Consider the following 57,500-nt stretch of genomic DNA (forward strand, 5'->3'; position numbering starts at 1 on the left):
ATTGGTCTTTCATCGCTGCTTTCAACTACCCTCACACAACCCGACGTCGTACGCAGTTTTCCTCTTTGTATTCGGATTTTCTTGTTCTTCTACGAATTCGATCAGTTTCTTATCTGTCATCTCGACAAATCTGCTTGTAATTGTCTCCATATTGGAATAAACTTAACTTCGACTCGCGAAAAGACCAACTCAAAACTCCAAAAAGACCAAACGACAGCGAAACGGCGGAAAACCCTTCGGAAAACCGCAAGTGCTTGACGGCGCGCGAAAATACTGCGAGCTGATAGGTCAAAAATGATATCACACATGTGTGGATAAAAGTGATATCGCCACTGACGGGATAGCGCTTTTATCGATTTGCTATCACTCGGTATACCACTAAATTTTATATAATAAAGTACATTTTGTCTTGCTCCTACACGTTGACTTACTTTGTTCCTTTGATATAACAGGTCATTACAGTGATCCTATGTGAAAATATGGCTGATTCACTTAGTATGAATATTCCCTGCTGTCTTTTCTATTTAACATATATCGAAAAGAATAATAAAGCGGTTGCCATTTATGCATAAGGTCTTTTGTGTTGGATTATCATTTTTGTTTGATTACTTTTTATAATTAAGCTCTTTCTGTCACGCCACTAGGTGACGCTCTAACGGCTTGTAGCTGATTTTGTTACGCTAGATCACGCAACAGTAGTTCCTCGGGACCACGAGCCCGTAATAGCAGGAATTTATTTCAGTCAAACGTATATGATTTATTTTCGCCGGAGAGTTAGTTGCTGTCCGTAATAGCGAGGTGTCCGCAAGGCGAGAGTTGGCTGTACCCCTAACCGTGCCAAGTAACAAATCATACTGCTAATTTTTTGCATGTACAAGTACATTAATTTAAACTGTTTCGCCATTAAGCTGCTTTTCTTGTATTTTGGAACTTATGAGTAGCGTTCTAATTATCTTCAACGTAAATGAGAGATCCTCTGTGTGGTTTTCAAAACTTACCCACGTAAGAGTTGCACGCGAAATTGAAAATAAAAAAATAAATATAAATGATAAATTACCGGTTTCAACTAGTTGCTCTAGCTCTTAGCAAGAGAGGAGATCCTCTCTTGCTCTTAGAGATTTGTCTGAGATTGGTTGTAACTATGGTCCTTCGTGATGAAACTGAAAAGACTGAGAAAAAAAACTCGGAGCCTCAACAGAAACCAACGTAGTCGTCAGCTATAGTCAGCCAACAATTCGAAACAAATAAAAAACTCGCCTTGCGGACACCTCGCTATTACGGACAGCAACTAAATCCCCGACAAAAAAAACTTAGACGTTTGACTGAAATAAATTCCGATCCTTCTATTACGGGCACTCGCTTTAAGGACACCAACTAGCGGTCCCGAGGGTGTTCGCAATAAAGCTAGGAAGTTGACTGTAAATCGATTTTTTGTCTTTTTTCTAATTATATAACTCACCACACCCCTTTCTGACACTCCAAGGTAAGCGCCTCTACAGATGCAGTGATCTGGAATTCGCGAGCCTTGAATCGCTTTATCTTTTTTTTCAAAGACGGAACTCATTTTATACTATGAACGAAACGTTTTGAGGCAAAATTTAATCTGTTCTGTTTACTTCAATTGTGATGTCAAGTTGCCATGAAAATTGGTTCCATTCTGAATGCGCGCGCTTAATCTTCCAACATGCGTTATTGTCCAAACACGATGATAAATTTAGTCCTGTCTTTTTCTTTTACTGAATCCTTTGATTTTATGTCACTAAAGTGAGACAAATCCCTTATTTATTTTTCATTTTCCTTCTCTCTAGAGCTTGTAGGAAAAGACTCGCGAAGCGTAGAGAATGCGCATCGATACCTGCTCGCGCGCATCCCAAATTCTCAAGTTCTCTTTTGCCCGTTTCTCTCCCAAGCCTTTAACTCTTTCTATCCTTGGGTGCCGTTTTGCGTAATTACAGACTTTTAGATCAATGGGGAAAAACATAAGGACGGTACCCCCTAATATAGACGAATTTTTCGCCCTCTCGTCAACTCCCCTGTTCACTAATGAGCTCTCATAAAATCTCGTGCGCTCTCGTTAACTTTCGTGCGCCTTCGTATATTCTCGTCAACTCTCGGGCTCTCACTTCAACTCTCGAGCGCACCTGTCAACCCTCATTAGCACTTGTCAACTCTCATATGCTCTTCTCAACTTTCGTGTGTTTTTATCAACTGTCAAGTGCCCTCATCAACTTTCATGCGCTCTCTTCAACTCTCGAGCGCTTTCAAATTTAAAACCGTTTGAAACTGCGACGATTCTCATTTGATCAACAAGTGTTCACTGCGTCTCTCTCGTTTGGACTAGTAACTTTCGTGCGTTGCGTGAGAATCTCATGTCCGTCTTACAAACTTTGCTATCCAGAGTACACTATAGTTTTTCGTCACATCTATGAAATAACAAGCGACAGCAAGAATTTTGGTTAAAAGACAAACATTTTTATTTAAATAACATTTTTGGCAGATTGACTGCGCTTTGTCAGTTGCATAGCTACCTTCATTTGAAATATTGAAAGCAAGAAATACATTGTTTCTAAAAGCAAAATCCTTTATTTATCGGTGCAGTACAAACCATTGTTTATACATATTTAGCGACTACGTAATTCTGTCGTAAAATATCAATTGAATCAATTTACAATAACACCTACATTTTTTATAGACCTCGGGGTCTTTTAAAGCAGCATAGCATTTTAAACTGAAAGCTTCCATCAGGATCACACAACTGATCATTTCGGTGGATATTTGTTCGGAAGGCGTTAATCGCCTCAGAAATTCAGATTTAGTTTAAATGTAGTATAAATTTTAGTCTAGTTTTCATCGGAAAAATGTCAGCTCGAAATTTCGTAACACACTGGAAAGCTAATTTCTTTCGTTGTCGGAAGGCTAAATATCTCGTTAAAAATGCAAAATAAGATCAGCTAGCATTTTCGTAAAGCCTATAACAGCTCGTAAATTGGGAAAATAAGACTCCGTTTCCTAAAACTATCTAAAAGTTTCAGCCACTTAAATGTTGGCCAATAGCGTCCGGTCTCTACTGAAGAAAAATTTTACGAACCACACCCTTTAACAATATTTGAAAAACAAAATTGAAGACCGCGAGGACGCCGAAGACTAACACTGACTCAACATCAGGGAGCTCCAAAGTTGGTATGTCAAGAAAAGCTTTAAAAATCTGTCAATCCAATATTTTGATGTCTTCAGCTTGGCCAGTAACGATCCTTACGGAGAACAACCCTCTGCAGCAGTCGTTCTGCAGCTCCAGTGGTAATTTCACTCCTCGTAGCTGAAACTCGCGGACTGGCTGACTCTGACTGACTCTCTTCCATGTCCACATCTCTTGGCGTCTCTGGTGCGTTTGCCATGCATTGCGTCATTCTTTGAAGTTCACATCGAAACGTTTGGCAAATACTTTTCATGCCTTCATCTAATGAGAACTTCTTTGCTTGCTTTGAGATGGGACCAATCGTCGACCCATTGAACGTGATGAGGTCTACCCGACAGAACCTTTCATTCAGCTTATCTTGAAGCTTTGCTTGCAAGTCCTCCAAGTCGACATCTTCATTTTCGGTCTTCTTAATTTCCTGTATGACAATGTCATGAGCGGTGCCATAAAGGCGCTCCATAGAAATATCCCCCGCGATTGAATACTCAATTATCTAGAAAAGCAAAGAACAAAGACACAGTGGCTTTCATTTGAGCTTCGTAAAACCAAAACCAAAGTAATTACTCAAGCCAATGAATCACAACAGATGTAAACCGGACAAACGGCCAATCAGAGATAGAAGCAAGCCGCGGGAACTCGAGGACGAGCAAGTCACAATTGGTTTTGGTTTTACTTCTCATTGGCTGAGAAAGTGGAGTAAAGTTTTGTCAACCAATCAGAGATCGAAGCAAATACATGTAACCGGTGCCAAGCGCGGGAACTCGCCTACGATCCAGTCACGATTGGTTTTGGTGTTGCTTCTCATTGGTTGAGAAAGTGGAGTGGAGTTTTATCAACCAATCACAGAGTGTAGTAAAGCAAAACAAAAGCAAAGGCGAACTTTATTTCGGCACTCACTTGAAAATCACTCTATAGATGAATAAAGTGAATTAAAAAAGTCGTTTGAGTCGCTGGTGGATCGTAAGGCCAGGGTTTACCTGACTTACCAACGGCACCGTTTCCGGCGCATAGAAGAGCCCGTTTGCTTTTGCTTTAGTACGCTATATGATTGGTCAAAAAAAATCTCGCGCCACTTTCTCAACCAATTGGAAAACAAACCAAACCCAACAGTGACTTGCGCGCACCGCGTTTTCCCGCGCTTGACGCCATTTGCTTATTTTTCATTCAAGTTACGATTGGTTCATTGAGTTGTTTGCGTTTTTTGCCGTTAGTTACCTCCAGTGATTATTATAGTTTTAGTTATACCAATTAAAGTAATAACTCTTGTCCTAAGCAACGCAACGAACAAATCAGAACTCGATGTCGACAGCGGAAACTGATTAGAGATGGCACAAGTTTTTTTTAACCAATTACAGAAGTGGTGATTGTGGAGAAGCGACCGTTTCTGAAGGCGCAACTATACACAACTCCAAGAACGTTTCCTATATTTTTCCCCTAACAGCCGTCATTTGAAAAAAAAATCTTATAGAAAGACAAGTTTCTGTGTCTTCAGGAAAACCAGCGAGGTTATGGGCCAGTTAATTAAAGAGAGTCAAACTTAGGCCGCGGGTGAGTACCACGACAATTTGATGTCATTTCAAAACTCAAAAATGCCTGTCTGACAACAGAAACAACAAAATAATTGTCTAGCTTTGTTAAAAATTATTACCCCAGTGCAATAAAACTGTCGATTAGTACTTCCGGCTAGAGACAGAGTAGGCCGGTATGGATTGAAACTTGAAAATGTTAGGCTAATGTTTTTCAAGTTTTATTTTTGTTTCCAAAATGCGCTAGAACAAAGTACGAGTTTTTCCTGTCAGGGAATTGAGTTGATTTCTCTCCTCTCGTTGTTCTAGAATTATTTTGTAGCAAATTGAAGGTCTTCTTTTGGCAAAAGAGGTCAAAAACACCCGATAATACTTCCCCTTTAAGACAATCAGTGGGCCTCCAAATCTGTTTATAAGTGGTTTATTTCAAGAAGATAAATAGTTTTCTAGTCTGGGATGCAAGCCTTCTTGTTACCATCAGCAGCAGACAATTTTTAGATACGACTGTTGGCAAAATTGAAAATGGGTTAGAACTTGGTTTTGTTAAACACCGTCTAAACTGTCTTTTAATAACTGACTTTACGTTTTTCGAGTAAATTGTCAGCCATAATTCTACACAAAGAACAGAATTCGACATTGTAGTTACACCCTAAACTCTTCAGTTTTGCCAAAAGAAAAAAAAATGATAGATGTATTTTTTCCGTCAGTAACACAAGCATACTCTTTTTCCGAATATACCCGTGTCACTGACTTGAAAAATACATCTATCATTTTAATCACCAGTCTAAAAAACATAACATCACATCTCTTTCTCAAGAAAAAGGATGTTAAAAAACAGCAACACCTAGACAAGGACTAACTCTTAAAGTCGTTCTTACCTCAGGAATAAGCTTGAGATTTTGTGTGTGGATAAATTGGCCACCAGTCTTCACGGAAATTCCAGTAAAAAAGTCTGCCATCAAGTCATGAGCAGGGTTTGGTGGGTTAGACGACCCATGCTTGAATGTGCTCCCCATTACTGTGTAGAGGGTAACAGAATTCCCCACCAGTTCCCTGCAGAGCTTTGTCACATCGTGGCCGTGGGTACACTGGTAAATGTCTAGAGTTCCTCTTGGATCTTCCAGTGCTGCAAAGAAATTGTCGAAGGAATAGAGATGTCATTGAACGAGTGTATTAAAGGTCCAAGTTCTTTATGCATTATACATGCATTATCTGCACCAAAGGGACCGTTCATTTTTTATGAGCATGGGGGGGCTGGTGGGATTTGGTTAATTGCCACTACGAAACTGTATGACCCCCCCCCCCCCCCCTAGCATGCAATTTTTTTCCACATGGCCCCCCCCAAGCAGAAACTATTTTTTTCTGATGACCCCTCCCCCTTCCCACCCAACCAGAAACAAATCATACTCCTAACTTTAACAAAACGCTTATGTACTGTTTATATCAAAGATAAACGTAATTGTTACTGTGATTTTTTACAGTACTATTAACAAGTTACCGTTCTCTGCTTAGGTAAAGATTTCTCTTGTTTAAAAAAACGTTTTATAGATAGCAACACGTTTACAGCAACGACAAACCCTAAATTTCCATTTAGATTCTCAAAGAAACTATAAAAATTAATCAAGCAAATGGTTAACGTAAAATTACTCCCCTTCGAGTAGAAACAATTAATACACGTACAGATCTGACTAACAAAATACGGATCGAAGCATACCAATCAACGATTATGAGTCATATTAAGCAGAAAAAAACAGCGGACGCACAGATATCAGGCACGTAGGTAAGGGTTAGATAGGGGTGTTCGTTGAGCTCTAAATCTTGCTGAGCGCCGGAGGCACTGTTACTAGGGGGGTCCGGGGGCATGCTCCCCCGGAAATTTTTGAAAATCTAGGTTCCCAGAAACCTCATTTCCTGCATTTTGAGACCCATTTTAGGCAAATCACAAATTTGTTTTACAGCAGCTTTTTGAACTATATACATCATTTCTACGGCATAATTGTTTCAACTTAAACAAGAAAGTTCAATGTACATTCCGCGCCCTGTCGAGTTCTGATAGCTATTTGATCTACTGATAGTCATACACCAAGCTGGTAAACTGCATCATTCTCGGGTGTAGGCCTTCGAACAAATTGACTATCTCGTCAAGATTGACAGGCATATCATATTTGACATGCATTAGAACCAGGGCGGACATTCTACTCTCTCGCATGGTACACCTCATGTAGTTGTTCAACCTCCTCATTAAGTGCTTTTTCTTCCGCCATTACTGATCTGTAAAGGGGGTTCGTTCGAACCCCCCCCCCCCCCCCCTCCTACGCGCCTGGATATTAAAGTACTGCTATTAAAAATGACAGTTACAAGCTTTTCTAAAGATGGCCTACGGCTCAGATTTACCGTCAACTGAAGTCACCAACAACAGTTCTATTATTAAAAACTAATCTGGATGTTCACACTAGGCATACTACTGAGTCTACTGATACTCCTGGGCTCAAATAATTTACTAATCAACAGTCTTTACAACAGTGCGTACTATTAAACAGAACATTAAAGAATCTATTGATATAGTTCTGAGTACAACCACTTTGTAGAAAACTACTCCCCCACGGATGATTCAATAGTGAGACTGTTACGTTTTTATATTAATTTGAACTTGTACAAACATAGGTGTCTACTTCAGTTTATATTCATTATTGCTTTTCCAACAGATATGCTTCATTTCCTGAGTTGTTGTTAATATAAAATGCAGATTTCGACCTCGCAGTATGTAAAACAAATTAAAAGTGGTTAGGAAAATCGCATTAAATAAAATTGAAATAATATTCAATTTCTTCATCTGTTTCTGTGTTGAGCCACTTTCAATTTCCCCTACTAGCCAATTATTGCTGGTGACCCCCCCCCCCCCTCTTTCACTCAATTTTTTTTGGTAGTCCCCCCCTTTAGTGGCCCCCCCCTAAATCCCACCAGGCCCCCCATGCTCATAAAAAATGAACGGTCCCAAAAGAAGCACCAAAAGACAAACATTTTCTCAATACAAAGCAGTTGTTTAGTAGGGACCGAATTTTCAATAAGAAGCAAGAAGATACATTCAAATGCAGCGAGGCCTTGGCTTTTAGTAGGCTATTGCATTTATCTCATATATAAAAAGGTGGAATAATGTCATTAGCATACAACTGATATAACAGGATTTTAACCAGTTGATGGGCTTGTCAATGTTGTCATGTTCTATTTTTAGCTTAGAACAAGACTTTCTTTTTCCGAGTATGCCTGTGTCCCCAACTAAAAATACATCTAGCTAGCCATCATTAATTTGAACAGTTCTAAGCTTTCCTTTTAAAATCAGCCACAAGTGATCATCCTTCTTCCACAACTTCCACTTAACCACCACAAATCCATTGCTGCAACACTATAACTCTAATAAAGTTTATTAGTTACTCTGACTGGTAGCAGTAAAATTGCTCAAACAATAGTATTTTATTATTACTGTAGACAGTATTCATTTTCTCGATATGGAACTTGCCTACACACAATTAGGCTTAAGCAGGGGCATCCTTTCACTTGAAAATATATTTTAAAACTATTCCCCTGCAACAGTCTCAATAACAAGCTAAAGCCAGTTCAATACCAAGAATAGGTATTAATGGTCTATTTCAGGTGTACTCTACTCACGCAGTAATATACAGACTTTCACAGCTTCCTTGCGGCATTGGAAGTCATCACCATTGACAGACTGACTAAGATGTACTGCCAAAGCAAGACCATCAGCCAGACCTTTTCTGACGCCTCTCTTACCAAAACATCGAAGGCTGTTGATGTAGTTCTTCATTTTTTCTTTGTCATCCGTAAAGTTCTGAAGGTAAGCTATCCTGTTACTGTGGGGACGGCCTGATTGGTTGCGCGAGGGCAGATGATGGTTCTGGTAACTGACCAATGCCAGTCGGAATTGAAGATCTTTTTTAAAGATTTTGTCTACTGTGTGAATCAGTTGCGTCTTCAGGTGACCCAACACGATGGGATTTGATGTCGCACAGTCAACGACAACAATCATGTCCAACTTTTTGTCACTGTGGTGCTCGTCTGGCAACACTACAACACAACAAGACAGTATTTAGTAAATAAAAATATCACAGCCTGTCCAAGACCTGCTAGTACCTTACACAAATGACCCCGCAGGCGAGTTTGACTGGTAACTCATGCTTTACAATAACTGTCAAAATTTTGCATGCTGATTGGCTCATAGCTATCAGTGTTTCAGGTAAAAAACCCAACAAAGCTGGCTAATCCTGACCGTACAAGAAAACCATGTCTATTGACCCCTCAAAATTCTTCATAGGCTCCCTGACTTTGAAAGTTATCCGGAACTCTGAGCTATTACCTATAAGAGTGCAGACTATAAAAATGATGTCACAAGTCACGCATGGTAATAGTTATATTATATATTATTTTAACACTCTGTAATATTGGGCCATTTATTGTGAACATGCTTTTCAAGAATTGGAGGGCTCCTATGTACAGTAAAACCTCGATTTTATGATATGGCAAGGGGGCAGCAAAATCATAATTATCGTTAAATTGGGATATCCTTGTAAACAAACTCCTGATTTAAAAATAACTTTTGCCGGGACACAGATAGCCTCCCACGCAATTGTTTTTAGGGGACTTGTATTACCTCCTCCCCACAAACGACTGCTCACCCAAGCGCCACATTCCTTTCTGCCGCTAAGCCAATCACAGCAAACCTTCTAAAATCTGGAAGGTACTTGACCTAATGACCTCAGTATGACTCTCGCGGGAATAGTGAAAAACATCATGGCAAAGACAGAACTTGACCGACCTTATGTGTGCTTTGAGCAGCATGTGCCCTACATTCGGTATTTCTCAGTTGTTAAAATACCTATCAACTGACTACAATTTTTGGACTAATTTTTTATTTTATATTAATTTTATCACTGCAGATCTCCCCTTGATACTTAGTCTCTTGTAGCACTTCGTACAAACAAACAAATCTGCTCCAGAGTTTCGACCCCTGAAAAAGGTGATACCTTCACCAACTGTCAACTCGATCAGGAGAGGAAGGCTGATTAATACACTTTCCCGAAGATTTCGACTTTCCCAGCAGATAACGGTGTCAAAAGTTGCACAAGAAGCGCTTGTATTCACATTCAATGTATATATTTTTTGGTGTTTCCGCCATGATGACCAGCCATTCCAGAAGTTAAAAAATATATATATATTCCAACTTAACTCCCGCATCTCTGAAGACTGTACAAAGCTCGCGGGAAACGGAAGCAGTCTTCGTAACCAGCAATTTGATATCATTAGACAATGCCTCGATGATGATTGGCTAGGGTGCTTGGGGAGTAAAACAATGGGAAAGGAATGTGGCGCTTGGGTGAGCAGGCGTTTGTGAGGAGGAGGTAATATGGGAGGCTAGGATACAGAATGTTGATCGTTAAATCGGGAATATTGGTAGATCAACGATCGTAAAATCGGGGTTCCACTGTACATGTACATGTATATGCAAAAGGATAGTAAAATTATTACAATGTGTTTATGGCAAAGAAGTAAAAATAGAATCCAAAAACCAAAAAAAAAAAAAAAAAATAGAATCCAAGGTGAGCCAGTTTTAACACATGTGGATTTTGTGTGCTTACAGCAACTTTATTGTTCAAGGCTTAATTTCTAAGAATGTGCAGTTCCAGAAAAAAGTCCTTACCCACCCCATGGAAAATCATTGGAAATACCTAGGAGGGGGTGTTAAAAGCCAAAATCTTAGAAGCAAAGTATGAAGCTAAACTAGAATTTCCCTGGAGGGGGGGGGGGGGTGGTGCAAAACAAAAAAGCCTCCCATGGGGGAAGTATGGATAATTTATTTTCTGGAACTGCACAGTGTGCTGATAATTAGGGCTTGAGATAAAATTACAGGTCAATTAGGGGAATCCTTGTCATGTCCCAAATCAACCCACCCCTTCCACACAAAAAATTGCATGGGAGAATTAGCCTGTTTCCTACAGATCAACGCCGTAACAGATTGGATGAAATACGCGGTCGACGTGGTCGAGTGGTTAGAGGCGCAGACTTGTAATCTGGAGGACCCAGGTTTCAAGTCTTCTCTAACCACTAGCTTGGATTTGTTTCTGTTCAAATCCTCGACCAATCTCTGTAAATACAGTAGCCAACTGGTAAGCCTCCTACAGTTGGAATTTTTAAGAGTTTCCATTCTGCTTAAAATATTTGTTTGATTACACGGCCCCACAATCTTCTACCCTTAAATATAACCGTGTATAAATAAATTTACTTTCTTTCTCTCTTACTTAAATACACATGAAAATCCACCCAGGAACTGCAACATGAATTAGAAAACCTGAAATTTTGTGGTCTTTGAGAAAATTTGGGGTTAAGATGAGAGAAGTTCAAAAGCTTTTTTTTTATCCAGGAGATAAATTTAATTTGGTGACCCATACTGATGAGAAACCAGAAGATTTCATTTCATACCCGAGGAGACTCCCAGATAAACCCTGGAGGTCTGGTAGAAACATGTATGACTGCACTAGCAATTTGTGCACAAAACAAAGGACAAGTTTGATTGTAGGAGCCTTTTATAGATTTCTTGCCCAGAAAAGTCATTAAAGACATAAATTATACATATTTAATTTAACACCCTTTTGATAAAATCCTTCAATATTACATTTTGTTGTTATTTTTTGACATTTTTTTACTGTGATCAGTCCACAGAGCTCACCTGGTGAGGAAACATCCTTCATGGATGCTGAAGGGGTTATTGGCTGCAGAACAATTTGTGACTCGTCACCAATCATCACTGCCTTGACCCCACAAAGATTAAGCCATGGTTCCTTCTTAAGAGCATCATTGCGAAGTATATCCAGCAATTCGCTTCTATTGGGTATTTCAAATGTCAAATTAAACCAATTAAGTGCATCTTCTTCGCATCTAACAAAGCACAATTCTTCAGGTCTGCAGCAGGTGCGGAGAGCACCACACATACTGGCTGTCAGCATGGCCTTTGTGCTTTCCACGTTGAAGTCTTTTCTTTGTGTTGCAAATGAGAATTGCACCAATTCCATTGCTGCAAATGGTATCAGAACATTAAAACTTCTTGTAATGATTAATTAATGACTATTTTGCAATAAAATAAAAGGAAATAAAATTTAGACATGGTTAGCCAACCCATTTTGAGCAGATCTAATTGTGGTTGCAGCATAAAGGGAATGAAAAATTTAGCACTCAGAACAATTTGTTTTATACAAGTGTGCAAGATATCATAAAGCCTTTGTTAAATACAGTAGAACACTGCTAAGTCAAACTCAGTGAACTCGAACTCCCCGTTAACTAAAAAAAATCTGATTTTCCCTGGATTTTGCCCTGTCATTTAAAGGGGCAGTGTCGCCTATTTGTGATGTTACTTTGAATGGCCAAAAAACACATTTGCATCAACAGAATCGCTGTTAACAGTAACCCTACTACTACTCAGAAACTAGCGTTAGTTATAACAGTGAGTAATCAATGGGTAATCAACTGATTACAGTCATTGATTATTGCCGATGATCAATGGGTAATCAGTGACTAATGGATGAACAAACATTTTGTGGCCTATCGATTACTCAACGATGTCACTGATTATTCATTGATGCTATTGATTGTTAACTCATCAATTACTTACTGATCACCCATCAATTACTCATTGATTACACATATATTATTATGCAGCATTTTCTTTATTATAACTGAATTTCCTGTTATAAATCTTTACATGAATGGTTCGCAACAATGATGATAGTCAAGAGGAATTGTATATGAAAGGTTGAGTGGGGAAAGTAACTGAATAAATAGGAATTTAGAAAAACGAAACGGCATGCATCATATTGCTTTGGTGGACGGCAGAATTACTGAAAAGGATTTATTCAGAATGTCCAGTTGTCTGTCTCACTCTCCTGGCTATCAGAGTTTGGAAAAAATAGGTGTAAATTTAAGACTTGTAAGTTTTTTTGCTGGGATAAGAGTTTTCCATCTAAGGCTGTTGTTTCCATCTACAAATGTAAACATGAAATTGTTGTTATTTCTTTATTTTTGATTTGGTACAGTTTGTCTAGCCAGGAGATTATGTCGATGACCAATCAATGACATCAATGACTAATCAATGACTGAAAATGTTGTGGCCTGTCAATAAATTATTCATCGATTACTCATTGATCATTGGAAATAATCAATGACTAATCAACTGATTACCCATTGGTTACACATTGATTACTCATTTATTGCATTGATGTCATCGATTTGTTGCGCCTGGTAGTTAGGGATAGAGCACTGTGATAATCTGACCTCCCCTCCCCCCCCCCCCCCCCCACAAATCAAAACAAAAGAGATATGCACACTCAACAAGTAGTCTCCTACCCATACAAACAAAAACTTTTGAACACTTCAAAAGCCCCGTTACCTGGTAGATTACACTCAGTGTCCGTGCAAGGTGGCTCCTTGAAAGCTTTGATAATTCCGTTCACAAGATCTAATCGATTAACTTCCTTCAAAAGTTGCTCGAGTATTGCCAAGTTATTTTGTTCCAAGAGCCCTTTCTGCTTCATACAACTAAAGAGTTTCCTCGGCGTGCAGCATTTCTCGAGAATCCTTGCAGGAATTTTATCTTCCAGCAAATATTTCAAGCTCTCTAGGTCTTCATCCCGAATTTCTTGTGACAGTCGTTCTAAAAACGTGAGAAAAGGGTTCAGAAACTCTCCAGAACCGCCAGAGCCGCCATTAGCCATCAGGAGCGCAAGCAGATCCAGAAACCGTCCCAGAGAATCGTCGAAGCTGTAGCTTCATTTAGTTTTGTAGCACAGATATCTAAGGCGAAGTTCCAGACCCTACCATATGATGTTTCGACCGAAATGGGCAAATTAATTTTGATCAAATTTTACCAAAATGTGCGATGTGAGTTTCGCCGTTTAGGAGACCTGGGCTCCACTTCCGCTTCTAAAAGCAACCCGTACCCGTGGGGGAGGTAGAGGGACATTTTTTCATGGGCGTAAAAAATTGTCCTCCCCGCCGGTAATAGCAGATACTATAAATCACACTTGACTAATTTTTGTCTACTTTTTGAAGTTAGAAAAAGAGAAGACCCCAAGCAGGAACCTTACCACTACACTGTCCGACGACCTGGGCTCCTGCGACAACCGGCTGCCAGATTTTGCAAAAATTAGTCTAACAGTGGAGAGCCGGAGTGCTAGTTAGGCTAAGTGAGTGTTATTTTGTTAGTTACCAAGCACATGCATGCAGTCAAGCTGTCATGGTTAGTATCCGCTATCTTGAAATGGGCGTGAAAAAAATGACTCAAATTTCTGCAAGGTCGGATCGACTGCGTAGAAAACTTAACACGAAAAAAAAAAAAAATGCCCGGGGAGGGGCCTGACTTTGAAATTCTGTCCCAGGAGTGAACGGGTCAGGGACTGCCGTAATTTTGAATTTCTAAGAAACTCGTTCACTGAAAAAACGTTACAGGCCGCAAAAAGCCTCTGAATTCTGATCAGGCGTACGTTTCTCAAAACTTCGTAAAAAAAAAAAAAAAACATTTTGGGCTCGGAAAACTACTATCCGTCCACATGATACACCATGATGTTGATTATCACAAAAAACGCATAAAACTTTACAAGGTTTAAAAACACATTGGGCTAGTTTGCACGAAAACATTTTAAAAACACCAGTCGAAAACTGGATACTGGAATAAATTATTACGCCACTTCACAGCCAGACGGCAACTTTTCAACTCAGTTTCGAATTTTTGAGCACCTAATTTCGTTTGGTTGGCCGTTTGGAGCAACAATTTTCCTTTCTTCGGTCATCCGAGCAAATTTTCGTAATTCAGCTTTCCAGGTACTGTACCTTCACAGTACACGCCAAACTTGAGTTTCAGTGACAGTCATTTACAAGTTGGCAAGTCAATAGAGACATAAGTACGTACATTATGATCATCCGGGTGAGTTTAGTTCTGTGAAGGACTGTTTGGGGTGATTTTCACTGACGTTTCGACAACTTGAGCGGAAGTCATCTTCAGAGTCAAGTGAATTGTGGAACGGCAATAGATAGTATATATGTCTCTGGTTGTTAACCTGATTGCTCAACGGAGTCGAGATGTTATTGGTCGTTTGCAGTTCGTCAGAATAGAGACATTAGTTCTATTTGGTGCCAACAGTTTGCCAACTGTTTTTCCCAACGTTAACTGGAGTTTATCAACTTTTGGGAGGGGAGCAGGGATGACGCAGTGGTGAGAGCACTCGCCTCCCATCAATATGGCCCGGGCTCGATTCCCGGAGTTGACGCCGTATGTGGGCAGTGCGAAAGCACTCGCCTCCCATCAATGTGGCCCCAAGGGGGGGGGGGGGGGGGGGTGGGGTGGGTACTTGGGTTCAGTTTTGCTGGGTATGTGCCGCTGGCCTCTCAGAGCCCCTGCCTCATTATAGTCTATTTTGTGGCCAGTTATAGACCCCATCTTAGTCACTTTTTGGGAAAATGTAATTTTCGTGATCCCAACTAAGTCACTTTCTATTTATGCATCTACCTTCAAGAACGGAATGTAATGCGCGGTGATTGTTACATTTAATAAACAACAACTTTCTGAACTTTTTAACCGAGACTATTTTGAATCCCTACTTAAATAGAATTTTCTTACCCCCAAAATCCGAAAATGTGCGACCCCATTCTAGTAACTCTATAGAAAATGCAACCCCATTCTAGTCAATCCGGTCGTGAAAATGCGACCCATCCAGCGGCACATCCCCATTAGCCTCTTATAAGGAAGTAGCCCCCCCCCCCCCCCCCCACCCCCGGGAATGTGGCTCGGGTTCGATTCCCGGAGTTGACGCCATATGTGGGTTGAGTTTGTTGTTGGTTCTCGTCCTTGCTCCGAGGGTTTTTTTCCGGGTACTCCGGTTTTCGTCCCTCCACAAAAACCAACTCAGAATTCCAAATTCCGATTCGACCTCCAAACAGTGGACGAATAGCCACTCTGTGGATGTGCCACTGAGATTCCCATTTATTTTTATTTATTTATTGTTATTTATTTTTGTAAGCCGTGGGAATGACGTCGCGATTAGATGTCGATCAATCGAAAAAAACAGTAAATAAGTGGTAGTAAAGTAACATTTGACAAATTGATAAATACACCCATGAAACGAAACAGCGGCCACTTGTGAAGTGATTGAAATATGCATGTATATTTCTTTACTTAAAAAAAGGCTGCCAACATCGATGAGATGTTAAGGAAGGGAGAATCTTTAGTATGTCACTTTTACACGCTTATCTGTTATCATATGACTGCATATTAAAAAGCTAAAAAGATGGATCTCAACATCTGTTCAATTGCCTTGTCATATTCTGCAACTCTTTAAGAACGGTGCCTACTTTTGTTACTGCGCGTACGCTCTGCGCATCTCGAGATACTCTGGTTTCCCATGGGTGGTGCCTACTAATACAGGGGTATTTTTGCGCGGTTTAAAGCTATGCGGAGAAAGGAGAACTTAGCAAGTGCTCTTGGTATCCAAAAAGAAAACTGGGGGTAACCATGCATTTTTCAGAGATAATAAAGCTTCAATTTGGAAAAAAAACCGCCATACTACTTCGTATTTTACTGCTTCTCGAATAATTGTTGCTGAAATACCCTGCTACCACCAATTTTCTTTCTGGATTCCAATAGCCCTTACTAAGATCTGCTTTTCCTCCATAGTCATAAACCGTGCAAAAATACTTCTGTATTAGAAGGCACCGTCTTTAATTGTCTTTTGAATCTTTCAATAATTGTAATATTTATTATATAAATTACAACTCTGAACAGAGATTCTCAACCCCATCTAGACCGAGCGGGGGGGGGGGGGGGGAGGAATTCTACCTAAACCCACTTTAAACATTTATTACTTGTTTTATCCTTGTGCAAGTAGCACAAAACGCACTGACTTTTCCACAAATTTATCTGGGACTGAACAATTCGGTCAGGATTCATTGAATTTGATGTTACCATGTCAACAGGAGCCCATAATGGGCTCCTGCATGGTAACCAATTTATAACAGACAGGTTTTTTAGAAATCGAACGATTCCTCTTTTTAATGTACAAAAATTAACTTTCTTGCTGTTAATTTAATGTTTTTGTCTCATTGTCGTGTTTTTCATTCCATCTTGATAACTTTTTGGTCAATTTTAGTGGATTTTATGGTTTTGGGGAAATCAAGAAATTCCAATATGATAGATCTTAGATGGCCACCATTTTGAAATTGTGACGAAATTCCCCCATCATATGACGTCTTCACTTCCCTTTACGGACCTCACACAAAACATCTTTTGGCAAACTATCTATTTTCCCAGTCACATTGTCTTAGCTTTTAAACTTAGTTATGAGGGAAGCACAATCTCTCACACCCCTTATATATTCATTTGCAGGTATGTTGCCCCCCTCACCCACCCCACCCCCAAAAGACAAAAAGAAAAAGCCCAGTCTATTGGTATTGCATAACAACAACTGGTACAACTGACAGGACAGTCTTACTTTAATGGTCATAATATACAGTTGTACTCATATTTTTACCCCAACAAAGTCCAACAAAGACCTTTACGGAGACCTTCCCTACCCTTAGAGAGAATATGCTTAAGTTTTGCGGTCACTGCTGGAGAAGCAAACAGGAATGTGCCTTGCAGTTACTCCTTTGGAAACCATTGCATGGAAAAAGGTCTAACAAAAATCCTTACGAAGGAAGCACCCATGACACTCAGTAGTTTTCAGAGAGGTCCTTAGACAAGAACAATCAAAATAACAAATACAATTATTACTAACTAGGTTAAATAAACAAAAATCAAAAGTTCAGAAAGGACCAAAACTAATTATAATCTCTGAAAATACTATTAAACTGCATGATATGTTGTGCTAATTATTGAAAATTCAAAATAGTCGTGAACAGGGCTAGCGAATGGACTTAAATTAATCGACCAGACTCCAAAAATACTTAGCTTTCAAAAACTTCTTGATGTTAAGCTTGAAAATCTTACATGGCATAGACTTCCTTAAAGCATTGTCATAGCTTTTGAAGGTCAGCCAGCCCAATCTCATACTTGAGGACGACTCCAGTCTATCCCAAAAAGAGCTACTGTACCAATGCTTAGGAAATAGTGCGACCAATGGAAGAAACTCCTCCTGTTGATGTGAGTGCGCTTGAAATTAAAAGATTCAAAGTTTGACTTTGGGTAAGAATGGGTCAAGCCATTCACTCTGTTAGATCAACCTACCAACTAGAGTCTCCTTATAGTTAATTGGATGTTAAGAGCTGTTGATATGAATTGATTTTGACTGAACAAGCTTTGAAACATACTATTGACAATAAAGTACAGTGTATCAAACTGTTTACATGGACTGCCTACAAAACAACTGCTATATTGCATCGTGTTATTTCTTAAGTTCGATGCAGCCTTACAGAAATCAGGATTTCTTTTTTTCTTTTTCTTTGATTTAGAACTTCTTTTTAAAACATTATCACATGGGACACACCTTGGTACTCTAACAGCTCAACGCTAAGAAAATATCAATATAAATAAATGCAGTAACAATACTTGACAACACAAAGAAATCAATAAATCTCTTGTTGATACCCATTCAAATTGATCAGTTCCAGAAAAAATCCATACACACCACACAGGTCATTGGAAATTCCTAGGGGGAGGGGGGTCTTAAAAGTCAAAATTTTTAGAAGCAAAGTACAAAGCTAAACTGGAATTTCCTGGGGGAGGGGGTGCAAAACAAAAAACCTTCTGTGTCGGGAGTAAGGAGATTTTCTGGAACTGCACATCGCTCATTTGCTTTCTCAAATTCAGTCTGTGGCATGTCTCCACATATTATTAATTTTTTTCAATTCATTTACACACAAATGTCTTGTATTTCTGGACAGACACACCTCAGGACAGTTCTCCACAGACCATCACATCAGCTGAAGTGAGCACTAACAGGGTAGGGTAAGGGGGGGGGAGGTGTTCTTGGGGCATGCTACCAACACTTTATAAAAAGCAAGATAATGGAGGGGGGGGGAGGTGCTCCCTCTCAACCTTTTCCCTGGATCCACCCCTGAGTTTACATAATTGTGTTTGACATATAGGAAGAACACACTCCTAATATAGATTGCCATTTGGAGTCGAGATTGTGTGGGGCAATCAACAAATGAATGGATCTTGGGACGCGTATCTGGCATACCCCCACAAATTTTGAGAGGGCCTGGGATGCAGATCATCAAACACACTCGCTAATCTTTGATTTATACTAGTTACATTTAAAGAGGTGTGCAGAATAAGGCCCTAAGTAACTTTTGATGTAAAATCCAATTCTCCTATTGTTTCACAAGCGAAAACAAGGCAATTTGGAAAGAAAATCTAGCAATTTATCAGACATCACTTTGGGCATTTTTCCAGGCACCCCTTCATTATGAAGTTGTATTGGTCTACACAGGACTATTAAAACCTGGATCTTGGATAATGCAATTTTAGAGTTCTGATTGCCTTATTGGCCATATGAGCCACTACACTATGCCAGAGAAATAATAACAATTTCTTGCAACATGAAGTTGGTAAGATCTAACAGTTAAATTTCTGGGTTGTTTTCAATAAAACAGGCCCTTCGCATTTATAAGATCTATATGGAACTTCGATTATGGCCAACTCAGCTCAATGTTTATCATCTCATATCCAACACAGGCTTGTGGAATACATTTGTATTTTTTTTTTTTTTTCATTTCATGGAATGATAATTTATACGTTTAACACAACAGGATACTGTCAAGATCTTACAGTGCATCAATGGTATCAAAATCAATTATTTGATTACTTTCCTCATCATGTGTGACAGGAATTCTTTGTCTGGCAAGTTCCTTAACAATAAGCCTCTCACACTGGTTTTTAGTAACAGATGCATTTTCAACCAAGGTTACTTCTACAGTTGTCACCCGCTGGTTGTAAAAGGACTGATAGTCCATTACGGTATTGCCTTTCAAAAACTTTCGCACTTCAGACAAGCTTTTTTGCCCCGCAATTTGCTTTGCAGTTGGTGTGGCTGGTTCTAGAGCAGTGGCATTACACTGAAGCTGTCGGCAGTTGACACTGCGAAGATTGAGGTATCTTTCAAGTTCTGTGGCTAGGTCGTCAACTGTTGTCTTCTTTTTCTCTGCACGCCGTTGAACCAGTTCCATATGCAAGAAGTCTTGCACATACCCCATGAGGTTTTCTTGAGAAACTTCTTCAAGTGCTCCATTTATTATAACCTTGAGTAAAATAATCATGTTCTCAAAACAAGTTCCACATACTCGGATAAGGAAATGATGTCTTGGACTCTCCAAGACAGAAATAATCCATTATGATAATAATGTGTTATTTAATTAATATTTACTTTAAGTAAATGCAAATGAGGTTTCCACTGATCAAGATGATGCTGAGTAATACTTGCTTGGCTTTGATAAACAAAATTTCACAGATATTTAAGTACATCACTGTAAAAATTATTGGCCTTACAGCTACAGCGACATAATAACAAGTGTTATGTAATTAACATTTAAGTGTATCACTGTAAATGGCCTTTAAATTAGCTGCAGTGTTTCCCTAGCCATTTTCTTTCACTTTGCAATTTGTTTTTTGCATGGCAAAGGGTAAACAAATAAATATCAGGACAATTACTTCTGATCTGGCACTTGCTCAAAATTTTCAGAAAGTGCTATCTACAGTAAATTTGATTATTTAGTTGTTAAAATGCTTTTTATCAAGAATCTCAAGCCTACAGCTGTAATTTAAATATCCAGATGGACTCCATAATATTTAACTTGCGACTTGTTCTTTTTTATGTTACAGAATTTTGATGACCTATAATTTGTCAGTTCTTTTCAGTATTTCTATATTTTAACATATTATATGTACACATTTTTTGACTTGACAATGATGTTAAGCTGGTCTCGAAACATCTTTGCTTTTTGACCACTTTTAACTCTTAAAAATGATTTTAATAGTTTTTTAGCAATTTTTATGGTCAAATGTATTTCCAAGTCACTTCTTCTTCATATATTTAATGTAAAGATACATGTAAAGTAAAGGGAAGGAGCAACAAAGACACATCTCTCAGGTTTGGCAAGAGTTAGTGGTTCCCTGGCATTCTTTTCAGCCAGAAATTAAAAGTTGAGTGTCCGAGGTAAATGTTTTAAATGATTAGGTTAATTTGATAGCATTTTCCCAAAGAGGGCATTTCACAGGATGCCTGGTATTCTTTTTTTTTTAATTCTTTTTCTCATTTTAACACTTTGTAGCCAACAACCTTTCAAGTCAAAATATTCAATTTTGTTACTCAGCTAGATATTAAGCTCTATTATTCTGTCAGTAACTTTTACCAGTTCCTTATCTTTTTCATCATGTTTGTAAAAATTTGTTTAAAATTAAAAAAGGTACTAAAGTTGTTGTACTAAAGTTGTTTGAGTTATTAAAAACTGGACCATTGTATAATGCAATTCCAACGATTTGATTGGCTTTAGTGGCCATGGTATACACCTGTATGAGCCATTATACCATGCCCGTAAAATAGCGACCATTAAACTGTCTTCTGGTTGTTCTTGCAAAGTGAAATCAGCAAAATCTAGTGACGTTTCTTATTTGTTTTTAATAAAATAATTATTCCACTCGCACTTGTTGGATATGAGATGATTATAGCCAACTCAGCGCTATGCCCCTCGTTGGCTAAGTATCATCTCATATCCAATGCCCGCTCGTGGAATAATTTATTGTTAATTATTATTCAACTCATTGTAACACTGTCCAAATATGGTCAAGGTGCACTCAATATTCACAACAGATATACTGCAATATACTTAATTTCATGTGTTGGGGATAAAAATGGCAAAATAGCAAAATAAAGATCGTCTCCAACTTTTCTGCAACAAAACTATACTTTGTTATCAATGTGTTGAATAATAAAACAAACAATAAATTATTATCCTGCTCAATCTTGCAGAATATCCCTTTGACTTTAAGTATCAGGCAATATTCCAAACAATTTCACAGGATAATAATTATTGTTAATGTTGTAATACTAGTCACTGCATGTATAGCTAAATTTTTGAAAATTAAAGGTGGCTCTTAGGTTTTGTCTACTGGAAATGATGATTACAGGCCCATAATAAAAACTGGGGGTGAAAAAGCTTGTGTTGGAGTTATAGTCACTTAAAGGTAACATAAGGGTGTTTAAACAGGTTAAACTGTTGCTATTGTAACTTATTTTGTTGAGAAAACAACCTTATACAAAGTGTGTCTGCTTTTCCAAAACAAATTATATAGTTATTTACTGTCAGAACAACAAATGAACTAATTTTCTTTTATGCTGACCTCGTAACATAAGTTAACATTTTACAATTAATAAGTTCTTCCTTCCTTTTGCTTTTTCATTTTTTTTCTCTTTTTTGCCTTTTTTGCCTGCTATAGCTAGAACCTAAATTAGCCAGGGAGCTAACAAGATAACCAAATGGTTCATTTAGCTTCCTTGCTTGCACATTATTTTAACCAATAATTAATTTAATTCTATGTATTACCACAACAAGATTGTAAGAATCAACTATGTACATTAAAAAAAAGCACAAATAAAGATTATTACTATTATCCAATGTTTAGGCATTTGTTTAAGATATCATTATTGTTGTAAAAACTGATAATGAGTGGTAGCATTGATCCATCAAAGGAAAAGCAGCCACGAAAAATAATGTCCAACACTGCACCATACCTATACATAACCTAAGGGGTTTTAACACAAACTATCTCACCTTTGACAGTGCCTGAGCTCGGGAAAGTGGTACATACTGCCCCCCTGTTTTGAATGCTAAACCCATGAAGAAATCTCTGTATTGCAAGATGGCAGGTTCACATCCAACACAGTACAGTACTATTCCATTTTCAACCATTGTCCTGCATGCCACCAAAGGGTCATTTCCAGTGGGGCAGCCGTCAGGGAAGCCATCGTGTTCTATTTCCAGGCCATGAGGAGGAGCATCAGCTAAACAGGAAAAGAAGTTTTTAATTAGTAATTAAGCTGAGGTATTTGCCATAAAGACTGAGGGAGGCAGTGGTGTAGAAATTAGCCCTGTTAGAGATCTGGGCTGGGTTGTTCGAAAGCCGATTAACGCTAATCTATGATTAGAAGTTAATTGAGGTTTTCATCTCGCTCGTTAAAAATGGTTTTAAAGGCCAATTTCAAGCTAAAGGTAAAGAAAAGTCTAAATGAAAACTGAGGGGCAAAAATCTTTTGGAAGAATCTTTATTGATTAGTAATTAAACTCGAATCAAAGTTTACATCAATCCAGGATTAGCTTAATTAGGCTTTGAACAACTGAGTCCAGGTGGGATTAAGGTAAGGTGAAATTAGTAGTATTTATCATATCTCTCAGTGAGTATGCACAGTGTAATTTGTCAATTTTGCAGGCCGTATTTCACTGTATGGCCCCATAAATTTCCCTTGACTTCAAATAGTTTCCTTCCCTTGGCTCTAGATTAACCTCAGAGATATAACAAATAACTTACTTAGCTCGTTTTCTTGGTCCGTACTGTAAGTTACGGATCCTTGAACTCGGTTAGTGAGAGGTATTTAAACTCAAATCATAATTTAGCGAATTTTGATTTGAGTAATTTAAATACAAAAAAAAAAGATTTTTGAAAAAGGCCCTTGCCCTTCCGTTTTGACTGAGACTTCTCTTTAACTTAAGCTTAAAATAAGATTTTAAAAACATTTTTAATGAATGTACTAGATGAAAACTTCAATTAACTTTTAATCATAGATTAATGTTAACCGGCTTTCGAACCTTAAGACAATTACCTTTACTTCATATTATAAATATTGCCTCTCTTGATCCAAGTTCGTAAATGGGTACCAACAACATATGCTATAATTTCTGGAAAATTACCTACGGCACCCCTGAAAAATTTTTGCCCATACACCAATGTCCCAGGCTCAGAAGCTTTTCTTTTTCGTTCAGCCCCCGAGGAAGGTTTGTATTGCAAACCGAAATATCGGGCAAAAAAATTTGTTTTTTTAAAAAAACAAATATATTTCAGTTATTCTAGCTTTTGTTGTTTGTTCTATCAAGCTCGTCACCTCCGCCGTTGGGATCAGTCCGCCATTAATATTTTGTGTCAGAAGTTTCAGACAAGCTGTTGATTCTCCAATACATGTTCAAACTCATTATTAAACTCATTTCAATCTAATAAGCATAAGTTAAAATTAAGGGAGCAACACCAAAATACCAGGCCCCAGGGGAGGAGGGTGCACAGCCAGTTCTCCAGACGCTGACCCTATTTCACAACAAAATGTGTAATTCTCCAGTACCCTTTTTCACACCTGAGGCCAGACTCACGAAGCTAAGATGACTTTAGTAGCTGTTTAAATTTTAGTTAATGTAGGCTTTAAGTAACCCTTCAGTGAGGGACGTAGCTCCTGTTTAGGGTTTTCCTGTCAATACTTGTTCTTTGTATTGCTAAACTAGTAAAGTAAAGTAAAGTACCCTAAGTATTGTTTTTGAAGAACAGTCTATTGTAATTTCCAATAACAGGCTTTTGTTCACAAACAATACTAAAGATAACTTGAGAGGAATTCATGAATCTGGCCCATGGTCTCTAGAAAATTTCTATACCTGTTATCAGAGCTAAGATGGCCCTTTGGTGCTGCACAAAAAAAGCTTACAAAGGGGAGTACCCCCACTCCCCCCCCCCCCCCCCCCCGCCAAGGGCCAACTTTATATCAGTACAAATAATCTGCTTCCGCGGTCCCGCAGTCGTCGAATATTTTTAAAATTTCAGCGTTACATGTATACAGAAATATAGCAGTAATAAAAATTTCTTTTATGTCGAAAAAAAATGCATAAGTTGCCATACATTGTGATGATGCATTCATATCATTGTAAACTAAAACATAGCAACTGGAGTCAAGCACGACTGAATCAAGTTCAACATCGAGTTTTTGATAATTTATGTTCGACTCGAAGTGAAGTCGAACAAAGCAGTGACCTGGTCTAAATTACGTCAATTAAGGATACTTTTGACAGAAATATTAAAAGTGAATAGCTTAGCTTGCTCACCTATCAGCACACACATTTTTGTGGCGTCTTTTCGGTAAGTGAGTCTCGATGCTTCGCGCAAGGCACAAGCTACAGATTCCGGTCCATCTCCCCCGCCACTCGCTCTCATTCCGTCAACCCAGGTCTTCATCTCCGTCAGAGAATTGGTGAAGTCGTGAACTCGCGTTATGAACGAGGGATCTTGCGGGGGATGGTCCCTGTATTCCACCAAAGCAAGATTTACGCTAAACGCTGTTCTCGCCACAGTTTCCGCAATAGTTCGGATATGCTTTTGCGCTTGCTTGATGTAAGGGCCCATAGATCCAGTACAGTCGACTATGAAAGCTAAATCAACTTTTTGGCGGTCGAAGCGAGCGGCCCAGGGGTCCTGGAACACCATCCTGGTCGTGAAATAATCTTCCGTTGACAACAAAGAAATTTTCTCGTCTCCCTTGCTGAAAAGAAGGAACCTAGAAGGAAACGATGAAACTCAACAAATTTTTTTTAATCCCACCATGCACTGCAATATCGCGTGACAGAAAAAAAGCATTACTATTACGTGACTTGCCGGTTTCACGTGCGGATTGGCCTCAAAAAAAACGCTTGAGAGACCTGTTTCTCCGTTTACTGAGTCTCGATGCTTCGTCCAAGGCACATGCTACAGATTCCAGACCATCTCCCCCCGCTACTCGCTCTCATTCCGTCTACCCAGGTCTTCATCTCCGTCAGGGAATCAAGGACAACAGCAAACTTTATCTAAATCCTGCACCATACATCTTTATTGTGTATGTTAAATTTAACGCACCACACTTGAATTGCGTGACACACCGGGATCAAGCAAGCTCCAGGAATTTAATAACAAAATTATATAAATAGGGCGTCACCATGAGTGGTTAGTAGTGAAAATGTGAGTAGCTTTATGTGCTTCAGAAAGCGGGTAAAGCGCCTTACTTATTTATCGCTTATAATGTCGTAGAATATCTGCAAACTAGTATGGCGCGCCTTTCCAGTCAATATTCAAACAAGCTTGATATACGATACATCCATTACATTTCTGTGCCATATTTTTTAATTCCTTTCTGTATATTTTTTATTTTGCTTCTATATTTTTAATATCTCTTCCTATTAATTTATATATACGTGTGTAGCTCATCTATTTTTTATTTTGTTCTCGTTATTTTATATGCGTTCTATATATTTTTTTATTTATTTCGTATTTATTTTCGTTCCGAACGGGATTTTTTATTTTCTTTCTAATTAGTATGCAACATGTGATCACATGACCGCGATGCATTTTCCCGCCAATTTCAAAAGCAAAATGGCGGATGGAACTTTAAGAGATGGCAACGAGAGAGGCCTTTACAACTTCATAGAGTCTCTTCGTACCCTGTTGATTGGTATTCAGAATTTGAGCACACAAGATGTCTCCGTTGATTACGTTGAACAAGCTAACTTGCGCCTGGAGGATGCAATTTTAACTTTACAGTTGCTATTGCATAGTGTATGGCAAAGTGAGGACTCTGTCCTTCAAGATTTCAAGACAATAACAGAAGCTGTTTTGACAAAAGTACGCTTTGTTTTTCGTGTAATGACAAAGTATGAGGAAAGCAATTCCGTTGAAGCAACGGTATCAAATTCGTTCGCTTGTCCTACCACTAAACTAACAGGTGCAGGAAGACCAGTCATCGTCATCGAAAGAGAGCAGATCGAATTCTTACGCGAACTGCATTTCCCCTGGGTGAAAATCGCTAGCTTGTTAGGTGTCAGTGAAAGTACTTTACGTCGAAGAAGACGGGAATTAAATTTGAATGATGACAGCGAAAACTGGACTGCATTGTCAGGTGCGTAGTAATTTACAGACTGAGGTTATCTATACTAGCAGCTTATTTGGTTTTAAGCTTATCGGTGTGTTTGGATAAGGGTGTCTGCGAAGAAAGGGAGTTCAACATCGGAAACAAGATATAGTCTCCGGCAAAATAAATCTTAGAAGCCATACCCTTGGCCAAAGTATTTTAGGTTCCCCAAAATCCCATCTCACTCAATGATGTACGATACTTCAAACTTTGTAATTCAAATACAACTTCTTTTCAGATTCTCAGCTTGAAGACGCTGTCAAAGAAATTAGAAGTATTACTCCAAACATTGGACAACGAAGATTGCTTGGAGCTCTCCGAGCAAGGGGATTTCGAATCCAGCGATGGAGGGTTCGCAACTGTCTTCGTAGACAAGACCCACTTGGGACAGCACTTCGCTGGAGTACTCCGGTTTACCGTCGAAAGTACTCTGTACCAACGCCAAACGCTTTGTGGCACATAGACGGTAACCACAAGCTTACCAGGTACAGGTTTGTTGTGCACTGCTGTGTTGATGGGTATTCGAGGGTTATTGTGTATGCCACCCTAACTGATAACAACCGAGCAGACACAGTGTTGGAGCTCTTCATCAAGGGAGTACAAGAGTTTGGCTTACCTTCAAGAGTAAGAAGCGATCATGGACTGGAAAATGTTGGAGTGGCACAGTACATGTTGGAAAATAGAGGCCTGGACAGAGGAAGTATCATAACGGGAAGCTCTGTCCACAACTGCCGTGTTGAGCGCGCTCATAGAGATGTTTACGCTGGTGTCCTTTGTCACTTTGCCAATATCTTTAGTGGAATGGAAGACATGGGTCTTCTTGACCCGTTAAACGAAGTACATTTATTTTCATTGCACTTTGTCTACACACCAAGGATAAATAGGGCATTGCAACACTTTACTGATCAATGGAACAATCACCCCGTCTCCAGTGAACATCAATTATCTCCCCTACAAATTTTCGCCTCTGGGATTTTGGAGAACATGCACTCTGGATACTCTGGAGTTGAGAGTATTCTACATCCAAATCAAATTCCATTGTATGGGTTTGATCCAGATGGACCTTTCCCGTTAGACGACGACGATTACCAGGTCTCAATACCAGCAGTTGATGTTCAGCTCACACCACAACAACTGCATATTTTGGAAGTCTCCTGTCACCCTTTGAATGACGATGGTGAACATGGTAGAACTCAATATCTGAGATGCATAGACATCCTTAGAAATCAGTTCAACATATAAGGAACTTTGCTGAGATAAGGCCGTTTTGGTGGTAACTATGTTTCAAAACAGGTGTTCCCAGCACCCAACTAACCTGAAATCCGTTGTTTAGAGAGTGAAAAAGGGGCCTAGAGAATTAAGATCAATTAACGCCTATCAAACTGGCACCACTAATTGTAAATCGATTAAAAACAAAGTCATGTTTTTTTATGAGCAATGATTGGCTGGGTAGCATAATTCATTCTAAGAGTAAGGCATGGAACAAGAGGAAATTCTGATAGAAAGTCGTCAAGATAGTTCTTTTCTCTTGCTTCCCATTTACGGTTAATCGTAGACTACCAACTTCGATGACAGATTGAAAACGTAAACAGTGTGAGATTTATTATTTTGCCTTCAAATTGTATCGATCAGAATAGAACACAACGAATGCAACTTAACCTTTACAACAGTTAGGAAAAAACTACATTAAAATCTCAACAATATAGTTATAAACAGCTACGCTCGCTTGAAAATGTCAACTTTGAACAGATTACAAGCTTGATACTACAATAAGGCATCAGCTAACGATTTTCCAGTATGTTGTACAGGAATCGATGCACAAATAATTTGTGCATTGTTGTTAAATGTTTTAAAACTGTAAATATCCATTAAAGGCAGAAAACACAATTTATATATACATATATATATAAAATGAAATTATCAGTCTGTTCTAAATCAGCTTGCCACCATAATCGTCTTCATTTCTTCACAAGGCATATTACACAATATCCATTTCCCAATAATCTGATGCAAGTATTGCACTGAACTCCTCTCTAAGTTCAGGAAATGACTGATACGTTGAGGATAGCTCCAACACAGTATTACAGGTGTGGGCAATAGGTCGGCGACCAAAACCAGATAAGTTGGTAAAATTTACTTGGATTGCGTCAAAAAGCATTAACTCTGAGCCACTGATAAACCTTACAAACTTTGATAATTTCTGAGGTGTGTCAAGGCCCTTAATATACCGTTTGAGAAACTTAAGGCTATCCCTTTCCCCATCACTCTCAGGGTTTGCCTCTAGGCAACTAAGGATTTTGCTCGTTGATGGTATTAACAATTCATACCTTTTGGAAAGTGCTGCAAAATCAGGAAAACTAGGAAGGAGTGTGACAACTATATCCTTCCAGCACTCTGCAATATACTGTGGCTTCTGTAGTAGCTCCTTATGGGCTATTTCTTCAATAACTTGAATGACATTATCAGAATTTACCATAATTCGACAGTCATAGTTACTAAGTATTTCTAAAAGCTGGGACATTTCATCTTCATCATCCCACTTCATATCACCAGCAAGGCACTTGTCAATCAAACATTTTTCATCTACTGAAATGTAATTTCTAAAGGATTGAGTCAGCATAGCGCTAGTTACAGCAGATTCCCCCCAAAAAAGACAGGCAAGGAACGTTTGAGACAGAAGGACTGGTAGGTATTGACAGGTTAAATATCCTTTCACCAAAATTCTACCTACAGCAACCCATTCCTCCCTTTGATAGTCATGTCTTACAAATGGTACACGCTCATTTTCTCCAACAAAAAGGGAATCATATGCTTCTTTCCAAAAAAGAGAGAAAACATCTCTAAGCAACCCAACACCTCTGCCCATTTCTTCAACTCCCCTAGCATCAATAATGATTATCTCTATGTCTTGACTCATAATTAACGGATCTCGGAATAAGTTAATCAAATCCTTCTTAATATTTAACCTGTGCACTTGGATGATACGTTTTGGTAGCAGTTGAGGTACAGGTACTAATACCGGTATAACATGCTCAGATGATGCATGAACAATATCAGAGTTACTGTCTAAAACAAGTGCATTTACTGGAACAGGTAGCTCAGATGATGCCAAAACAATATCAGAGTTACTGCCTGTCTCTACATCATTCAACTCTGTATTTTGATGTGATGTTTCTGCTTCAGTTGGAAATGGTACACAATAAGGTTGTGCAGCATCCTGGCAGGGGTGGGGCACCACAGCTGCATCTGGCCTCCCATCACTCTCCCCAAATGAAAGCAACACAGGGCTTCTTTGTGCTCCACTAACACTAAAAGAAATATTAACTTGTCACAAACCATAAAAAAAAGTGATCTAAGTGGCAATGATGTGACATACTACGAAGTGTTCATCTTTACATAACTATCCACAATCACATGGAGTTGCAATGTACCAAATCAATTTACTGATATCTAAGCAAACAAACAAATAAATAAATACACAAATCTGTTTGGAGACAAACCGGATAATATTTCCAACAAAAAGCCATTTTCATGTCTAGTAGCATGAGCTGGGATCCCAGTCTATCATATACAACGTTATTCCACTGCATTGGGAAGCTACCACATAAAATTCACAAATACCTTTGTAGTAAGGCAAAAAAGCTAAAAGAAATCTATACAGGTTTTATCTTGTTCAATGCAAAAATTCACTCGAAAAAGTTCACCTTGGACTGCTATCTAATACTGCATTCTCTAGCTCCTCTTCAGTTTCACCCTCATCTTCAGATTCCAAAGGTATCTGTGATCTAACATAAACAGCTCCTTGACCAGCCATCCTGGTCACTCTTTCTGCATCCAGAGTTATGCCATCTGCCAACTTAGGAGTTATCAGCTTTCCATAGCATGGCTAGGTTGAGAAAAACACATATTACTTGCGGGCTTTTTGCAAAAGTTAAGGGTAATTTTGATGAAAGAGTAATTAAGTTAAGCTTATGTCACAAGCAAGGGGAAATTATACAATAAATGAGGAGGTGGGAGCGGGGCAGTACCAGAGCAAGTCTGAATAACCCAACAACTTCTCCCAAAATTGTAAGTCCATTACGCGGGTCACTGCAGGTATCCTCTTGTGTGGGTAAATTGTTGGCAAAATAGTATAAATGCGTATTTATAAATAGTGCAGCCACAACAAATGCACAAACTGAACAGCAACGATGATAATATTATTGCGTTAAACGTAGAACAATGTTTAAGCTTATAACACAAGTGGAAAGTTACCCACCTTGACATATTCAAATAGCAAAAGCTTTGGAAATCGATTCAGTATAGCAGCTTTAAGGGAATTTGCATCCCAGCTCTTGTCAAAGGGAAACTCGTGGCAGACAAGTTCTCTCTCTTCTAACTGAAGTCGGCTTGTATGTGTAGGCACTTTGTTGATCTTGGGGCTGGGAATGAGGACTAGATCCTTGTAAACAAGTGTCTTGGATGGGCGGCCTTTGTTCGACTTAATGGTCTGCTTTAACCTTGCTGGTCTTCTACTAGTGCTTTTTCTACTAGCTCGGTTCGAGCCAACTGTCGGAAAGAGAGTGGCAAGACGAGCTTGAATAGAACTGCTTGAGGCTGGCGACGTCGAGGATTGAATGGCACGTTCGTTCGACTGAAGTTCCTTGTTGTTCACCTGACGATCCCCGTTGTTCGGCTGACTGTCAGAGTTTACCGTTCCATTTATCCGAGGTAAAACATTTCTCGTAAATCCAGGTCTCAAATGACTTAAAATCTCTAAGGCATCCGCGGTCGCACGACAAGCAGTAGACAGTTCTTCCTCCATGTGACCGAAAGCCAAAATGGCGGAATGGAAAAAGTGCATCGCGGTCATGTGATCACGTGTTACATACTAATTAGAAAGAAAATAAAAAATCCCGCTCGGAAAGAAAAAAAAATGCAGATTAAATATAAAATATATAGAACGCATATCAAATAACGAGAACAAAATAAAAAAATAGATGAGCTAAACACGTATATCTAAATTAATAGGAAGAGATATAAAAAATATAGAAGCAAAATGAAAAATAAAGAAGCAAAATAAAAAATATACAGAAAGGAAATAAAAAATATGGCACAGAAATGTAATGGATGTATGGTATATTAAGGTTGTTTGAATATTGACTGGAAAGGCGCGCCATAAACTAGCCTAAGCCTGGTTAACTACATTTCACAAGAGAATGACTTTTTTATACGCCAGTTTCAAAAGCAGGTGTTACATTTGATTCTTCCACACCGTTAGAGAAATGAATAATCACAAAGGGCAAAACTAAGATTTATCAAACGCAAGTGTTCTTTCGTTAGACCTCACTGATTTTCTTAATTCCATGTTTAATGACAGGTTAGGATTCAAGGCTTCGTGTATCTATGGCCTTTTAAAATTTAGGTTAATTCTGAACAGCACAAATGCCGGAAAAAAATCCATCATCCCCCGTGCAGTTTATACTGAGCATTGTGCAGAATTTTGCAGTTGGATTGAATAGTTCGAGAAACTGAGTTGGCTGGAAAATTACAGCTTTTCGGATTTGCAACAAGTCAAACCCAGGAAAACAGATGATAAAATCTTTCTCACAGTCTTCACTTTAAAATGATCAAAAAATCGAAAAACTCACAAATTTCAAATGGAACCACAGGAACTAGAGATGTACCACTCAATAGCTTTCATTTGAATGATCGCAATTAAGGAATTCACCCATCGTCTTTAAATATAAAAACATTAAAAAAAAAAAAAAAACAAGACTCATCAATAAAAGAAAGAGAAAAGAACGTCTTTATTACACCATCTTGCACATGTAGATTTTTCTACATTTAAAAATCCGCGACTGCAACAAATTCCGTTTGCAGCTTTGGCAACATGGGAACTTTGTGGAACAAGTGCCGGTACAATGTAATCTGTTTGTGTAACCTTTTTATTACGGACAATTCAGGCCCCAGTTGTTCAAAGGCCGGATAACTTTATCCAGTGGATAAGTCACTATTCGACAGTTTCAATCTGTGCAAAGATTTCAGTATTTCCTCTTTTACAACCGAATATGTGCACTCTAACCACTGCTTAGTTGGGGAGTGTACGAAAACCTTGGAAAACATTTAAGGTGAAGTATATTTTAGACGCTGAAGAGTTCCTTATCCAGCGGATAAAGTTATCCGGCCTTTGAACAACTGGGGCCAGGTCAAAAAGCACTTTTTTCCTTCTTGGGTGTAGATTTAATTATTTTGCGAGTGCCAACGAGGAATGAGAGCCCAAAATTCGTTTCGGTAAAGCAAACCTTAAACTGATACGATACCAGCTTAATTACAGGAATGCCTGCAGGCAGCTGAGACAATAGAGTTAATCAGAGTTGTCTTTCACAACTTGTTCTGTAGGTGATCCGTGCTTTTATGACAAACTCTGTAGAGCGACAAGAGTTGGTTAAGCATACATAATTGAAAAGAAGCTAAACTCCATGCTGCGAAGATTTAAAACGATGTTTCGCATGAGCGAATAAGAAGCTTCGTTAAATAAGCCCGTTAACAAAAGTTACTGTTTGCAAGCTAAGAACAAAACGTTGTTTTTATATAAGGTCCAGTTAGAGAAATCTTGTTGACAATAAAACTTTGGGAACTATTTTGTTTAGTGAACTAGAACACGCACAGGCGTCCAATTCTCGATTGAGCTGTAACTTATAGCGGTCGACTGAAGAATTTTTCAATCGTATTTTGTGAAGATGGCTAGCACTGAAAAGCTTGAAGCTCCGCCTTACTCCTGGCAAGACGAAGATATAAACCTCGCCGCCGACGATTCGGAGATCACAGTAATACGCGCAACATTTTTAAATCGTTATTTTGATTAATTTTGACTTGCAGAATACGTTGAAAATATCGGCTTGTTTTAATTTGGAATTTTCATTGCTTCCGTAGAACTGGCGTGGCCGTTTTCAAGATTCAGGATTACAGGCGTGGAAAGTCGCTGAAGAAGGCGTAAGAAAATTGCTCTAATAACTTTTGATATCAAAAATTGCACGACATTACTTTCGAGCAAATTTACTTTAATTGCTACACTGTCTTAGTAATCGAAAATAAGCTTAATCCACGGGATTTCAGCTGAAACTTTAATTAAGGAACTTGAAGAGCACCAGCAGCTGCAATCAAAAGAAAACGCAAAAATTTTGAGCTATAATTTCGTTGTATTTTTAAAAAACATTGAGGCACTGGTAATAATTTTGTTGTGACTCAAAACGTTTTTCCTAACCAATTTTCCTGGAACAATAAGATGTGGTTTCTTTTGCTGCTTAGTTTAATAATTTTAGATTGAAGGAATAAAAATCAATCGCACTTCAAAACAACTCAGAAGAACTATTCAAGCAATCAACTACAATAATATTTCATGTGAATACATGCACTTGCTCATTATACAATTATGATGTACAGAAACTTTTTGACTGATTCTTAACTTAAGTTATCGCCGACGAAGACATTGTTTCACTGAACATAATTTCCTTTCCAAATAAGGCGAAATTTCAAGTTACTTGAACGGCAACTAAAATAAACAAAGTTGTTTATCTGCGGGGGGTTGAAAACCGTGTGAAAAAAATAATGCTGAAGAAACCAGCGGTTATGTGCTCTGAACAAATTTACTGACATTTTTTTACGAGTATAACTATACTTTCACACTTATCTTGAAAAATTAATTCCGTAGAATACTTTTAAGTTAAAATTATCTCTTTTCTTATAGTCTGAGCAAAATGCATACCGGTACTGCCAAACTCGAACTCCGTACTATACATAAAAATAACTACATTATATATTCTTTGCGTGAATCGCGCGAGAATCCTGCGTGTGGTATTTATTATACGCGCAATCTCTTTTAAAGGTATGTTTTCTTTCAAAAGTCCATCTTGGCCATGATTTCTTTTTAGGTCCTGGATTGGAGATTAGCCGCGGATGGAAAGTTCTTCAGTGACGAAGTGTACATAGTACTGAACGGTACTAAAAACACGAAAACTTCACCTGCCTCGGTAAGAAAAATAACCTGTTTATGTTGGCTTTCAGCTTATTGCAGTGGAGTGCAGTGGAGTGCAGTGGTATTCGCATTCGAAGTACTTTTGAAATTATGGCCTTCTGGTCAAAGAGATGCATTTTTATTGCTCCTTTTCGGATTTACAGCTTATGTTCATACATTTTGCATGTTATCCATCTTCTGTTAAGACAAGCTAAATCATTTTGTATTTATGCCGAAAATTTTCATCCGGGTAGTTTGCGTAAATGGTAAGCACCCCGCGATACTGAGACCTATCTCAAGATATCTAAGGGAAGCCCCTGTTACTTGGCTTTCCTACGGACTCAAATGATAAGAAATCCGTAAAGGAGAATTGAATGATGAAATCTTTGACATGGGGGGGGGGGGGGGGGGAGTGGTTTCCTCTCCTTTGATGAGAAATCTGGGGGCTTTTACGCTTTTACTGGGTTATAGCTAAAATGACAGAAATTATGCCCATATTTCTGTTTATGAGATTGGACATCACCCTTCCGTTGTTGAAGGAAAAGTAAAGAGTACACTAATTATTTCGCCTCTTTACAGGTAAGCTATGACATTCACTGTTGGGTTGGAAAGCAAGCCCCGGAGAAGCTGTACAAAAAAGGCCTCCACAATGCTATAGCTCTGGATAGGGAGGTAAGCAACTTGTACTTGGTAATTACAAGGTAAATTTAATATGGAACAATTTGCGAAAATCTATCGAAGAAATAAGAACATTTAGTTTATTCAAGAAAACGCTTAAGACCTATTCTCTCCTCAAACAGAAAGAGGAAAACATCAGTCATGAACAGTGAAAAGATATAATTAAATGAAATATAATTAATAGTATACTGTATATCACAGCCATGTGTAACTTGACAGTTGTAAGCTAGATCAGGGGTTCTCCTCGTAAAGCTCCAAAGGGTTTACATGAGAGTTCCTGCCCAAGGATAATTTAATCTATGATCCTTCATGTAATTACTTTGTAATGTGCAAAGTGATTGATTGATTGATTGATGGATGGATGGATGGATGGATGGATGGATGGATGGATGGATGGATGGATGGATGGATGGATGGATGGATGGATGGATGGATGGATGGATTGATTGATTGATTGATTGATTGATTGATTAGACAAAAGGGAACGGTAGGACAAAAACATTACAAGAAAAATGGTACTTGTGCTAAATTGAATTTTCAGGTCAGTAAAGTCAATTTTATTAATCGTTATTTCTTCTTTTTCAGATGGAGGGCAAACCACTCGTTCACCGAGAAGTACAAGACTTCGAATCGAAGCGTTTTACGAATTACTTTGAAGACTTCACTGTGTTAAAAGGAGGGTGTGTTTATGACGACCGTTTTCCATGTTTTGTTTTTTCTTCGCCAAAATTGAATAATAGAATAATATTTTTCAAGCACTGTTCCAACCCCAAGGTTGCACCATTCTTGGTGGATTAATTTTCTTTCTTTTTTCAATGCGGATACCCTTTTCTTTTATTTTCTTTTTTTTTTTTACGTTAGCATTCTTTGAGAGGGAGGGGTGAGGAGGTGATAAGGGGAGGTCCTGGGAGAAAACAGGGCTGGAAAAGGGAGCAAGTACCATTATTGACCACCTTGCTTTCCTGTAACTTTCATTTTCGCAATCAAGATTCTCTTTTTTATCACAGATCTGACGATTGTGTCAACTGTGACCTCCGTTCCGCGTACAAGCAGCGACTTCTCCGCATAACGGGATCGACTGGGGTAAGCATTATTCACTTGATACTGTGTTACTTTGTCAGCCTTCACGAAATGCCTCTCTCCGCTAATTTCAAGCTATCGTCTTATCCAACTGCTGAGTGATAACTGAACGTTTTTATCGCCAGGGAGGGCTTTTGAGGCTATTCAATAACTTCATATGCAAACTCGTATTGCATGTTTAAGGAAAATGTTCCTTTGAGTGGACAAACAGGTTATGTCTCTGTAGACCAACCTTCGATATTACTGAGAAATTTTACTTGATTACCAGCGGAATCATTTTGGTTTAAAAAGAAGCTTTAATTTCCGTCTTTTTTTTTAGATAAAAAATCTCTTGATATAAAAAAAAAGATAAATATTATCCTTTATTTGGCGAAGAAAAGAACGGTTTATCGAAAGCAGACTTCCAGAAAAACTGTGAGCAGTGGGGAACAGTTAATGCGCGCAGGATATGCACTTTTTCATTGTTCTAAGGCACAGTTGGTTTCCAATCACAGGTAAGTGAAAGTATCTGATGGCATCGGCGATATCCCTGTAAGAGGAACAACTGAGAGCGCGCTATGTATCACACTCAGTGTTCCATTCAAGCCAAGAACCTTGCCTTTGATGTAATAAAAAGCGGTATTCCCGTGTCCTTGTGAAAGTTATCGTCTAGACAAAGATATCAAGTCTTAATGAATTTTCTTTTTTGCAGCGCAATATTTGCGTCCGCGAAACAGCTTTGAAGAGAGGAGCATTGGACTCGAATGATGTGTTTATAATTGACACTGGGACGAAGATTTATGAGGTAACGTGTAATTTGTTGTCAAAGAGCGGGCATAGCGGGCAAAGAAAGACGTTGAAACTGAGGGAAGCAACGAACACGAATCTGAGGACAAAGAACATGCCTCGCACACTTTCCTCGCGGGCGCTTTCTCCTTCTGCCTTACATCATCCTCCCTGACGGTGATCGGATTGCAATTTGTGGAGGACTGTTTTAAAGCCACTTCTTTTATGGACAAAGAGATCTTGCATTTTTTTAATTTTCTATTTTATTGGTTTATTTATTTTTATTTGTTTATCTATTTATTTATTTATTTATTTATGTATGTATGTATGTATGTATGTATGTATGTATGTATGTATGTATGTATGTATGTATGTATGTATGTATGTATGTATGTATGTATGTATGTATGTATGTATTATTTATTTATTTATTTGGTGCGATTCGTTGTAAAGATTTAAACAACAGGGCTCGGTTGTTCAAAGGGTGGATAACGCTATCCGCCAGAGGGTGGATAACGCTATCCGCCAGATAAATCACTATCCAGTAGGTAGTGTAGTTTGTTTTGTTATCACCCATCCGCCAGATAGCGATTTATCCGGTGGATAGCGCTATCCGCCCTTTGAACAACTGGGGCCAGGTCCTTATCTTCATTATTTCATTTACATAATTATGCACCCTTGAGCATGAATACACACATGAGACATGCGCACTACAAATATTAAATTATTATTAATAAATTATTAGACTGTAAATCTCAAGCTAAACGAGAACAAGATTGCAACAGTGACATCGGATTTTCGTTGGTTCTTCCGTAACAGTTTGGAAACCTCAAACTCTTTGAGCGCACAAGACTCACAAAAAGGTCACATCGGACAGTCAATAGAATAGGCCCAGTTGTTCAAAGACCGATTAAACTAATCCTGGATTAACGTGAACTTTGATTCTAGTTTAATGACTAATCATTAAAGATTCTTCCAAAGAGTTTTGTCCCTCAGTTTTGTCTTAGACTTGTCTTTGACATTATTAGCTTAAACGTATACCTTTCAAGACCCAATTTTAATGAGCGAGATGCAAACATCGGTTAACTTTTAATCGTGGATTAGCGTTAATTGGCTTTCGAATAACCGCACTTTGGATTTGTCAGTCTCCACGCAGTCACAACGAGGCTACTGGTAAAGGAACGTGTTGGCACATCAACCGCACCCCCCCTCCCCCCCCCCCGCCTCCCCCGCCAGCATCCCCAACCAATTCTCTTCCCATGAATGCTTAGTTGCCTCGCTGACAGAGTCACGCGAAAACGTAGTGTCAACCTAATGAAAGCCATTTGAAGGTATATACAAGGGTACTCGTTGTAAAGACATCCCATTGGTTCCATAATTGCTTTACCGTTTTCAACTAGCCACATTTTGAAGTGAAAAATTCGCACAGGAACCGAATTTTCGTACCCGCGACAATTATGGTTTTGGATGAAAATTTGGGAGTTGTTGTCCCAGGGACAAGTTTTGCATGTACCGACCTTAACAGCTTCCTTATTCTTTAACCTTTTTTTTCAGTGGGTCGGAAAGGCAGTGAGCAGAAATGACAAAAAGGTTGAAAGAGTGAAGGAATATGCCAAGAAGCTTCAGGTACAGAAAGAATGTAGCTTAAAAATTGCTCTCAGTTTCTTGTGGTTAAAAGCTGAAGTCACCGTACAAGGTTTAGTTGTTCGCCTCTTTGTATACAACTGTTTATGTAGGCCATAGATTACGAGCCTCCTGTTAACCCTTTGAGCCCAAAAGTGACCAGCTTCAAATTAAATTCACTTTACAATATTTCTACTTGATAAGGAATAAGTATCATGAGAAAAAAAGGGGAACTATGATCACCACAGATACATGTAAGATGTTTGAGATTTGCATAAATTCGTGCGATTGGTACCGTAAACACTCTATAAGCCCCCCGGGGCTTATTTATCTCAAACACGTTTGAGGAGTGGAGGAGAGGCTCAATAAATTAATTCAGTCGAGGGTATACATTTGCCAAATTGTTTGAATAGCGTATAGGTCATTTTAATCATGAGGCGAAATCGTTTATTCCTAAAATAATTGTGTAGATTATAAGGTATAGCTCTATTTTTGTTTCTAAAGTTCAAATTTTGCAAGAAGAAAGCTGATTCCCTTTGAACTCTAAACTCAATTACACATTAATTTTGTTCTTGCAGACTGAGCGAGGAAAATCAGGCATCACAGTGGTGAGAGTTGGTAAGCCTTTTTGCCGCGGTTCGCTACCCGAGTTGTTTTGGGAAAGTTCTCATCAGAAACCTATTTAAAACAACATTTTCAGAACTAGACAAAACTATTTTTTTTTTCTGAAAACGGTAGCAAAAAAACAACAATAACAACGAAGACAACAGAAGGTCAGTTGAAAATGTCATTGTCAATTCTCCTTTCTAGGCAGAAGTCGTTTCACATTTGAAGAAGTAAATAAACGTTTCGTATTTTTTACTTTGACACTCTTCGAAAAAGCGCCGCTTTAGAGCTACAATGCTTCCGAGAGTACTGCGTTGTTTTTCAGGGGTGTGAGTATGTTGTGCTTGATCGGGTGGCGCTTTTCCAGGATTTATTTATTTACATATCATAATTTGTAAAGGTTTCCCATCGTGCAAATACAAGTGTAGTGCAGGTGTCGAGTGAAAAACAAAGAATGTGTGATTTACATGTGTCTGAAGTGAAATAAAGTGAAAATTAAAATGGTGTTTGGATTAATTACATCCATTTTGAAATCACTGGTGATCCTTGGAATCTGATTGGTCCAAAATGGTGCAATTTATTCCCAAATTGCACCCTTTTTTTGCTCTAAATCGCATCCTTTCTTTGGCCCATCAAAATGGAAATGAAATAACGCAAATAGAATATTAATATTGACAATGATACTCTGTGATTTCAAAATAGATGTAATTATTTGGTAATTGAACTGAGTGGAGTGCAATTTTGATCTGAAATCATACTTGTGATTTCAAATCAAACTCGCGCTGCGCGCTCGTTTGATTTTGAAATCACGCGTATGATTTCAGACCAAATTGCACTCCACTCAGTTCAATTACCAATATGAAGTGGGCGGCCGGGATTAATTTGAAGGCTGCAACAGTTTCCAATTCAATTAATTAAATATGAAGAGCATTCCAGTCTTTGATAGTTCTGCTGAAGAAACTATATTTGTAGGTGTAACATGAACTGCTTTGCATAAAGCGTTTTGGATGAAAATGGCGAGTGACACGGCTTTGTGTTGAACGTAAATACGGTAAACACGAAGGTAGAAACATCAGGAGCCCAGAGCACCCACAACTGCCTTAGCCATGTTTGGTTTTTGTAGTATGAGTCGTGACTAGGTGTATCATAACTCGATTCCCCTCCCGGATGGAACGCTGGTCCTTCACAGGGTTACCACTGCACCTTCCTGACCCCGACCTGGCCGGGAAAGCCAGTCCATCACAAGGTACCAGCTCTCCTCCCCCCCCCCCCCCCCCCCGCCTGGATGGACTGGTAGACCATCGCGGGAAGTTACCACTAGTAGCGCGTAAGCTTTACCTAACAGCTCATACGGTACATTTTAGTTCATACTGTAGTTTACACCGTAGCTCAATTGACAATTTGTTCAAATTAGGTTTTCTTTCGCTCTCTACTTCGGGTTTACTCCCTAAACGATGTTATTGTTTTCCTTTCAGACGAGAATGAAGCGACGAAAAATCATGCGGTGTACGACGTGTTCCCAAACCAAGCGAAAAAACGGAAGCCTGCTGTTCGAGAGGTAAAGCCTTTCCTCTGTTTAAAAAGACAGTGTTGCAATAAAGCATATTCTAATAATAATATGCTTTATTGCTTTTTAATCACTTTTTAATCATTTTTTCTTATTCTGCCAATTGCCTTAAATGCCTGGCCACTAAGACTATTGTCAACTGTGACCCAAATTAAACCCTGTTTTACAGTTTCAATGACGAGCAACATTTCTGTATACAATCGCTTCAACTGTTGTCCAGTTGACTTTAAGTATTTTAAACTTCAGCTGTTTAGTCGTTTCTAGTTAGCGTTGATCATACCGTAATCTAGACAAGGAAAAAAGCTCCAGGTTTTTGTCAAAAGAAATACGTTTGGGAAAGACCTTAAACCACCTCAATTCTTTAAATGTTTTTTTTTCTTCTTCTTCATGTAGGAAGATCCATGCAAGTTATAATGAGTTTTACTAAAAGCTGGTCCTCTTTTCCTCTTTTTTTCTTATTAAAGGCTGCTGCCTTTGTGTTTCATGGACAGCAAAAAAAGAGTATGTTTACTGTGAAACGGTATGTCTAAGTCCACTTAAAATTGAACCAACAACCATCAGTGTCCCGCTCCCCTTCCCTCCCCGTACAGTAGAAGAATGACTGCTTCAGCGAGTGCAGTCAATTTGTTTGTACTGAGCCGCAGCTTTAAGGTGGCAAAGCAATCACCCTCCCCCCTTCCCTCCCCCTGTCGCCTATATATTAAAACCCTTCATCAGGTATATTGTTGTGAATTGGTTACCGGGCATGGTTATCAAATTATGAATAATTAACGTCGAGCATTCTCAGAGGAGGGTACAACTGGCGACAGACATGGCCATTGTCTATTGAATTAAAGCGCTTTTTAATATAAAAAATACTTCAAAACTAATTCAGCATTTGAGTATGGGCCAAATGAAGCCAAAATTACCTGCTATCTTGCTTACAGCTTCAATGTTCAGCACATATGCGAGGGTAGTCGCAGCTGACATTTAGATCGATAAAAGAAGGCGAAAGGATCTAAACTCGTGCTTCGCACTAAATCTTGTCACTATAGTAAAAACCAAGGACAAGTTGTTCAAAGCACGATTCAGCTAATCCTGGATTAACGTGAACTTTGATTCGAATTTAATTACCACTCAATAAAGATTCTTCAAAAGATTTTTGTCCCTCAGTTTTGACTTGGACATTTTTAACATTAGCTTACCATTTTTTTAACGAGCGAGATGAAAACTTCGGTTAGCGGTTAACTTCAACTGGGTTTAGCATGCATGTAAATTGCTACAATGAAGATTTCTGAATGTTTTTTTACATGTCATGTCTGTGCTAATCTCCTCAGAAATCCATATCCTAACATAACATTTGAGGAGATGTTCAGGAAAGAAGCCGAAGGAGCAGACGTCTGCATCAGGAGGATGAATTCACAGGAAGGTCTGACGTCACTGAACATTTTTGCTCAGCTTCATTACCAGTGTCCTCTCTCTTCCTCGAAAAGAGAGAACCTTGGGAACGAAGTTGATTTTAGTCCTGAAATCCGCAAGTTTGGAATCTGAGCATGGCACGAAACAAAGTGTTTGTATGGGAAAAGTCTAAAATTTGTCTAAAGTTTATGGAACTATAAATTGAAGGCAAGATCAAGTCGAGGTGAAAAGTGATTGTAGCTTGATGGCATTGCACCATCTTTTCAAGTCAGGCTTTACTTGCGTCCTGAAAAAACAAACGCTAAAACTGTTTTCAGTTTGTTCTCCCATTGATAAAATCACTTGATATTTTCAGTTCCTCTAAGCGTTCTAGAAACATTCCGTGAAAGAACGGGAAGGATTTAGTTTTTATTTCAGCACAATATTCAGTCGCGTAGGAGGGGGGGGGCTCGAGGGGTTCGAACGAACCCCTTTGAAGATCAATAATGGCGGAAGAAAAACTTTTAAATAAAGTTTCTCTGGTCAAACTACATCAACAAAAGACAAATAGAGATATAAACCCATTCTTCAGGCCTTATGTCTTATCCTCCGACTTTAATTTTATCGCAACCTTCATCTGCGCCTACTCCTTCCTCTCCCATATGTCGGGTCTCACTGTAAAGCCTTCAGAAGAAAACAAACGACATCTTCAAAGCGTTTTCGATGGTATCGGAGGTAAAGGCAACTTACAAACGTCTTCGCACCAATCTTTCCACTCACTTTAACGAGATCTACGATCTAGCTTTAGCCATGGCAGAGAAAGTAGGAGTTGCTCCCACAGCGCCAAGGATTGCAGAACGACAGAGCCCTGGCTCTAATGCATATCAAATATGATATGTCTGTCAATCTTGTCGAGATAGTCAATTTGTTCGAAGGCCTACACCCGAGAATGATGCAGTTTACCAGCTCGGTGTATGACTATCAGCGGATCGAATAGCTATCAGAACTTGACAGGGCGCAGAATGTACATTGAACTTTCTTGTTTAAGTTGAAACAAATATGCCGTTGAAATGATGTATATTGCTTAAAAAGCCGCTGTAAAACAAAGTTGTGATTTGCCTAAAATGAGTCTCAAAATGCAGGAAATGAGGTTTCTGGGAACCTAGATTTTCAAAAATATCTGGGGAAGCATGCCCCCAGACCCCCCTAGTAAGAGCGCCTCCGGCGCTCAGTAAGATTTGGGGTCCAACGAACACCCCTATCGAAACCTTAGCTACGCGCCTGAATATTGTATTAAAAACTAAATTGGTAAGGATCTCCATGATGTAACCAAATTAAATCCCGCTTATTAAATCAAATTCTAGTTACTGTTGTTGACGTCCGCTTTGGAAAAAGGGATTGCGATGATCACTTGTTCATACGGATTGGTGACGAGTGGCAGGGTGACCAGAATATTGCTTTGATCATTGGCCATGTAAGTTAATACATTTATTACACGCTGATATTATTTAGCCAGGCTAGCTTCGTGCGTTGGCAAAGTTTTGGCGTCGGATTCGCGGCGGCGAGCGTCACAAAGCAAAAGAATTTGATGAAAAATTGATTGCTCTGCGAGTGCGTTATAAACCGTCTTTGGTACATTTTTTTCCGTTCTCTGCAAAATAACGACGTGAAATGACCAAATTCAAAGTTCTACCATTTCTCTTGCTGGATAATTGGGCCTCATTGTACAAGTTGAGCGAATTGAAACAGGCCTAACTGAAATAACCGCAAAGTAGTCCAAGCAAAGTTAACTTATATTTTCTAAGTGACGTCTTTGTTGGCTTTGCCATCGTGCTTGCTTAAAGTCCCTAGTTAAGTACTTTGAGTTTCTAAGAATTTTTTGGCCAGCCGAAAAGATCCTTTGGTGGCGTCGAGTTTGACGGTGGGCGAATTCATAAAGTGTATTAATCATTCAAACCATTCAGCGAGCATTTCTTTTCTGTCCTGTAGCATTATTTGAGACGTTGCACAAACAGATTGTGACTTTTGAGTCTGTGAATTCAATCCTAAAGTGTGAATATCCATATATAGCCGGTATTGTACTTGCACCGCTCTTGAGATTAAACGGATTACCGAATACCCTCACCCTAACGATCCTATCATTTAAAACCTATCCGCTAACATACTTCAGCACAAGACTTTTACTAACACCCTCGATGTTTTTTACAATCAACAGTATTACTTAAAGCTTTGCCCTGATGAGGATAAACACCCATGTATACCAATGACTGTCGTAAAAGAAGGCCAGCTGTCAACTCAACTCAATGCCGCTATCGGCGTATAAGTAAGTGACGTCTTCGTTTAATTTAAACTGTGTGAAAGGTGCTAGAGAGGAGGAAAGAAAGAGGGATCCCCCCTCCCCCTTTGAGCTACGCCCATTTTCAAATAAGAACTGAAGAACTGCTTGTTTTTTTTTTGCGTCCTTGAAAATAAAATAGATAAAAATAGGTACACGATGAGTACATTTCATCGCAGCTCATGTTAATTGTACTTTTTAATATTTGCTTGTAGATTATATATATATTTAGATTCTTTGTAGATTTTAGATATCTAGGACCTTCTCGAAAACCGCAGTATTTGTGATAGAAGCTTTCTAATAAAAGATTGTAATAATAATAATAATAATAATAATAATAATAATAATTATTATTATTATTATTATTATTATTATTATTATTAATAATAATAACAATGAGTACACGATGAATTCTCTCGTCTCGTCGTCTTCATCGTGTACTTATGTAATGTCTAAAACACGAACAGCACTGTTTTATCGGGATTTAAAACCACGAGGCGCAGCCGAGTGATTTTAGACCCGATAAAGCACGTGCTGCGAGTTTTTTGAACGGCTTCAAAAACATTCCTGGAGAAGTGTGTGTCAAGAGAGTTCATAACAATGATGCTTTTGTCAACGTTGGAAATTAACATACGAGAAAAACATTAAACACTGCATACTAATAAGGAGGAGGTTTTATTGGGTTTTTAAACCACTGCACGTGATGTTTTATCGACCATTTGATAGGTCAATGTGCTTATGAATTATTAATGATTTTTGAATACTATCTATTTCCTTTTCATAGCATTGGGTGGTTGGCTTGTTCTTGAAAATAATACAAAGTTATACCTACCTCAGTCTGCTTTTTTGGTGTAAAGAAAAGAGCCTCATCATCAAGATAGAATGTTCTGACTCGCTGTTCAGCATACATCCGAAGCTAATCATCAGGTTATCCAGGGGGTTTATGGAAAGTTCTAATTATGTTTTCTGTTTTATTCTTTCTAGATACAGTGCATCCAATGATGGCAGTCATGAAGAGATTTTAACGAAAGACAATTCTTGCTCATTTCCTGAAAAAAGTTACCACACGGCAAAATACTTAAAATGTGACTTCAAGTTTTAAACCCACAATGCTTCACTTAAGCGCAAAGTTAGGCTTAAATACAATTTAAAATAGTGCTTTTATAGCTGAGTAAAATAATTAAAGGAAAAGAAAATTAAGAGTCTGCCTTGCTATTCATGTCGAGATTCTGTTTAACCTCATCTTCTTTTTCGAGTGAAATTTCGAACCAAATTAAGCCAAGCATGCGCAAGCAGGTTACAATGTGCGTAGAATAAGTTTTTGTAGAAGGCGTCTGCCCCATTACAACCCTACACTAGTAATAAATCCAAAAACTTGGGAGTGCGTTCTATGAAATCAATCCCAGGCTCTCCCTCCTTTGCCAAGTTAGTGATGATGTCATCCGCCCCAGCAAAATCAGCGGGGGATACCAAATACGCGTCCCAAGATCCATTCATTCGTTGATTGTCTCATACAATCTCGACTCCAAACGCAATAAAGAGTGCGTTCTTTCTACGTCGAACGCAATTATGACCAATAACCAACGATGGGCCAATAGTAAATCGGGAGTTTAAGCAGCGAGAAGGAGGAGGACGCCTTAGCTTAACAAGTTAACTTTCTTCGTTTGTGGACTTATCAACCACTGACTTACTAGCGAGAGTCGATTCGGGGGGAAATTAAGCACAAAGAAGTCTTATCGCTGCAGCTGACGGTTCATTATGTTGATCTGTCATTTTATTTATTATGCCTTCGCTAACGATAGGCAGCGTCAAACGTTTTGTCATCGCTGAATGAACTAGGAAGTGTAACGAGGCCGTAATTCAATGACGCCATCTAATACCCGACCCCCCACGCGGTTGGGGACTGGCACTAGTTACATGCGTGTAATAACGATTTTTAAAATCCATCTCTTCATGATCACCCGTTATACATTTCCCCGATAAAACGCCACAAACACTACAAAACAGATTATCACGCGATACCATCCCTAAAAATCTCCTTAGCAACAGATGTTAATCTGTAGTTAAGTTAGTGTCCCCTTAAAAATGCTGATGCAGTCAGCTTTGGAGAAAACATTGTTTTAGATGAAACACATTTGAAAATATGGAAGGGTAATAACCAGGACAAGCCATGCATACTGAAGATTTAAAACGATCTCTGGTTAAAAATTTATAAAAAGATATAAGAAGCTTTCGTCTGTTTGACCTGCAGTCTTCGAAGGGGAGATCAAACAGTCGGCTTACATCTTTTTTATAGATTTTTAACCAGAGAACATTTTATATCTTTCTTCACCAAGAAACATATTTAACCGGAGAAAACGTCAAAAATGCACTTATTCGTTGATGCGATCTCTACCCGGGGCATCTGCCCAAACAATCCCACAATCCTTTACTCGTACCAGTCTCCTCATGGTTGTCGGTTGGATGACTCGGCTGATTTTCTGCGATGTTTTCCAGTTTTTCGATGCTTGAATTGCATTCGCTACGACTAAAATTACGCCTAAATAGAAGATAAAAGACAATACTGAGAAAATAAGAAAGATCGATACATGCAACTCGGTACGTAGATTATGATGTGACTCACAGTTTTCCTGTTTGATGTCGAGAGGAAGCTATAAACATCAACATGTTGAGTAAACTGACGTTGAAAATACCAAAACGCCACAGGATAGGTTCACAAGAAATTAAGCATTACTAAGCCTCGCTTTTCGAACACTGAAAATGTTTGAAGAAACTTGAACTTTTTCAAACAAGTGAACGTTGACTAATAATATTGCTGGCAGTGCAGAATAAAGCAAAACTTGTCAGATCAGACCAAATAGTCGGATCTGACACGTATTTTGTTTACATATCTCGGACCAATACTCTGAAGGTCAACTGTCGACCACAGAAAGATGTTGTCCCTCGCTAAAGTCTTTTCAAGCAGGCATGCGCACGCGCGACCTTAGCAGGATCCTTAAATATAAATTAGAGCTCAAATTCGCAAAGGGTTATTTTATAAGAATAATAAAAAGCATTTAAGATCTTGTTTTAGCTCATTCCATTCTGCTGAAGAAGCCTTTGTAATAAGAGCGTCAGAATGTGTTTAACTTTAATTTCTAGTTTTTGTGGAAGTGAATTGTCACAAATTAATACGAATGTTCCAGACACAAGAATAAACTTTATTTCTTATACTTTAGACCTTGTATTATTTCATAATGTGAATACCAGATCGATAGACTTCACTTAAGTCTGGCTTGATTGCAACCTATTGTAGGTCCAGATTTTTATTTCCCGAAATTGCGAGAATTTTTACAAAGCCTACAGAAGCCAGGTGCTACAATTAATGATTCATAACACATAACTTTATGGAAATTAAGTAAGACATCCCGACGATCTCTCACAATAGCACTTAACTTGGGTTATATCTGAGCTTGTCTTGTAGACCAATCAAATTTCAGTGATAAGCGGGTGGGCGAACTCTCATAGAGACCGTATTTGTTCAAGGGGAAGTGTTTCTGCTTCGGTATTATAACAGCCTCATACTAAAGAGCAACATCTTTTTCATCGGTATAAGAACTCCTAAACTCGCCGATATGAGTGGACTGGTAAAGCAAAAAGAATATGATTGGAAAGATTCTAATGTTGCCAAACTTGGAAGCAGCGAAGACCGGGAGGTGAGTTGTCAGTGTTTATTTAAATTAAGGAGGAACATCGACATCTTAGGTGAAGTTTGGTGTAATTTAAAGAACTTTGAAGAAATTTATGAGGAAATTTATTGGTGGTATTTTCAATCAACATTTAGGTTAAGAAATTCTCGGCGCAAAAAGAACCCGCCTGGAGAGGAACGGAGAACTTCGTAGGAACGAAAGTTTGGAGGATCGAGAAGTTTGAGGTAGGAAAAATTTTGTTTTCATTAACGTTCTAACAGCTGTCACAAAATCAGGATTTATTTCAAGTGATTGGCCTCAAAATCCCGCATATTCTATTTCACATCCCTAAAATACATTTTGTCTCAAATCTCGAGAGTGCATGTTAACATTTGGAAAACAAAAACGAAATTTCGTCTTGGATATTTAGACTCTACGAAGCAAAGAAAATTAACTCTTAAACTATTTTTCAAAGTATATCAGTGATTTTACCATGCTATTAATATTCATATCCAATTTCAAACAATACGGTCCTTTGCACCATAAAAGGTGAAGAAATTCTCATCTCCAGCCGTCGAAGTGACTTCCCATAGCTTCTTTTTTCCCCTGAACCAATCAAATGAAGTGATTTTTTTAGTCATGACATTTTTGCAGTCATCAACTGTATACCTTTTACAGTTTGAATTTCGTATTCAAAACTGAGTTAACTGATTGAGGGATCGCGTTCGCCTATTAAAGGAGCACTGTCACGTCGATTTTGCTCTATGTTGGCCAACTGAAACAGCTCAAATATTTGACAAAGAACCTCTTCCTTAACGTGAAATAGCTCTTAGAGTAGCGGGAGAAACTATAAAATGATTTATCTGGGGAAGAACAAACTAGAATCACTTTTTAGCAATTTGACCAAAATGCACAGGAAAAACTTGAAAAAATTGGCCAACTTTTCCAAGTTGCAATCCGTTTCCATTCTAGTCATCTGCAGACAAAATTGATTAATTCTAGTTTCTGTGCCCTAGTAGGGTTATTTCTAACAAAATTGAATCATTATTTTAATGTTCCCATCGATACAAATATGTTTTTCTCTATTCAGAGTGGCACTAAAATAGGTGACAAAGGGGCACTGTCAAGACAACTTTTATTGTATTTTGGTAAAAACTACTCAAATATTTGACAAAGAACTTTTTTTTAATAAGAAGTTAATCTTAGAGGACCGGGAGACAAATATTTTAGTGATTTGTCCGAGGAAGAAAAAGACTGTAATCATTTTTTAGTGATTTCTCTGAAAGATCAAGGAAGAACTTGAAAAACTTGGCCAATTTTTTCACGTTGTTATCCATTTCCATCCAAGCCACCCGCAGCCAAACATAATCAATCCTAGTTTCTGTACACTAGTAGGGTTATTGTTATCAAAATTGAACCATTATTTTAACAATTCCGTTGATTCAAATACGTTTCTGGCCATTCAAAGTAACATTAAGGATAGCTGACACTGCCCCTTTAAAATCCATACCCTAGTTCAGACCAAAAAGACTCAAAAACCATACCCTTTGGCGCCGCACACACCCACATAGCTTATATCGGGGAGTACCTCCCAGGGGACATAACGGTCCAGATTTGTTATAAATGACCGCCCAAGTGACAATGTAAACACTAAAGCAAAACAACTCTGACAGCTAAACTTTAGAAATATGGATAAAAAGCAGTCAAAATATCACTTTAGACAGACCGCGCTTAAACATGGCTTAGGGTTTCTACTTTCCTTAGGAAAGTATTTAAACTGTTCCATATATAAGAGGCAAACCTGAATGGAGACCAGAGACCCTATCATTTATTGGCACTAGATTTACAAATACAGCTCCTTGATCTTGCGTGGTAACCAAGAAAGTCACCCGATTTGATCCCAGTCCCCGCCAATGGCATTGAAGGAGACTGGGATCGAATGGCAAAAATAGTTGTTATGCAACGTATAAATAAAAATAGCCTGATGCTCCATCCTGCGGGGGCAATTTCCAATCAAACCTCTCGAACGCTTCTGTTGCAGATGAACGAGCGAGAAGATCTACAATGTAGCTTTGTTTTGTAGAACCTGTAGTTCAGGGCTGAGTTGCTCGAAGCATGGTTAGCGCTAACCATTGGTTAAGAGGTATTAAAACCTATAGGTTGTCATGATATTTAACCCGGGTTAGCGCTAACCATGCTTCGAGCAACTGGGCCCAGACATCAAGGTAGCATTTCTCCGATCATCCTAAATAATAACGCTGTAACTGGTCAAATAGTAATGAAATAGAGCTATCGAAAAAACTAATTCTGGCATTCTGAGCAAGGCATGACTTGCGTCTCAGTTACCTTTTAACAGCGAGTTTATTAATGAATAATTTGTGCTTGTTTTTATTCTGGCGATTTTAGGTGAAAGACTGGCCCAACGAAAAATATGGAAAATTCTACAACGGGGACTCGTACATCATTTTACACGGTGAAACGCCTCCTGATTCAAATGTTCGTATCTTTCTTTTAGATTGAATTTATATTTTTGAAAGGATGTAGGCAAAATGTAGGGAGGAAAGAAGGAAGGAAGGAAGGAAGGAAGGAAGGAAGGAAGGAAGGAAGGAAGGAAGGAAGGAAGGAAGGAAGGAAGGGAGGGAGGGAGGGAGGGAGGGAGGGAGGGAGGGAGGAAGGGAGGAAGGAAGGAGGGAAGGAAGGAAGGAAGGAAGGAAGGGAGGGAGGGAGGAAGGAAGGAAGGAAGGAAGGAAGGAAGGAAGGAAGGAAGGAAGGAAGGAAAGAAGGGAGAGAGGGTGGGAGGGAGGAAGGAAGGAAGGAAGGGAGGGAGGGAGGAGGGAGGAAGGAAGGAAGGAAGGAAGGAAGGAAGGAAGGAAGGAAGGAAGGCAGGAAGGAAGGAGGGGAGGGAGGAAGGAAAGAAGGAAGGAAGGAAGGAAGGAAGGAAGGAAGGAAGGAAGGAAAGAGGGAAGGAAGGAAGGAAGGAAGGAAGGAAGAAAGGAAGGAAGGAAGGAAGGAAGGAAGGAAGGAAGGAAGGAAGGAAGGAAGGAAGGAAGGAAAGAGGGAAGGAAGGAAGAAAGGAAGGAAGGAAGGAAGGAAGGAAGGAAGGAAGGAAGGAAGGAAGGAAGGAAGGAAGGAAGGGAGGGAGGGAGGGAGGGAGGGAGAGAGGCGGGAAGGGGGGAGAAAGGAAAGAAGGAAGGAAATGAAGGTATCGGTCCTTTCGTTGGTCGTTACACTTTTCTTTTCTGTTATAGGAAATATTGTACGATGTCCACTTTTGGATTGGAACTAAATCCACTCAGGATGAATACGGAACGGCTGCTTACAAAACTGTTGAACTGGACACATACGTAAGAAAAGAAATGAGTTTGGAAAAAACTTTTTAACCCTAAAGATATTAAGATTTTTCGTAGAAGGTTGAGGATTTTACTTGCTACTTATTTACATTTTATTATCGTTCATTGTATTGTATTATAATAATTAGCATTGTTAATTTATATATTATAGTAATTGCAATTAGGTTTTATTTAATTCTTAGACAGCCACAAATGTATTAGCCATGCTATTTTAAAAGTACCACCCTTCTTATATGGAAGTTACTAACTAACCAGTAACTAACTAACTAACTAACTAAATAAGAATTTTGTTTAAGTTGGACGACAGAGCCGTACAGCACCGTGAAGTTCAGGGAAAAGAGTCCGACGAATTTCTTGAGTACTTCGGGGCTGCATTCGAAATAGATGATGGCGGGTGAGTGACGAGGGAAACCATGCTTTCTATCAGTTCCATTTGTTCTGTAAGGGACTCTAAAGAGTGTATTTTAGAGCATATGCTTGTGGGGAAAAGGGGAGAATGAAAGGGGGGACTTAAATCGCATAAGTGAAAACCAGTTAAGAATCATACTCCCCAGGGAAAACATTTTCACAATTCCCTTTTTGTCTGACTGAAAACACGTCACCGTGAACATCTAAGATGACGAGAATTTTCATTTCATTTGTGTTATCAGTTAAGCGGGTAAAGCTACTCGTAGCATCTTACTCTACCATCAAAATTAATCAGCGGACTAAAGGTATAGAATGAGAAGACCACGGTGCTTTTAAAAATCTTATTGCGAGGGTCGGCATTTTCAGTTTCTAAATATGCAAGATGTTATAATCGTTTTAGTTCCCTTCCGTGCGTTTACAAAATAATCCAAAGGTTTTGGTTTACCTGATAGAAGATAAATATTCAGAGAAAAGTAAAAACGTTCGAATTCTGTAGAAGTTAAACGCACTGCGGTCAACTTCAGGTGGCACCGTAAGTGCGCGTCTTACCTCCTTGACCCAATCCCTTAGCAGTCACTGTAAGATTGTTACCGGGTGGTATTTGAATTTGGAAATGTTGGTTTTTGAGGAGACGGGAAAACTTGGAGAAAAACCCTCGGAGCAGGGTTTGTCAGTCGTTAGACTGACAAATGTCACCCTCGTTAAACAAAGTTGATTTATTTTATTTATTTATAAGGAACAACCAACAACAAACTTAACCCACATTTGGCGTCAACTCCGGGGATCGAACCCGGGCCACGTTGGTAGGAGACGAGTGATCTCATCACTGCGCCATCCTTGCTCCCCTCACAAGTGCCATCCCTGCCTCCCCTCCCCTGTGCCATCCCTGCCTCCCATTTGAAATGTTCCCCACCAACTCAAACAGAAAAAGTGTTTTTCATACCATTCCTACAGAATTGAGTCTGGCTTCACGCATGTGGACGTGGAAGAGCCCTTGTGTTTCAAGGAAACTGTTGTGATGCATTACAAGAAGGTGAAAAACGAGGAGACCGGGGTAAGAAGAATGGTTCACAAAACTAACACAATTTACCACGCTTATCAAAAGAAGGGAAAATGCCGCAACCAGAATCTGTAACTATAGCTTATTCTTTCTCTGCCTTTGACGTAACCCTAACTAAACCGGGGGGGAGGGGGTGTAAAGTTGATTCCGCCCGCGTAGACGAGCTTGCAAACGCAAGAAAAAGTTTGTGACTTTTTCAGAAATTTATCTGGAACATTTCGGTTGTTGAGTCAATGCTCGTTGAAATTGATGTTGCCATGGCAACCAAATTCGTACTTTGTTACCCTGCAGCCTGTGCTTAGGAGAGGGGTCTGAGTGAATTCAGCCATACTAAGGCATAACGGCCGAACTCGAGTCCAACCTAAGACATTTCCAAAGGCTCTCCCCTTCTCCACCCTCTCTTTCGCGATAGAAACTTAATTTTTGACAATGTTTGTACATCTTTTATCTAATTAACAGAAAATGGAGTACCGAGCGGTGGTGGTGCCGCTTTCTAAGGCGAATTTGCGCTTTAATGGCTATGTGGTGGTTTTCGCTGGACCTTGCATAATGCAGGTAATGTTTCAACAGTGAATAATGCGCCCTTCGTTTCAAACGTGCATCATACCCTCGGGCACTTCCCGGGCATTTGACTACTGATTTTCTGTTCCGTGGAGTAGGGGCATATGAAGTGTCAACACCAGTGATCTTGTCCGGCGCGCGATTGGCTCACCAAGAAGGGTCACCACAAACTTTGCAGTGTATTCGAAGATGTGTACATAGAAAAATTGATTAAATGTGAGTGAATCCAAATAGTGTATACAAAAAATTGAAACATTTGTTTTTGGGAATGGGCAATTGATCGTCAAATTCGGTGTTAGGGTAGAGCATTTGAAGGGCTTTTTGGTCCTGCGGGGAGGGAATTTAAACAAACAAATTTTTAAAACTTTAATTGAGGCTACTTTAATGTATTAATGGTCTTATTTTCTTAAAGATCAAGCCGGACGGACAACCTGACATCGGCAGCTTCTCCCCGTTCAATACATTCTGGAACGACCAAAAGGTAGATAGCAACTCTTTTTTACTTTAGTGAAATGTTCTTTCTTTATAAACTAGTAAACAGAAACTGATACAAATTCTTTTAATTAACTATCAGGATTTTTTCGGGAGCGTCTTGGATTTAAGGTTACTCCAAACCTTCGTGGGTACCTTCCCGAAAAAAATTAGTTCGCGCGCTGTTTGTTAGGAAGCTAACCACAAACTATATATCAGCTGCAGTTCAATGCATTGAAATTGAACAGGTGGAGGGGTTTACAATTGAGTGCTGCAAAACAAAAACAAAAGAAATTACTGTGGCCAATCACAGTAGATATAAACAGCACAATGTTCCTAACCAATCACGGCAGAGTGTAGTAATCCAAAACCAAAGCAAACGCGAATAACTTTCGACACAATTGAACCCGCTCCATTGACTGAGGTCATGTGCCCGCTTTAGGGCGTCCCTGCGAAGTTTTAGGAAAGTAAAACTATTTATTTCCCTTTTTTCTTTTCTCTGTTGTAGACACTTTACCCCAAAGCTCAATTCAAAATTTATGGTAAGTCTATTGGTCTGCATTTTCTAGCACTTTACATTGTGCGTAGGGATGACACAGTGGTGAGAGCACTCGCCTCTCACCAATGTGGCCAAGGTTCGATTCCCAGACTTGGTGTCATATGTGTGATGAGTCTATCTTTGGTTCTCGTCGAGAGGTCAGTTTTCTCCGGGTACTCCGGTTTTCCACTCTCCTCAACTTGAACCAATATTTCCAAATTTCAATTGGATCTGGAGGGTGTCCCCAAGAAGGGCTCTTCTTAAAATACATTGGCACTTAAATAACGTAGTTTTTTGCCTTTATTTTGTAGATTCTTCACTGTGAAATTGTGTGGCTATATAAATTAATTATTAAAATATTATAATTTCTTATTTTAATCCTTAATTTTTCAGAGTCCCTGGAGGAGCTTGAGCATGATGGAGAGCACAATAAATTCTTCAAGGTGAAGTACTCATTTTTTTATTTATTTATTTATTTATTTATTTATTTATTTATTTATTTATTTATTTATTTATTTATTTATTTATTTATTGGTGGAGCTGGGGTGGGGGAACATCAACCATTAACATGACTTGAGTCATGTCTGTTGCACTTGCACTTCAGTTCCACATAATTCATGGCCGAACAAATGAATACTCTGTCTTAGAGACCGTAAAGCAAGTTGTCAAGGTGCTTATGGGAATTTGTTCGGCTTTGGACAAAACCTTTTCAATCAAGTACAAGGAAAAACGAGTTTGCCAAACTGTGCCTTCGATTAGCCTTAATTTCTGCTTGTAACTGAATAAGTCAATATTACCGGTGAAAATCGTGTTCATCAATTAAGCTCTTACCCACCAAGTTTCTTAAAGTCATTCATGATAATTCATGAAGAGAAAACAACTTAGGAAGTCACTACGTTGAAGGAGGTTTGGAAGTGCGATCTTAATTATCGTTAAATTTGGTGAACTTTTGCTTTGAATTTCTCCTCGCCAAGAACTATTTATTTAATAGTTTGAGAAGCTATATCAAACACTCTGAACAAGAGTCTTTCATCGGATTAAAACACCGTATTATGACACTGTACTCTCAATTCACGTATTTTACAACATGTTTCATCTGCAGGGTGTATTTCCTAACCGGAGAAGCAAACCAAACTTTGTAAGCCGGCTTAACTAACGTGTTTAGTGCGTTGTTCCCTGCGCGTTCAGTTTTTCAGCAACAACATTACAACCTTATTAGTTGTAAAATCGAAAAGTGAATTCGACACAATGTCCCAAATTCAGTAAGACTGTATTGTAGTTAGCGTTGACACTTACATAAAGTGTTTTTGTTCTTTCCTTTGTTTGTTTGTTTTTGTTATTGTTGTTGTTGTTGTTGTTGTTGTTGTTGTTGTTGTTGTTGTTGTTGTTGTTGTTTAAAAAAAAGAGAGAGAGAGAGTGAGAAAAGAGTCCATGCGTGTCGACTAGTGATTAGGGGTTCAAAGGGAAGAATATAAGTACAAAGCTGCTAACCAGGCGCGGATCCAGGATTTTGAAATGGGGGGTGAATTTTTGTAATATTGTTATTTTTTATAGAGCCAAAGCCTGGTTGAGGTGTTTGAGGTCTGTGCAGCGAAGAGCTCTCAAGGAGCTTATTAACGTTAACAACAAAGAAATTATTCTCAAAAAAGCAGATAAAGGCAGAACAACCGTCGTTATGAACGGAGAAAACAAAATCAACGACGGACAGAAACAATTGGATGATAGAAATAACTGTCAGCCACTAGACGAACCAATGGTTAGAGACACATCCCAGAGAGTTAAACACCTCATTAATGCCCTTCATCAAGCAGGGTGCATAGACGAAATGACGGTTAAATGGTTTAACCTAACACCAAATCCGCCTCGAAGCCCAGTGTTTTATACCCTCACAAAAATTCACAAACCGACATTAGTCGGAAGTCAAGACCTATCATATCTGGGTGTGATGGCCCAACAGAACGCCTATCATCATTCGTAGACAAACTACTTCAGCCAATAGCACAAATATAGGACTCGTTTCTAAAAGATACGACACATTTCATAAGGTTTATTGAAAGCACTAGGGTGCCTAGAAACGCTTTTCTAGTCTCAATGGATGTCACTAGCCTTTACACGAATATCCCACAGGAGGACTGAAAGAATCACTATAGTATGCAACGCATACGAGAACTTTCATGCCAATAACCCTCCTATAGCTACAAATTTCCTCAGAGAAATGCTCAGCCTTATACTGAAGGAGAACTCCTTCCAAACACACGGAACTGCCATGGGCACTAAAATGGCAGTAGCTTTTGCCAACATCTTTATGGCATCTATAGAAAAGGAGATCTTAAGGCAGAGCGTTCACAAACCACTAATGTGGAGAAGATTCATTGACGATGTATTTTACTTGTGGGATACAAACAAAGAAGAAATAGAAAATTCATTGAGCAAGCAAATTCGTACCACCCTACCATAAAGTTTACCGCTGAAGTCTCACAATAAGAAACAACATTCTTGGATACAACAGTCTATAAGGGACAGAGATTCGAGAAAGAATCGATTCTCGACGTGCGCACACATTACAAACCTACTAAAACATTTCAGTACACAAACTACAACAGCTGCCACCCAGCAGGCACTTCTGAGGACAAACGCTTCTCAAGTAGTGTTTGACGAAAACATTAAAAACTTTAAAACACGCCTGGTATCGAGAGCTTATCCTAGTAACCTGGTGGACAAAATCCTCTCCGAAGT

The 57,500-nt window shown here is 38.9% G+C and overlaps 6 protein-coding genes across 7 annotated transcripts in view; 3 read left to right on the forward strand and 3 right to left on the reverse strand.

Moving 5' to 3' along the window:
- Nucleotides 1-2,561: 2,561 nt before the first annotated feature.
- LOC146484627 (uncharacterized) lies at nt 2,562-13,674 on the reverse strand. The gene is made up of 5 exons (XM_085104718.1): nt 13,175-13,674; nt 11,462-11,806; nt 8,389-8,805; nt 5,601-5,848; nt 2,562-3,689 (listed from the first exon to the last, which is right to left on the reverse strand). Exons 1-5 carry the CDS (start codon nt 13,497-13,499, stop codon nt 3,231-3,233), a joined length of 1,794 nt encoding a protein of 597 aa, XP_084960844.1. The 5' UTR covers nt 13,500-13,674; the 3' UTR covers nt 2,562-3,230.
- A 3,570-nt stretch (nt 13,675-17,244) lies between these two features.
- Nucleotides 17,245-25,328, reverse strand: LOC146484628 (uncharacterized). Its single transcript, XM_085104719.1, has 3 exons — nt 24,850-25,328; nt 22,546-22,775; nt 17,245-20,016 (listed from the first exon to the last, which is right to left on the reverse strand). The coding sequence occupies exons 1-3, from the start codon at nt 25,226-25,228 to the stop codon at nt 19,543-19,545; spliced, it is 1,083 nt and encodes a 360-aa protein (XP_084960845.1). The 5' UTR covers nt 25,229-25,328; the 3' UTR covers nt 17,245-19,542.
- A 764-nt stretch (nt 25,329-26,092) lies between these two features.
- Nucleotides 26,093-27,923, forward strand: LOC146484629 (uncharacterized). Its single transcript, XM_085104721.1, has 2 exons — nt 26,093-26,669; nt 26,920-27,923. The coding sequence occupies exons 1-2, from the start codon at nt 26,108-26,110 to the stop codon at nt 27,921-27,923; spliced, it is 1,566 nt and encodes a 521-aa protein (XP_084960847.1). The 5' UTR covers nt 26,093-26,107.
- An 18-nt stretch (nt 27,924-27,941) lies between these two features.
- Nucleotides 27,942-31,835, reverse strand: LOC146484630 (uncharacterized). The gene is made up of 3 exons (XM_085104720.1): nt 30,940-31,835; nt 30,386-30,567; nt 27,942-29,989 (listed from the first exon to the last, which is right to left on the reverse strand). Exons 1-3 carry the CDS (start codon nt 31,531-31,533, stop codon nt 28,660-28,662), a joined length of 2,106 nt encoding a protein of 701 aa, XP_084960846.1. The 5' UTR covers nt 31,534-31,835; the 3' UTR covers nt 27,942-28,659.
- Nucleotides 31,836-33,335: 1,500 nt separating this feature from the next.
- On the forward strand, nt 33,336-45,927 carry LOC146484631 (gelsolin-like protein 1). The gene is made up of 15 exons (XM_085104521.1): nt 33,336-33,490; nt 33,597-33,656; nt 34,595-34,693; nt 35,257-35,349; nt 35,941-36,035; nt 36,363-36,438; nt 37,127-37,219; nt 38,755-38,826; nt 39,402-39,441; nt 40,905-40,987; nt 41,461-41,516; nt 42,313-42,404; nt 43,738-43,847; nt 44,589-44,696; nt 45,693-45,927. Exons 1-14 carry the CDS (start codon nt 33,404-33,406, stop codon nt 44,694-44,696), a joined length of 1,164 nt encoding a protein of 387 aa, XP_084960647.1. The 5' UTR covers nt 33,336-33,403; the 3' UTR covers nt 45,693-45,927.
- A 2,285-nt stretch (nt 45,928-48,212) lies between these two features.
- Nucleotides 48,213-57,500, forward strand: part of LOC146484632 (gelsolin-like protein 2) — a 16,042-nt gene continuing 6,754 nt past the window's right edge. Inside the window, exons 1-11 of one of the 2 annotated variants that reach the window (XM_085104722.1) lie at nt 48,213-48,403; nt 48,532-48,621; nt 50,783-50,872; nt 51,625-51,720; nt 52,023-52,120; nt 53,089-53,188; nt 53,654-53,749; nt 54,168-54,236; nt 54,735-54,768; nt 55,158-55,207; nt 55,867-55,902. In XM_085104722.1, the coding sequence (XP_084960848.1) occupies nt 48,323-48,403; nt 48,532-48,621; nt 50,783-50,872; nt 51,625-51,720; nt 52,023-52,120; nt 53,089-53,188; nt 53,654-53,749; nt 54,168-54,236; nt 54,735-54,768; nt 55,158-55,207; nt 55,867-55,902 (840 nt within the window). In that variant the 5' untranslated portion in view covers nt 48,213-48,322. The remainder of the gene's footprint in view (nt 48,404-48,531; nt 48,622-50,782; nt 50,873-51,624; nt 51,721-52,022; nt 52,121-53,088; nt 53,189-53,653; nt 53,750-54,167; nt 54,237-54,734; nt 54,769-55,157; nt 55,208-55,866; nt 55,903-57,500) is intronic. The other variant, XM_085104723.1, reaches the window with a different exon arrangement.

Source organism: Pavona decussata, unplaced genomic scaffold, assembly GCF_977016875.1.
Source record: "Pavona decussata unplaced genomic scaffold, jaPavDecu1.1 SCAFFOLD_32, whole genome shotgun sequence".
NCBI classification, from domain to species: domain Eukaryota; kingdom Metazoa; phylum Cnidaria; class Anthozoa; order Scleractinia; family Agariciidae; genus Pavona; species Pavona decussata.

Excerpts from the sequence above, each read along its gene's own strand:
- LOC146484631 (XM_085104521.1), top strand. The coding sequence starts at position 33,404 with ATGGCTAGCACTGAAAAGCTTGAAGCTCCGCCTTACTCCTGGCAAGAC. Across the intron at positions 39,442-40,904 it reads CATCACAGTGGTGAGAGTTG|ACGAGAATGAAGCGACGAAA; the intron begins GTAAGCCTTTTT and ends TTTTCCTTTCAG. Across the intron at positions 42,405-43,737 it reads GAGGATGAATTCACAGGAAG|TTACTGTTGTTGACGTCCGC; the intron begins GTCTGACGTCAC and ends ATCAAATTCTAG.
- LOC146484629 (XM_085104721.1), top strand. The coding sequence starts at position 26,108 with ATGACCGCGATGCATTTTCCCGCCAATTTCAAAAGCAAAATGGCGGAT. Across the intron at positions 26,670-26,919 it reads AAACTGGACTGCATTGTCAG|ATTCTCAGCTTGAAGACGCT; the intron begins GTGCGTAGTAAT and ends ACTTCTTTTCAG.
- LOC146484630 (XM_085104720.1), bottom strand. The coding sequence starts at position 31,533 with ATGACCGCGATGCACTTTTTCCATTCCGCCATTTTGGCTTTCGGTCAC. Across the intron at positions 30,568-30,939 it reads TGCTATTTGAATATGTCAAG|CCATGCTATGGAAAGCTGAT; the intron begins GTGGGTAACTTT and ends TTCTCAACCTAG. Across the intron at positions 29,990-30,385 it reads GTATTAGATAGCAGTCCAAG|TGTTAGTGGAGCACAAAGAA; the intron begins GTGAACTTTTTC and ends TATTTCTTTTAG.
- LOC146484627 (XM_085104718.1), bottom strand. The coding sequence starts at position 13,499 with ATGGCTAATGGCGGCTCTGGCGGTTCTGGAGAGTTTCTGAACCCTTTT. Across the intron at positions 8,806-11,461 it reads GAAGGATGTTTCCTCACCAG|TGTTGCCAGACGAGCACCAC; the intron begins GTGAGCTCTGTG and ends GTTGTGTTGTAG. Across the intron at positions 5,849-8,388 it reads GAAAGTCTGTATATTACTGC|CACTGGAAGATCCAAGAGGA; the intron begins GTGAGTAGAGTA and ends ATTTCTTTGCAG.
- LOC146484628 (XM_085104719.1), bottom strand. The coding sequence starts at position 25,228 with ATGGTGTTCCAGGACCCCTGGGCCGCTCGCTTCGACCGCCAAAAAGTT. Across the intron at positions 22,776-24,849 it reads AAAAATGTGTGTGCTGATAG|CTGATGCTCCTCCTCATGGC; the intron begins GTGAGCAAGCTA and ends TTTCCTGTTTAG. Across the intron at positions 20,017-22,545 it reads GAGCTCAGGCACTGTCAAAG|GTTATAATAAATGGAGCACT; the intron begins GTGAGATAGTTT and ends ATTTTACTCAAG.